Source organism: Nelumbo nucifera, chromosome 3 (assembly GCF_055504915.1).
Source record: "Nelumbo nucifera cultivar China Antique chromosome 3, China Antique-T2T, whole genome shotgun sequence".
Lineage (NCBI taxonomy): Eukaryota > Viridiplantae > Streptophyta > Magnoliopsida > Proteales > Nelumbonaceae > Nelumbo > Nelumbo nucifera.
The window spans coordinates 19,192,336-19,264,424 of NC_142651.1; the positions used below are offsets into that span (position 1 = coordinate 19,192,336).

The window sequence follows — 72,089 nt, forward strand, 5'->3', positions numbered from 1 at the left end:
AAACCATCTCCCGTATAGGCATTAAAAATCAAGGTTCGAAATTTTGATATGTATCAAACCGAATCGGCCAATATGTATCGTATCAGGGGTTTTCCGATATGCCCCTTTAGGGGGTGTTTTGGAATTTCGACCAATTCAAAGGTGGATGGACTTTAAACCAACTCCTCTGAACCGAAACTATTGATACTGCCTGATACTACCGGTGTATAGTGCGTATTGATATTTTGAAGTTTGCTAAAAATAACTCATTTATGGCAAGCCAGATATTAGAGTTGGGGTTGGTCATCTGAATTAGCATTTAGTTGAAATAATATGAGCCTATTCCATTTCCACCCTCAAGCCAACAATCCAGCTAATCCCCGATATCTAGTGTCACCTCATTGTCATCGCTTTCACAGATTATGCAGCAAAGAGCACCAACCCGTAGGATCATTTCTTGGGTGTTCTTGATCATCCCCGCCGCCCAGCTTATGTTTCTGGCTTTTCTGCTGTGATTTATTCTGCAACATGGTGCGCATGTTGGAGTGACTGATAAATACAAATTTGTGAATGCACAAGTTTTCGCCTTTCCAAGAGGATGTTGCAGTCCCCCACCATCCTTTTACAAAATCCCTTGTTTAAATTCCGACTTAAAAAAAAAAAAATATCTTAGGCGGATATTTTGGTCTGGTACTCTACATGGGTTAGTTTAAATTGTTTAATGACTCTAATTTCTAAAAGGTCCTCTATGTACTTCCTTTAATGTACAAAAAATAAGATCCTCTTTAGAGAAAATGTTCCTTATATATTGATCCTTAGATGGAAAATCACCAAGATGCTCTTGGTCGAGTAATGTGATCAAGAAGAGTATCTATGTACATGATTTTGAACCTTCATACGAGAGCTCACAAACTGTCAGAATCCGACTATACAACAAAGGCTGTTGCCTTTCCTTTGGGAGCCCAGAAAGCACGGTAGAATCTCGTCGACACCCAAATTCAGGTCCCTTGATTTTACTTTCAGCCTTTAACTTGTAGATTATCTCTCATCATCAGAAATCCGGGCAAAGATCTTGAAACAAAATTACTACTTCATGTTATTCCTGCATTATCTCTCATGTTGGTGATCTTACTCAGCTCTACTTGTTGATGCTCTATCCGCCTTACAACTTGTGAAACATCTCCCGCAAAAGACATGGTGTCTTCCTTGGTAAGCCGCCTCTTTCTTATCCTTGATATAGCCTGTGAGATATCTCCAATTGATGGTCGCTTTCTTGGGATTTTGTGCAGGCACTTGTAAGCAATGTTTGCAAGGAGCCTCACTTCTTCAAGGTTGCACTTCCCAACAAGTTTCTTATCAAGTATTTCATCTACACCATCTGAATCCATTGCCGCCTAGAGAGAGAGAGAGAGAGAGATGAATGCTGAGAATTTCTATAATGTAGATTAAGGGGCAGTGAGAAACTTACGAGATTGACATATTCCATTAGGTTTTGCTGAGGGTGGATGGCTGTAATGAGTTCAAAGATTATAATTCCAAAGCTATAGATGTCGCTCTTCTTTGTGAACCTGTTTGTGGACATGTACTCAGGATCTATGTAGCCATAGGTACCCTTCAGTCCTGACTTCCTACCATCAAAGACCTCTTCCTTGGACAGACCAAAATCGGCAACCTAATTCGATTTTAATTTGTGACAGATTAAACACGTGAAAAACATGCAAACAATAAGAGAGAAGTGAAGAGGAACAATTGGAAGGAGGCTAAAGATAAGGAAAAGTAAACACACACACACAATGAAGCCCTCAAAAATGGGAGGCTTCTCCTTCAGAAACATGGCTGGGCCTCCCTCTCAAAGAAAGGGACCAAATAAGTCTACATTAAATGAAAAACACAGAGTAGGGATTCCAGTGGGTCGAGTTAAGTGGTAAGGATTGCCGTGCAGCTAGTGGATCCCAAACAAAACACATTTATAGTTGCTCCATAGTGAGGAGAGGGTCATTAGCTAGTCAGTATCTATGTGGGGAATGCTCCCTAACAAAAAAAAAAAATTAATTTAGTCACCTCCCAACAATTGTAACTTGGGTTACACCCTACATGGAAAAAAATTACATAGCCAATGATCTATGACACATACTACATATTCATCTATTTTGCAGATACAAAGATATGTTCCTTAATCTATTTTGCAGATACCTAAATCTGCCAACATAGATGAGCAGAAATGAATTATAAATTATACATTTCCAGCCTACCTTTCCAGATTCTTCGTTCTTCAAAGACCTCACTTTTTTATTCTTTGCATTAGCACCAATTAATAGCACATGCAGTCAATTTTAATAATTTCTCTCACACAAAACCCCTTTTACTATCCCTGAATCAATTAAAGAAGACGTGATATCTGGAATAATCCATTGATTCCTAAAATGGGATGACACCAAAATAGAGTAGTCATGATGAAGCAAAATCTGCAACACTGACTCCCTTTTGGCATGGCACAATGAACAAAGGTTCTCTAAATTTTTCCATTGAGATCTTAAATGATACACGGTGAGGATTTTATTGATGTATATCTTTCACAGAAAAGGAAAAATCTTTGGAGGAATTATTTGGGCCTTAAATCTCACCATGGGAAGGAAAGACTCACCGCCCAATGGACATGTAAAACAGCTAAATTGAAAAAACAAAAAGCCACTGGGGTCTTGAACCCAGACACCCAGACAACTTCACTAGCCACTTTATCATAAATCCTGCACTGAGACCCATTCCATCAACTGACATGTTATACATGACTAGAAAATCATCACAAGGAAACTTATTCCAACATCAATCTTCTGAAAGCCAAGCCCAATTACCTCTACTCACGATTAAGGAGATGTAACTCTCAAATCAGCAAAATGTTTCAAAATCCCATGTTACTAGTCTCGTAAGGCTATTGTGATTGGACGAGATTACCAATTGTGCACCTTATACCAATGCTTGGTTCATGATTGAGGCTCATTGCCAGACCTTCCATAACCATTTATTCCTAATTTTTATTTATGGCAAGATGGGGCTTATTTGGGTGTGAATCAGATGGGCAATGCTGCCAGTTTACCATAGTTTTTCTTTTTCTTATTGCTGTGCAGTTCCTTTCATCTTTTACAATTACATAAGAGCCCCTTCAAACTGTTAGGAATTAAAGATTAAATATAATAGATACAAGGGACTGCACAGCAATAAAGAAAAAAGAAAAGTACAAACTATAGTACATTTAATTGGCATTCTTCATCCGGTTCACAATTTCAATCACTTGCAAAAGTCATATTAGGTAAATCACTGATATAGCTACTTAGGTCTTAAGTTAGATTTAAGTTTTACAATTTTTATGGATAGAGAATAGAAAATCATAGATGTTGGATTTATTTTTAACTATGAATAAAATGTGTGCCTCTTAATTAATTCTTAATTCTTTTGAGAACTAGGTCTTAAGTTAGATTTAAGTTTTACAATTTTTATGGATAGAGAATAGAAAATCATAGATGTTGGATTTATTTTTAACTATGAATAAAATGTGTGCCTCTTAATTAATTCTTAATTCTTTTGAGAACTAGGTCTTAAGTTAGATTTAAGTTTTACAATTTTTATGGATAGAGAATAGAAAATCATAGATGTTGGATTTATTTTTAACTATGAATAAAATGTGTGCCTCTTAATTAATTCTTAATTCTTTTGAGAACTAGTGGCTAGTGGTGTCAATGGATATTTGATCAATGCCCTGTTAGCTCAGTTAGTAGCATCTGAAATGAATGGGTAGGATTTAGATTCATAAAATATATCTGGTTTAGAACCTTGGCACCCAAGAGGCATATATAAAATTATAAATACATGACATTTTCTATTCTACTTTTCATTCCATTTTGTGCTTTTCTGTTTTAAATGTAGGTAGGGATGCAACTTGGGTTGGGATGGGTTGAGAATTTGTTAAAATTTGAATGTGCCCAAGCCAGATGCAGTTGAAACTCTTTAAATTGGGCAACCTGACTTGAAACCCTAAAAGTGGGGCAGTCAATAGGTTGGGTCCGGTATGGGTCATAGTAGACCTGGTCCCAAACTGAGAAGAAAACATCCATACCCAGTTACAACCCAGTGCCCGTATGTAATATAGACCGAGAACCAATCTTGTTATTAATTGGGCTTATTGGGTCGGACCTGATTATAATTGACATGCCTTTGGTTGCTAACTCTCTTGATCCCTGTTCTCAAAGTATCTTTTATTATTTCCTATAAAATGATCATTTTTTGCATTAAATGAAACTATAGGTAAACCATGTGAAACATCATAAAACATCAGGAGGTATTTCTATCATGTGCAGACATATGCATATATATTTGATTCAGTTTTAATCGGGTCAGAATAGGTAAAACCAATGCTATTGACAATTGGGACACAATGTAAATCCAAACCCTGTATAATAGGATCAGAACAGATCAAGTCTGTCAGGTTGACCTGGACCATTGGCAGCCCTATTTTAAATGATCAAGCATTAGTTTTGTATAGGCGGGTCAGGTAATGCAATAGCCAGTGCACGTCTACCCAACAAGACCTGGATCAGTATTTCAAAGGCATGCCTCAGGAGGAATTTCTATCATGTGCTAACATATTCATATATAATTATTCAGTTCTTAATCGGGTCAGAATAGGTAAAACCAATGCTATTGACAATTGGGACACAACGTAAATCCAAACCCTGTATAATAGGATCAGAACAGTTCAAGTCTGTCAGGTTGACCTGGACCATTGGCAGCCCTATTTTAAATGATCAAGCATTACTTTTGTATAGGCGGGTCAGGTAATGCAATAGCCAGTGCACATGTCTACCCAACAAGACCTGAATCAGTATTTTGAAGGCATGCCTCAGGCACACTTAGGCTCATAAGTAAGGATCCTTTTGTGGTGTGTACCTACCCTAGCTTGCTATATTGTGATGAATTAACCTGGAATTTGAAGTTGAATATGGAATTTATGGCATTCCTATGATGCTTAGAGTTTAAATGGTTTAATCAATGCAGGACTTACATAATACTCTAATCAATTGAGCAAGTAGGCCTTGGGAAAAGTTGTATAGTGGGGGTGAACTTGGAGGAGGGAGAGCTCAGGGAGAGTGCTGAAGTGTTGGGGTGTGAAGGTTCGGGGTGGCCTTTGAACTACTTAGGGTTGCCATTAGGTGATAATCCCATGAGAGAGAGCTTTTGGAACCCGGTGGTGGAAAGGTTTGAAAAAAGATTGGTATCCTGGAAAAAGAACTACCTCTCTTTCGGTGGGAGAATTACACTAATTAAGGCCACGCTTGCTAACTTACCCATCTTTTTCCTATCGGTGTTTAAAATCCTAGTGAAGATTGCTAACATATTAGAAAAGCTTATGAGAGATTTCCTGTGGGAGCTAGGAGAGGAAAAGAGGGATCACAGAGTTAGCTGGGAGATAGTATATAGGAGTAAGTCTTGTGGTGGCATAGGGCTTGGGAGTATCAGGAGAAGGAATATGACTCTGTTGGGGAAGTGGTTGTGGAGGTTCCCTATGGAGAAGGAGAAGCTATGGGCTAGAATAGTGGCAAGTATACATGGGCTAGAGCACAATGGATGGGACGCTGGAATCAGAGCTAGGACCACAAGTAATTCTCCTTGGAAAGCCATTCATGACCTGCTACCAGTTTTCTCCCCTAATATCAGGTATGACTTGAATTCCACTAACTCCATAAAATTTTGGGAACAAACCTGGGTGGGGAGTGCCCCTTTAAATGATCAATTTCCTTCTTTGTATGCTCTTTCTAATTTGAAAAATGAGCCAATCTCGTCTTTCATCACCCCGTCCTCTTCCACTTCTGGGATTGGGTGGAACTTGGGTCTAAGAAGGGATTTGAGGGACTCAGACCTTGACAATATTTCGAGCCTTATTGCACTTCTTGATAACGTTGTCTTAGACCCCACTAGGGCAGATTCTAGAATTTGGACACTACCCCCAATGGCATCTTCTCTTGTGCTTCGTTCTTCAAAGTCTTAAGTCAGTCCACCAGTCCTACCTTCCCCCCTTTCCCTGTTGGTGAGGTTTGGTGCAGAACAATACCTCCTAGGATTGGTAGTTTTTGTTGGGAAGCCTATCTGGAAAGAATCGACACTGGTGATCTACTCCAAAAGAAGAGACCCAATACTTGCTTGTCACCTCAGTGGTGTGTTCTATGTAAAGCGGATGGGGAGACTGGTTTTCACCTACTGGTGTCTTGCCACTTTGCGAGGTCAATTTGGGATTGGGCTTCCTCCTTATTTGGATGCAGTTGGAATCCCCCATCAGACTTGCAGGGCCTTTTCTCCCCTACCTTTTTCAGGTGGCGGATAAAAAGGGGAAGGATAATGTGGAGAGGACTAAGGGCTGCAGTATGTTGGACATTGTGGGAGGAAAGAAACTCCAGGACATTCTCAGAAACCCAAAGAGGAGCAGCAAATCTGAGGGCTATCATACATATTAGGGCGGTACAGTGGCTGAAATATTTGGATCTATTCACAGATTACACCGTGGATGACATGTTGAGGAAGTGGGGTGAAATTGCAAATTGCACATAGACCAAGGCAGTAATGAATGTGGCTTGGACTCCCCCACCTAGTGGATTCTTGAAATTAAATTTTGATGGCTGCAGTAGGGGAAATCCGGGGCAGTCGGGGATTGGAGGTGTTTTTAGGGACGAAAATGGGGTCATCTCTGCCATATTCTCAGGCCCAATTGGAGTGGATGACTCCCTTAGAGCTGAGATCTTTGCGGTTATGGAAGGAGTCCGGAAAGCTGAGGAGTTGAACATCAAGAAACTCATAATTGAAGGGGATTCAGAGGTGGTGATAGGGTGGCTGACTAAAGATCAAAATGGTTTATGGAAGTACAACAATGAGAGGAGGAAATTCATGTGGCTGGTGCGGGAGATGGAAGTTAAGACATGTTGGGTTAAAAGATCGGCTAATTCCCTAGCTGACGGTTTAACTAAACAAGGGGCAGAAAGGGATTCACTGTTTTGGGCTAAGCTGTAACTTTAGTGTTGTCTTTTTTTCTTCTTTTCTCTTTTTCTTCTTTTTTTCCTTTTATGAGGCGCTTTGTGGTTCTTGGAAGATAAGTGTGTTTGTCTTCCTCCTGTAAATCTTCTACTGATGATTTAATGAAAGTGTTATTGATCAAAAAAAGAAAAAAATTGAGCAAATAAGCCTTCTGGAATATTTTATTTATTCTGAATTTAGATTTGTTATTCTTGGATATTAGTTTTTCTTTAGTTTTCTTTTTTAAATGTGGCACTTCATGTTGTTCATGCATGGACCTCGCCTTTGTGCCTCAGCACCTGGGTACCTCATGCTGTGTACTTGTGTTTCTTGCTTTTAAAACACTGACTTGGACTTGGTGTACTGGATTGGGCCCGAGGTACAAGTATGCTTGGACCTGAAATAATTGGCACCCTCAACTGAGAATTCTTAGGATTGCAAACATAAAACCACATTTCTTATAAATAAATAAGAAAATAAATCACATGCAAGATGGGTTCTTTTTCCCCTTAAATTTGCCTAGAAACTTAGGCTTCAACTGCAAATTAAGGTATATTTTGTTAGCATTTAGCTTCATGGTAGAAATCAAAATTGTGAGTTTGACTAGCAAATGATTGTGCTAGTTTTGATCAGGTGTAATACTGTAGATAAGACTCGTCATTTGTCAACTTGTATTTGACACAGTAATGTAATGTCAACACAATCTAATTAATAAGCAGCCAAGGAATTTTTTACTATACCAGGTGGAACCAGATACAATTTGTGAGTTCATGAGAAATTATTATTATTCTGGTTTCTTAAGGGGTACAATCTTGAGAAGACTTGTCAACTTCGTATGTGATGGTAATGGCAATAAAATCTCATTCTGGAATGAGAAGCCAGGGAATTAATTAAATCAAGAGAGGAATGGAAGCTAATAGAACCTTAGATTGCCAACTTCTTGTAAGGTATTGGAAAACTTGAAAGCAATGAAGTTTGTTGTGTTACAACTGAAATGAACAGTGCACCCTTTTTGTGGAAAGCCTTGATGGGGGAGTGACATATGATATTTGAGAAGCATATTTTTTCTTTTCCAAAGGATGGACATAACATTGACTACCTAGGAATTCCTCAAAAGTTCATTTGCATTGAAAAGAAAGGTGCAAAGTCCCTGTTTTAGAACAAAAATTCTTGCTGTTTTAGTTGAAGAAAATGAAAAAGAAAATAAAGGGGCAGAGACACTGTTTCAGTAGCAGAGAGTAAATAAAACAGATTCACCGTTTTAGTGGCATTAGCGGTGCAAGGAGTTAAATAGGGAAACTACTTTTCGGGCATGTTTGTAAGGCTGTTGTAATTTGAGGGGTCACCTTTTTGAAGGTGATAGTTGAAATAATTTTCCTTAAAATTAATGAAAGTTACCCTTTCCTATTAAAAAAAAAAAGAAAAAGAAGTTATGGAGCCCCTGTTTTTGCACCAAATCCCCCTGTTTTAGTGGTGGAAAATGAAGAAAAAAGAAACCCTGCTTTAGCACCAAAACATGGCAGAAATTGGGCAAAATGAAAGGGACAAGACCCTGTTTTAGTGCCAAAACAGAAGAAGAAATACTTGCCTAGGCAGTTGTTTAAGCAGTTGGAAAGCACCTTTGTAAATTGTTCATAGCAATTAGGCAAGGCAATTACTAGGAAGTGCTTAGTTTTTTTTTTTTTTTATGAATAACATAAATTTTATTAAGATTTAAGAGTAAGTAGTTACACCAAGGGTAGCCTCGGTTACCCCTGAAAGTTAAAGATTGAAATCCCCGAGGGGACTTTACTTTTGCAGTTACAACTGAGCCCAGAAGCAGACTTCCTTGTAAACCCCCTGTTTTGCTAGTTGATCCGCTAGATTGTTAGCCGATCTTGGGATCCATTGAAAATCCACCTGCATTCCATTTGTAAACCTTTTAATCTTCTTGATCTTAGTTACCAAGGTGTTATCACCTTGACAACTATGATTCATGATTTTACATATCTAACTGCTTTGCTGAATGGAATTGTATATAGAATGTTAAATTTTATGATTAAAAGTTGTAGTCAAATTTTCAAATAAAATTAATGATAGAGCATATCCAATAAATTATAGGACATATTTGTAAAAACCACTGTTTAAGTGGTACCCTAGGCAGTACCCCGTCACTTGCCTTGCCACCTTTATAGCTGTGCTTGTTGGCCAAGGCCATACCTGAAAGTTTCAGTTTTAGTAATGCCAATCTATAAGGTGGTTTAACTAAAGGAGAGAGACTGTGTAGCTAATCAAGAAAAGGGAAAGAAAGATCCCAATTCAAGCATATCTGCATGTACTTTGTGTCTAGAAAGGTGCATAAATATCCCTAATGTAAGGCATCTCCATGCATGTTTGTCATCTATCAGGTAACATCTAGCCCAGAAACAAAGTGATGGAACTTTATAACATAATTGAATACAATCATAGCCAAAGAAATTTTGGGAGAGAAATGAGAGGAAGATGGAGCACAGAACTGAAAATGGGTGGATGCAAAGTGTAGAAGGCAGAAATATCATATAAAGGAAATAATTAATACCATATTCAGTTCCGTATAGTACTTGGATTTAGATGTCAAAAGATCACAAATATCTACACAAGAGAGATGATTCTATAATCTTGTCATCATTAGTTACATTCAGTAAGAAAATGGACTAGAACTAGCATGTGTATGTAGTATCCTTACCTTAGCTCTCATTGATTGGTCCAACAATATATTAGCAGACTTAAGATCCCGGTGTATGACAGGTGGGACTGCCTGTTCAAAGAATTGTATGTTTTAATCTCACTAGGATGGTTTTGTTTGCAAATAATGTGATGCTTTTCACCTGGAAATTAAAAAAAAAAAACCAATATCACCCAACATACCCCTTCATGAAGATACTCAATCCCATGAGAGACATCTAGAACAATTTGAAGTCTTTCTTCCCAACTCAAAATCCGTTCTCCTTCACCTATGTGCATGCACACCAGAGAACTTCAATTATCAGGGTTCAATAACAATCCAACAAAGTCGGATTCTGCCAGACGTTGCCAAAAACAAAGTTATATATTTATCAAACCAACTCCTGATTCTAGCTAAAAACAAAGTCTATATTAATTTGTAGTTTCCTAATTAAGTTATGTTTTTCTGCTTAATATCATTAGTCGTATGGTGTAATTTCCTATTTAATTTAGAACTTATGTTTAATATGGTCCTTTGGCATATTACATGTTTCCTGAATTATTATGAACCAACTTGCAAATTGGTATATGACTAGCAAACTGGGAAACTATGCTTCAGATATTTTCCCCTTTTTTGGTTTATATGCTTGAGACTCATAGCTGATAAAAGGCCACTTTTGTTGCTGTTGTCAGAATTCTGTTTAAGATTGATGAGTTATAGCTGAAAATTCATTTTGGTCCCACCATCCCACCTGAAAGGTCTCAGGTGAGATACTGAGATCTGACTCACTTGTCTAGGGTTCAGCAGAGTCTGCAGAGCAAAATATGTCCACAGAGAACTGCAAGAGCATCTACTATAAGAACAAATCAGAAAAATACTTGTTAATGATAGTACATGAATCACAATACCAACCATTCGCACCATAAATAGATATATCAAAATATCAAATATTACATGAGCTGTCATATGGATTTACTTAACATCACTGATGGAGATAAAGATGGAAGATTACCATGGCTCACAATACCACTAAGATTTGGCAATATCTACCATTTAGATGGGGGCAACACAAAAAAATTCTAAGAATTTTCCCCTTGTATCTCCAATTTTGTTGATATATCTAGGATATTTTGAATCTTGTTAATAAATTAAACATCTAAGATTCAGAATTTTAGAATACCATTGAAGCTTTCTGATATATCATTAAAATCATAAAAAAAATTTTAAAATCTTTTCCTAACAGAACAAATTGGGATCATATGATTGGATGATTGGCTTAAGTCAGGTACGTAGTTGCATATGCATAGATATATACATATAAACATGAATGCATACATACATAAATATATACAAATTTATATACATATACAAATATGAAGACATGTTGGGTTCAGGTTGGATCGGGTTGCCTATGGCCTCTCAACCCTAACAGAACCTAAAGTCAAGTTGTGCTCAAGTTTTTCAACCCTAACCCAAACTTCAACCCAACCTTTTCGGGTTGGATTCAGGCTAACATGGCCCAAGTGGCAGCCCTAACGCTAACCCCCCGCATGCAATGGCTGCACTCATTCTCTTGCAAACTTTCTTAAAATTTTTTGTAGGACCTGCTCTCACCAAGCCGAGCTTTAGTCTAGAGAAAACTTTCATAACATGGACAATATGCATCTTACTAGAAGAGCAAGTCTTCTTTGGAACTGAACCAGCTTCCTTTGTTTCATTCCTTTCCTCAATCTTCCTCCTGCGACCCAGATCAACACCTAGCTTACCAACCACAACCTCCTTGAAGCAAGCTGGAGAAACAGATGAAAGCTCGACTACAGAGACGAATCCTTCTCCAACGGCGTGTCCCTCATCAGTAGCAACAGTTTCTTCTCCACACTTTCTTTTGATGATCTGAATGCATTGTCTTGACCAACTTGATCACCACACGCCACGATCCATCGTAACACAAATTCCACGTCCCCGAAAATAGACCGGTCTTGTCATTGATACAATCAATACTGCTACCAGTGAAGAAATGCAAAATTTTAAAAAGGCGCACGCCTAGGCGCACCAGGCGCGTGCCTTTTGAAAAAGGTGCGCCTATGACCTAGGCAAGGCGCATACCCCAAAATGCACCTAGGCGTGCCTTTTAAATCACTGGGCTTACTAGTATAAATTTGATTAATTTACAGTAGAAAATCAAGACTGTAATCAGTCTTGAATCCTAATAGGTTTTAGGTTTACAAAACAGAAGAAAAGTGAGAGAAAGGAGAAGGAATAGAAGAGAAACAGGAGAACACAAGGGGTTGAAAGGAGGGACAGATTCTAACAGATCTGCCGCCGCCACTCTCTTATTATTTATAGGTTATGTTCAGTACATAATGGAAAGGACACATCTGCCCTTACTACTTACATGATAAATAAAGTAAATAAAAACTGAATAAATAACTGAATTAACAAACTGACACTACTATAACTGAAACAAATAACTACACATGCTGTCCTACAAACACAGTGGGGACCACTGCTGTGGGGCCCACATCAGTGTTCTCTACACTCCCCCTCAAGTTGGGAGTAGATATCTATCATTCCCAACTTGGATAGGTCTGTCTCTAACTTCTTCCTTGGTACAACCTTGGTGAGGATATCCGCGAGCTGCATATTAGATGTGATGTACGGAAGACACTTCTTGTGATGTGACCCTCTCTCGCACAAAATGTCGACCAACTTCAATATGTTTAGTTCTGTCATGCTGCACTGGGTTGTGGGCTATATTAATAGCTGCCTGATTATCACAATACAGCATTAAGGGCTTTTCATAGTCAATACCCAACTATTCAAGTAGTGACCTCAGCCATAAGATTTCAGCCACTCCGTTAACCATTGACCTGTATTCCGCTTCAGCACTGGAGCGGGAAACAACACTCTGCTTCTTACTCCTCCAAGAGACAAGGTTACCTCCCACAAGGGCACAATATCCAGAGGTAGACCTTATGTCATCAACACTCCCAGCCCAATCGGCATCTGTATAGACTTCCACCCTCATGTGATTATTGTTCTTGAGCAGTATATCTCTACCCGGGCATCTCTTCAAGTATGCTAATATTCTCTCTGCCGCAAGAAGATGAGAAATTCTAGGGGAGTGCATGTACTGGCTAACAACACTAACTGCATATCTGATATCTGGCCGAGTGAGGTAGAGATATAGGAGCTTTCCAACCAACCGTTGGAACATAACTTTGTCTTCAAGAGGCTCCCCGCCCTCTGCACTAATCTTGTGATTTTGTTCGATGGGTGTATCAGCCGGCTTAACACCCAACTTTCCAGTTTCCGCCAACAGATCTAGAACATATTTTTCTCTGAGAGATAAAAATCCCCTGCTTGGATCTAGCAACCTCAATACCCAAAAAGTACCATAGTGCACCAAGATCTTTCACCTCAAACTCTTGATGGAGCTGTTTGAGGGACTCAATCTCATGGCTGTCATTTCCTATCACCACAATATCATCAACATATACTGCAAGTAGTGTCAGAGAGGACTCCACCCTCTTGATGAATAGTGTATGATCTGACTGGGCCTGTACATAACCAAACTTTCGAAAGGCTAATCTGAACCTATCAAACTAGGCTCTAGGTGACTGCTTCAAACCATACAATACCTTGTTCAATTGGCAAACCTTCTTACCTGTCTCTGTATCATAGAATCCAGGAGGCAACTGCATGTAGACCTCTTCCTATAAGTCTCCATTCAGAAAGGCGTTTTTAACATCCATCTGAAACAAGGGCCAAGAATGATTTGCTGCAAGGGATAATAGAACTCGGATGGTGGTCATCTTGGCTACTGGGGCAAAGGTCTCCAATGTAGTCTATACCATAAGTCTGAGTGAACCCCTTTGCAACCAACCGGGCTTTGTACCTTTCAATAGAGCCATCAGCATTATGCTTCACAATGAACACCCATCTGCATCCCACCGGTTTCTTTCCTTTTGGTGGGTCAACCAGTGCCCAAGTATTATTCTTCAACAGGGCATCCATTTCGACTTGCATTACATCTTTCCATTCTGGAACTGATAAGTCTTCTTGCATTGTTCTTGGAATAGGGACATCGGCAATGGAAGTGAGATAGGACCGGTAAGATGGAGATAGACGATCATAGGATAAGAACTGTGAGATGCTGTGAGCTGTAGAAGTGGTGCAATGTCGTTTCCCTTTGCGAATGGCAATAGGGAGATCAAGGTCATCCACAAGAGGGGAAGTGGCAACAGTGGGAGGTGTCTCAGTAGGCTCTGGATCTGGAGCCGCAGAAAGAATTGGAGCTGGCCGGGACTGCCGATGACTAGGATTGACCTGCCTGCATCGCCTGTGATAGACTCTCAACTCCGGCTCCCTCTGACCACCCTCACCACTATAGCCTTCATTACCCAGTGGAATAGGTAAAGGAACAGCCCCACTTCCACTCTCACTGCTCTCCCCCTGAGGAAAGAAACTCAAAACAGCCCCACTCTCACTGCTCTCCCCCTGAGGAGAAACCCTAGGATAATAGGGTGTCTCCTCAAAGAAGGTGACATCCATGGAGACAAACCTTTTCCCTGAAACCGGATCATAGCAGCAATAACCCTTTTGAGTTTGTGCATAACCGAGGAAAATGCATTTGGAGGCCTTAAGTTCAAACTTGGAATGATGAGGCCCAAGAAGCTGAACGAAACAGGTACAACCAAAGGTTTTAAGGGGAACAATGAACAACTCCTTGTCTGGGTATAGAAGGGAAAAAGGGGTTTTCATATCAAGAACCCGAGAAGGAACTCGATTAATGAGATAAACTGCCGTGAGGATAGCATCACCCCAGAAGCGAATGGGTACATTGGAGGTAAACATAATGCTTCTAGCCACCTCCAAGATATGCCTATTCTTCCTTTCGGCAACGCCGTTCTACTGTGGTGTATAAGGGCAAGTGCTCTGGTGAATAACTCCATGGCTAAGAAGGTAGGAGGTCAATGGCTGAGCAAAGTATTCCTTTGCATTATTAGATCTAAGGACTTTGATTTTGGCCCCAAACTGAGTGAGAATCATCTGATGGAAGTTTTGGGTCAGAGTGGGAACCTCATCCCAAGAACGCATAAGATAGATCCAAGAAAAGCGGGTATGGTCATCAACAAACAGTAGAAAATATCTGTACCCACCCATAGAAGAGATATGATATGGCCCCCAAACATCAGTATGCACAATATCAAAAGAGGAATTACTCCTTTTATTACTTAAAGAATAAGAGGTTCTACAATGTTTGGCAAACTCACAACTCTCACACCTCAACTTTGATAACTCAACAGACTCAAATAAAGCAGGAAACAAACTCTTCAAAGACTTAAAAGACAAATGACCTAATCGGTTATGCCAAAGCATAACCGAACTCACAGACTAGGAAACAAAAGACTTCTTATCCACTAACTCCTCCCGACGAGAACTCTCTCCAAGCAGATAGATCCCGTTCGTCTCACGGCCAATCCCAATCACCTTCCTCGTCTCTAAATCCTGAAAAACACATCGGTCAGGAAAAAGGTTACTGAACAGTTCATGTGTTTGGTAATACTACTAACTGAAAGCAGGTTAGTATCAAGCTTAGGAACATGCAAGATAGAAGATAAAGAGATAGTATCCGATAGCTTGATATCCCCCTTGCCCGAAATGGGAACAAGAGAGCCATCAGCAATGGATACTCTATCTCGGCCAGAGGACAAGTGATAAGAAGTGAACAATGATGACAAGCTAGTCATATGGTCGGATGCACCTGAATCTATTACCCAGCAGTGGTCAGTATTACCTGGATCTGATGCTCGAGTACCTGAATGTGCAAATGCAGATGTGGCAGGAGCTGATGGTGACTGAGATGGCTAAGCTGAACTCCCAACTTCCTTTTCCAACTGTATGAGGGCAGCCCGAACAGCAGCTAAAGTCTCTAGGGATGTGCCTGATGAGGATGCTGAATCAGTGTTCACGGCCACATGAGCATTACCCTTCTTATTTCTTAGTTTTGCTGGGACCAAGTGGGGATGTAGCTTCTAACAAGTATCTTTTGTGTGCTTGGGTTTCTTGCAATGTTCACATACCAGATCCCGCTTATCTTCCTTCTTCCGGTCCCTTTCTGGATCACCCCCTGGCTTAGGTTTAATAGCTGTCAAGGCTAGGAAAGGGGGGTGAGGCAGTATCATGACTTTCCTCCTGGTCTCTTCACCATGCACCAGGGAGTATGCTTGAGAAAGGGTCACACTATCTCTTGTCAATATCTGTTGTCGCACAATGACATATTCTGAATTCAAACCAGCCAGAAACTCAAATACCTTATTCGTCTCGACTTGCTTTCTGTGAGTCTGTGCATCTTTGGGACTCTCCCACTCAAGGGTCTCTAGATGGTCAATCTCATGCCACAAGGATTTCAAGGTAGAGAAGTAGACAGAAACTGGCTTCTCTCCTAGTTTAAGGCTGTTCACCTCACACTTTAGTTCATAGGCTCTGGCAACATTAAGGGGTTGGGAATAGGTTTCTTTCACAACATCCCATATCTCTTTGGCTGTCTTTGCCCACAAGTAATTTCGGCTGATATGTGGCTGCATAGAATTACACAGTCATGCCATAACCAAATAGTTCTCTTAAACCCACTTGGTGTATGTTGGGTCCTCCTTGGAAGGTTCTTTCACATCTCCCAAGAGGTAACCCAGTTTTCCCCTTCCTCCAATAGCCATCATGGCTGATTGAGCCCACTCCAAGTAATTTGACCCATCAAATCTCATAGTTGTAATCTGAAACCCGGTTTCAGATACACTACCATAAGTGTTGTTTCCAAAACTACTTTCTCCTGACCCTTAAACTCCATCTTTGATCAAGAATCAATGGCTACAAACTGTTAGAGCCACTATACCAGAAAACAGAGTAAAAACAAGCAGGTCTGAAATCTGATCTAAACCAACACAAATCTGATCTGATCTGAAACCTGATCTGATCCGAAATCTGATCTGAAACCAACCCAAATCTGATCTGAAATCAATCGCCTATCACAGTATATACAAGAAATCAGCTCAAATCTGATCTGAAATCAATCGGCATGCACAGTACCAAGCAGCCTGTCAATCCGAGATGCTATTTTCTGAAATCACTACTGTGGGGCCCACTGCTGCGAGAGAAAAATTAGGGTTTCAACTGTAGGTCTGAAATAAGTGCTCAGCTGCACTCACCAAGTAGTCCGCACAAGTGGGACTTGTCGTAGGGCAATATGAAACCCTAAAACTGATCACCTCTGAGGGGGGGGGGGGGGGGGTTCGGCCCAACAGTCAAACCCTAGAAACAAACTTAAAAATAGTTCGGCCTCTCCTTCTAGATAGGTCCAACCTATCTCGACTGATTGCAGTCTCTGAAACTCAATAAAAAAAAACTTACTTATGGATTTCGGTTTACTGCCTTCCAGGGTTACCTGAACCCTAACCTTCGCTGCTTCTTCCTGATTACCAACTCTCTGCAAGCCGTGGCAAGTCTTCAATTGCTGTGAACCTCTCCTGGTAATCTCCAAGATTCAGCCACCGAATACTTCTTCATAAGCTTCCAGCCCTAGCTAGTCCTCATGTGGTCGGCTGGACTAGACACACATGAGAAGCCCTAGATAGGCTCTGATACCAAGTAGAAAATCAAGACTGTAATCAGTCTTAAATCCTAATAGGTTTTAGGTTTACAAAACAGAAGAAAAGTGAGAGAAAGGAGAAGGAATAAGAGAGAAACAGGAGAACACAAGGGGTTGAAAGGAGGGACAGATTCTAACAGATCTGCCGCCGCCACTCTCTTATTATTTATAGGTTATGTTCAGTACATAATGAAAAGGACACATCTGCCCTTAGTACTTACATGATAAATAAAGTAAATAAAAACTGAATAAATAACAACTGAATTAACAAACTGACTCAAACTGACACTACTATAACTGAAACAAATAACTACACATGCTGTCCTACGAATACAGTGGGGACCACTGCTGTGGGGCCCACATCAGTGTTATCTACATTTACCAAGTCATTATAATTCAAAAATGAAGAAAGACACATAATTGGAAAAGAGAATTCTTAATTGTTTTCCTACCAGAAAGTGGGAATCGAGCTGGGCGTTCGGAGCTGAATGTAGAGAGGCAGTGAAAATCAAACTTTGGAGAGTACAAAAAAGAGGGGGAAATTATAGGACAATACCAATAGGAGAAGACAAACAGTATCAAGACAAATGATTCACAGGACAATGAACAAGTAGAACAATCATCTGGAGAAAATGATGTGCAAATAGCATGAAACACATATCAGTAGAAGATATGGCTTAGAGAAGGTGGTGGAGAAAAAAGTATAACCAAAAATCCAGGCTTTGTTCTTTTGGGATGGATAAGGTTTTGCTCAATGTGGCTTTTAAAGATATAGAGAGTGATAGGAGAGGTGTGGTTACTTGTGGTAAGGATGGGAAGTGAGCAATAGAGAAAGATAATGAGGGGGTTTATAAAATCCAAATGCACTCCATGTAGGTTCTGGTTGATGGCCCATCAAATAGGTTGTTTATAAACTTAAGTTCTGGATTGATGACCATGTGCAGAAGTTATGGCGGAGCTGGAAGGAGCACAAAGCATGAATGTAAGCTTCACCATATTGTGAAGCTGCTTCCCTTACTTTTTACGAGTATAAGCTTCATTCCAGTGATAAATTTTAGCTCAGTTCCAGCATAACCCTCCTTAGAAAGGCAGTTTTCATGGCTTCCAGAAAGCCACCATCAAAAATAGAATTCCTTAACCCCAAAGCAAGAAACCTTAGTAAGATATCTTTGTTGGAAAAAATCCTCCATGTATCTGGTTAATGGATTGAAATAATAATATAATAATAGTAATAATAATAATAATAATAATAATAATATTTTCCTTCACTTATTAAAATTATAAAAAAAGGAACGTTTCTGGAGTCTGGACCAAGGTTCAAAATTTCGATACGATGTGCCCTGTATCGGGCATATCGTATTGGTGGCTTCACGATACGCCTATTTACAGGTGTTTCGGAAACCGGCCTCTTTTTAATGAAAAATATGGTTTAAATAGGCCCAAAAACCAAATTTTGAAAAAAAAAAATTAAAAAACATAAAAGTGTGTTATTTTAAGTACCGATACACTGGGGCGTATTGATATTTTGAACCTTGGTCTGGACCACGTCTGGCAACTAGGGATGCAAGTCAGGTACCTGATCTGAAGAATTTACACTGCATTGGGCTCGGGCTTTCAGGCCAGGCTCATTCAGATTTTAATAAAATTTCAACCCAAGACTGCCCAAGTTGCAGCCCTACTTGCAACATGAAATGCTAGTAATCTAGTTATGTTCTTGCAAAGTGTAATTTTGAAATACTGGTAGAAGCTTGTCTCTGTATCTAAGATGCAAGAGTAAAATCAATGCAATTTCAATCTAAAAGTATCATTTTCCTTTCCTCATCTGATTAAGAAAATGGCATTTAACCTACACTATTATAGTTGCATTTAAAGGAACATCAGTGTCTCAGGACAGATAAAAAGAAAGAGATATGTACTTACAATATAGAAGGTTTGCCAAACTCCCATTACTCATATATTGATATATCAACATGTGTTGCCCTTTATCCACACAATAACCAACCAAATTCACAAGATTACGGTGATGCAGCCTGCCTAACAGAAGTACCTGTGCGAAGATTGGCCAACAAACAGATACATAACAATCTCTCTATAAAATGGAAGGTAAATTTTAGTAAAGGAACCAATAGCCGTTAGAAAGCCCAATTTCAATTAATTTTTAAGATGCAATAAGCCAATACTATTGGCTTTAGCTTTTGAAATTGATTGGATAATGATGTAGTGTTGCTAAGAAATGGGAAGTAAGGTGTGATGCATTGGCTTGATGACCAATCCAGCTCAACCATAGTATAGATGGGCCAATCTCTGCTAGGGGTGCTCATGAAAAACCAAAAAACCGAGCCAAGCCACACACTAAAAAAAATACTGGTTAACCAAACTGATCAGTTCAGTTTCAGTTATCCTATAAGAAAACTGGCAGTTAACTGAGCCGACTGTACTTGTATTTACATATAGTATCATTGAATATTATAGATTTCATTAATTATATCCTATAATTAATTCACCTACCCAGGCTACCCGCAGCTATCCTACTTGTACTTGACTACTTTTCTACTAAAGATTCCCACCCCAATCTCCCCATCCAACTATTATTAATTATTAATTATATATATTTTAATTTACCTACCTAACCTACCCACCCAGCTATGGGCTACCCTAATCATTATTTTTTACCTTTTTGTGATAAGTGACACCCTTCTCTACTTGAGATTCCCAAATTCCCTACCCAAGCTACCCAACCTGTCTTTCCCTCCCCAAACCCCCATCATCCCAAAGGCCAAATCTCAATCGTCACTCTTATTTTTTCCTTTTCCTTTATTCTCCAGCCAAAACCCTCCATCTCCATTCCTCGGAACAAAATGGAACACCTCCATCTCCATTCCTCCTTTCCTCTGACCTCTCGCTCTTTGGCTCCTCTAATCTCTACCACAGCAGTACAGCACTACGTTGCTGCCTCGATGGATGCCAGTGACAATCTCCATACTCCACAACAGTGCAGCAGCACCATAGTCCATACTCCATAACCAGTTGGCCCGGCTTGGTTCTTCTCTCTCAATCTCAAAGGTACAAAACACCAGCCTCTTTCTCTCTACTCTTCCTTTGCTTTTTTTTTATATTTTTGGAGATCCACAGTTTACTGTATATGAAATTTACAATATAATAAAAAACGAAGAACCAAACCAGTAAAAAACCAAACAGATCAACTGGCTAACTGATTGGTATCGGTACGGTTTCAGTTCACGATTTTCCAAAAATTGAAGGACCGGTTCAGTTTGGAAAAAAGCCCATGGTTCGATTAACTGAACTGTGAGCACCCCTAACCCCTGCTCAGGTAAACCCAAGGAGCTCATTCTTCTATGATCAAGGTTTGGACCAGGTTGGGTCAATGCATATTGCTTTAGACTCGTGAATATCTTATTATCCATTGAGACATAAAGTAAAGCATGTTAGAGCTTAAACCCAAGAGTCCCAAAACTAAAAGAGAAACTTAAATTGTTTAATTTCTTATAAATATGCATACAGAATTCCATGCAGAATATATTGCCAGCTTCGGTGTGAATCACTTAGGCCTCAACCCAAAACCAGCCCAACTAAACTCCTAAAATGCTAATATTGAGTTATTCAGTTTGGTTAATCCAAGTTGCACGCCTGCAATTCTACCCCCCCCCCCCCCGGGCAGGCCTAAATAGAACAAGGCAGAAACTGGTAACAAAGTGTACACAGATCCATTATATCACTCTCACCATTATCAGCCTTTAGCCTATAGTGTAAGACTAACCTAGGGACGACCATTTTGGCCTGGCCTGTCCTGGAAATTTCACACCAAGCCCACACATAATGTAGGCCAGGCCCAGGCCAAGCAAAACCCTAGGCCTGGTTGGCCCGGCCTAGCCAGGAAGTTATATATATATATATATATGGTATAAAATCTTAATTCTTATATGGTATATATATATATATAGTATAATATCTTAATTCTTATAATATCTCATAAATAAATGTGATATAATATCTTATATATAAGGTATAATATATTAATATATACACATATTTTTTATATTTTTTGTCATTTCGATTCTAAAATTAAATTAACATTTTAATTTTTAAAAAATATGTAATTTATTAATTTATACGGGAATAGCCCAGATGCCCAGCTCATGATCATCTCTAGACTAACCCAACCTGCATTCAACCAATCTGGACCAAGCCATGAGTTTATATTGAAAAATGAGCACCTCAGGTTGGGCTATGACTGTGCTCAGGTCAGGCTTGGGTGAATTTAAAGCTAAAGTTAGTTAAAATGCATTTTTAACCCTAGGACCCATAAGCAAAACTCAACAAATCCAATCAAAACTAAAATGCAGTCTCTTTAGCATAACTTTGAAGAGATGGTTAGAAAATACAAGTTGGTCATGAAATTGTTTGTTTAACAGATAAGTATTATTTAGACATATTATTTGTCCTCAAATTTTGCAGTGAAATTTCATCTAGTTGCTGGGGGAGTTTTCAGGGATGGGGAGGGCAGAATGCAAGCACTTTATTCTGGCCCAATAGGTGTGGAAGACTCCTTAAGGGCTTAAGTTATGTCTCTACTTCAAGGTATGAGATTGTCCAAGCAAATAGGGATATCAAAACCTTGAGGTAGAGGGAGACTCTAAACTTCTAATAGGATGGCTGCAGACAAAAAGCTTGGGTGTATGGATCCTTAGACAACAGATGAGGGAAATACTTTGTCTAGCAAGAGAAGTGGGAGTAATCTTCAAATGTGTAAGGAGATCAGCCAATTCTGTGGCTGACAACTTGGCAAAGCATGGGACCCTCAGGGAAACAATCATCTAGTTGCTAAGACTTGCATTGGCTAAGGTAAACCATGTTGTCATGCAGATAGCAGTGGATCCTTTTATGGGAAACAAGAAGATGAAAGACTAGGAAAGTTCTATCCTACCTAGCAACAGCATTCTAAATAGCACTGACCTCCGTTTGGAACTCTTTTTCACCCTGTCTAGAATTAGAAGCGAGCACCTTTACAGCTACCACTTCACTTGTAGGCATTGTAGCTTTATAGACTGGGCCAAATGATCCTTGTCCCAAGATGGTTGTAAAGTTATGTGTGGCTTTCTGAATATCCCTGCACAGAATTAACAAACTAGGTAAGTACTTGCATTGGCATAATTAACTCAATTCTACACCAGTCTGACAATGAAATTTTGGAAGAGCTAAAAGAGCAGGGCTAATTTCTATTTGCTTTATCAGCACCCATTAGCAATGTTCAAAGGTTTTTTTTTTAAAAGAAGATCTTTTGGAGGGAACTTATTGAGAGATGTTTCCAGTCAATTCTAGAAACATAAAATCAAGAAAGGAGAATGATTGAGCTCAATAAGGAGTTAAAGACAGATTCTCATATTTATACAAGCCCGATTAAGTACATTCCCTGGGTTAGTTCCTTCTGTGCCCTTACAATCCTTCTTTTTTTAATAAGTAACAAGTAAACAAATTACAAATTACAACCCGGCCCTGGGCAACCCCCACTCTAGCCAACATGTCAGCCAAAGAATTGGCACTTCTGAGAAGGAAGCTAAACAAAAAAGGAGCTGAAAAGGAAGCTAAACAAAAAAGAAAAAGAAGACTAAGACTAACAAGTTACAAATTACAACCCGGCCCTGGGCAACCCCCACTCTAGCCAACATGTCAGCCAAAGAATTGGCACTTCTGAGAATCCATCCAAAGAATTGACCCTTGAGATCCTTCTCTCTTGGATGCAACTAGCCAACTACCTTCAGTCTCTAGGCACAATTCCTTTTGTGTGAAATTCAAGTGCCAAGGATAACATTTTATTTTACTTGAGTTTTCAGCAGTAATTAAGTGAAGAAAAACTAGCAAAAGTATGCAGAAAAGGAGAAGAAAACAGAGGTAGAAAGGAGAAGGGGAGAAGAAGAGAAGAGAGAGTGGGAGAGAAAGGGAATCAATTGTGAAGTCTGAAGTGACCCCCCACTTCTAATATAACTCACCCAATAAAGAATAAAAGGGAATTACAAATCTGCCCCTACTAAGTGGCAGCAATAAGAAAAGAAAAAGTAAGCCTCCAGCAGGCCAACAACCCAACTCAATGACAAAACTAAAAAAGCCACAATAAAGGCCAGCCAAGTTGTCAACAATTCCTAATCCTAAAATTATAGTTGTCAAGGCATCAACTAGGCACTCTTGGTTGGGCGCCTCACCTAAATGCCTTCTTTATAGCAACTATGCAACTAAAATGACAAGGCAGGAACCTTGTTACAATATCATTTATATTGCTACATCTTACTAATATATATGTTACTACATCCTATTATATACTATATATATCATTTAAGCTGCATCTGGAAGTTTTAGGTCAGAGGGTGGATGGGCTGAGTAAAAGAGGAAAGCTGATCTGGGATATAACCCCAGTGGTGGCATTTTGGTGTCATGGCAAGAGAGGAATGCAAGGGTCTTGAAAAACAAGTCTAGTTCTGCTGGTGCTATTTATCAGAAAATTTTGGGAAAGATGTTCTCATGGTTGGCCGGTCATAGGTTGTTTAAGGGTGTAATTTTGAGTCCTTTTTTTATGAATAGTTTGAGTCCTTTTTTGTATATGACAATCATTTTGTAAAGCAGGGTGGGGGGTCAAGGTCAGAGGGGACAGGTTTTTTGGGTCATTGAGTATATCATCTTGCTGCACTTTCTGTTCATGTTAATACATTTATACTTTGCCTTCTCTCCAAAAAAAAGTTTTACTATTGAAATTTAGAAGATCCAAAGGTTCTGAGAAGAGAAAAAGAAAAAAGAAAAGAAAAGAAATATAAACAAGTTTCTTTTTTTTCTAGTCTCTCTTTCTCTTACATTAAATAAAACAGCATCTCTACCCTTGTTCTTTTTCTCTTTTACTTACTTTTCGTCTTAAATTTTATCATATAAAATTATAACCTTAGTTGCTAATTTGATGTGAAATTGCTTTATTAAATACTTACTATATTTTTTTGATCAATAACACCAGCTTCATTAAATTAAAAGAAAAGAGGGAATATGGATACAAAAGGGGAGATAAAATATCTTAGCTCCCCAAAAACAGAAAACAAAGGGAATGCAAAGAGAAAAGATTAAAAACTAGCCCAAAAAACAGACTCCCTACTCACTCCTTGCTTGGCCAACCCATCTGCAAATGAGTTGGCACTCCTCTTCACCCAGCTGTACTGAATCTCAATGTCCCTACCCAGCCATAAGAACTGTTTTTTTTCATTGTTAAAGTTCCACAAACCACTGTCCTCTGTCTTCAACCAACTAACCACCACCTTCAAATCACCTTCCAGGATCAAACGACTGATATTTAATTCCTTTGCTCTTCAAATTCCTTCAAGCGCTGCAAGGATCTCAGCCCTAAGAGAGTCACCTTCTCCAATAGGGCCAGAGAATAAAGCAATAACAATCCCTTCCTCATTCCTGAAGACTCCTCCAATCCCAGAGGGCCCTGGATTCCTTACACTGCTGCCATCAAAATTCAGCTTTATAAAGCCCGAGGGGGAGGGGACCAAAATGGCCAAAGAGTCCTCTTGCATCTAGCAATGGAAGCAAACTCTTTCCAGTTTCTTAGAAAGTCATCCACAGGAAAATCTGAAAACAACTCCAAAGATTTTAGCCAGTGGACAGCCCTTAAAAGGATTCGATCTAACAATTCTTTCCTTGTCGGAAAAAATATTAGTATCATTTTTGTAAGTATTGAAATATAATCAAAATACTGTTGTCCTAGATATGTTGATTTGACATGTTTTGAGAGGAAATTAATGTTATTAATAAAGAAAATTTCTATTTTTCCAATTAATATGCATGCTGAATTGTATATAAAACTAGAGAACTAGGAAAAACTTAGGTTTTTATTTTATGAAATTCTTATTGCCTAGGTGCCCCACTGTTGCCTGGAATCACCTAGGCATCTTAACAACTATTCCTAAAATATAATAAATTGCTAACTAAGGCTTTGGGCATTTGAAAAGTTTTTGTTTTTTAAAATGTCACATGCCCTGGCCCATGCACTAAATCATTGGGACAAAGTGAATCCAGAGTGATGAGAAACAAGACCTGAAGGACCATAAAATATCATTCTAATATTAATGATTACATAGGTGATGGGACTCAAAGGGATCCAAAGACCAAAATGTCCCATTCAACCACAAAAGAAGAAAAAGTTATCCCCTTGAAATCCTTTAGAGAAAATGGCCCAAAAGAATAATTATCCTTTACTCAAGATTATACACCTCTTTTAACTGTTGCTGATTTCAAGAGTATTGCAGCATCATCCATGGCAAGAAGCACAATTAACATGGATTGGTTTCCCTCACCAACCCATTATTTCTGTCAAGCTCAACTTTGATAGAAACCTAGGGAATCAAGAATATGGGGAATCTTCTGCAACGATCAAGGATATTTCATGACTTTATTCTTGGGGCCAATTGGTCATAGGGAGTTCCATGAGGGCAGAAGCCGCAGAACTGTTAGCACTGCTGCAATGATTAAGACTGGGGAACACCCTCAACTAAAGAAACATTGTGGTGCAAGGAAATTCTAAGGTGGTGGTGGGAAATAACCGTGATTGGCATTGTGAGGGAAAATAGTCTAGCCAATACTTTTTGTCTAGAGAAGAGCTGCAAATAGATTGATTGTACTGAGAAGAAATATCCATTTAAAATGGTTGTCAGAGCAGGACTTATTAAGGGTGCTAGAGACATCCTATACTTGCACTTTTGTACACAATTCTTCTTAAAAAAATAATAAAATTTGATTCTTACCCATCAAAAGAGGAGAGCATAGAGATATTGAGATAATAAATCAAACTTGGTAGGTGAAATACATGACTAAAATGGTTTTACGAAGAGTTTGTACTCTGGCTCTTCAGATATCCTTCCATTCTGGAATCTGGATCAACTAATAAGGGCCCCCTGAAACAAATTCTTGTGTGTATCTCACACTCAATGAAAGATCCATCATCATAAGAAGATAATGATAATATTACATTGCTATCATGACTATGATTATATAAACAGCAAAGATATTGTTGGTGGAAAATGCAAACAGCAAAGGGAGACAATGCCTAAGTGTTACTGGTTACATTTGCACCATTGTACTTTTCCAAAGTTAAATGACATCAAATAACAGAGTACTTGCCAGTTTACCCCTCACATCTCTAATACTTAGAAACAACTAGATGAAGTTCTCTATGAAAATAAATCTTTCTTTTAACATATTAACCAATAAAAATGAGTTTGTGAAAATTATAATAAAGCACACACTTGTAAGAGTATCTTGGGATGCCAGATGCTGAAGCAAACAGGTCCTTGTTGTGTTGGTTCCACCAAGAGCGCTGAGTACTTTTGGCAGGGTGTTGTAACCCATTAGTAGTTATGGAACTTGAGATAGATGCACTAGAGTCAATACTAGTACCTATGCCATTTGTACGAATAGGGAGAGTTGTTACACTAGGCTCACTTGCACATCGTTGGGGATGAAACCGCTTTCTGTACCACTTTATACCAACAAAAGCACATAATGCTATCAAGATGCCAACAGCCACACCAACTGAGACACCGATGATAACCAAATCAGCTTGACTCATTTTTTTGTTCCGCTCTGACACTCAGAATGTAAGAGCATCTTGCCACTGAGATGGCCTCAAGTTCATCATTCACAGCGTAGATATATATAAGCGGTGAACCTGCATAACATCACCCATAAAAGAAAAAAAAAAAGTAATGACAATTAAATTAAGAAAAAAGAATTCAAACGTTCTTTCTCAGAGATTTTGCTTGTTTTTCCTCCAGAAATTAAATATTATAATAAGAAAAGGAAAGAACATGCAACAACTGTAGCCTAATAAAAGTTTTAAAAAAAATCCATTCAGAAATAGCTTCATCAATAGTGAAATGATTAAAAAAGGGCAAATTTCTTAAACTACCCTTATGGTTTAGCTAATTGACTAACTTTATTCTTACTGTTTAACTTGAAAATGCCCTTTTCAGTTTGGACAAGACGATTCTCTTCTCTCTTCTTTTTATATTTTTTCTTTCACTGTTTTTATCTTCCCCCTGCAAAACTGCTGCTGCAACTCCAGTCCCAAATGAGTTCAACGTATCCATGTTATCAAGATTCATGTATGCAGAGAACAAGTCATCTACCACCTCCCCTTGAGATTTCCTCTCACCCATTCCTTCTGCAATGATATCACCATCTCTATTCCACTTGGATTCCCATTTAACCAACTGAATTGACTTAGCTATTTTCGAATTCTCTCTTGCTGATGCCGATCATTCCAAAATGCCAGGGCCCCTAAGCGGTAGGTGAACAGTCATGGTTTTGGGGCTGGGAACCAGATTGGTGAACAGAGCCGAATTCTACCACCTGGTGAACTGGATTGGTGAACAGGAGCAAAATGGAAGATATCAGCATGGTTTTGGGGCTGGGAACTGGATTAGTGAACAGGTCATCAACCACCTCCCCTTTAGATTTCCTCTCACCCATCCCTTCTTTGAAAAGGATGGAGTACTCTTTTAACAGTAGTCGAGGGATAGAACTATGAATACTTCATCCCCTTTAGATTTCCTCTCACCCATCCTTTTCAAAGATACTGCAAACCACGCTGTTGAACTGATTCCCAGCCCCAAAACCATCCCGGACTCACATACTCGATGACTTTATAAGCAGCAATCTTTTTCAGCTCGTCTTGAGTCAAAATCACCGTCACCGCAGATGAAGACGAAACAATGATAGTTTTCTCCATCATGAGTCATCGCATTGGTCCCGCAAAGTGCAAATGGAAACGGAGACGGAAAATAGAGACAGGGACGGAAAATGGAGACAGAGATGGAGGTGGAGATGGAAACGGAGACGGAGCAGCGATTTGCGTCCTATATTCCTGAGTTTTTTCAACAGTTGGGTTTTATTTTGAAAATTTGAGGAATAGTGGAGGGAAAATTTGACATTTTGTTTTTCCATTAGCACTTAACGACAATGTCAATTGTCAGAAACAGTAGGGATGGTGCAAGACAATTGTTAAACAGTAAGGGTAGAGTTAGTCAATTAACTAAACCATAAGGGTAGTTTAATAAATTTGCCCTTAAAAAACTTCTTGAAAGTAGATGTAAAATTGTGAATAATAGGAATACAAGTCTAGAACCTTGTAATACTGTTGTATCTCTTCTAGATACAACAGTATGATAAGACTGATTAAAACCATGCTTACAATAAAAAAATTAATCCCAATAGTTTAAGATCAATTGCACTGTGAAGAAGAACTGCAAACAGTTGCCATTAAAAAGGGGTTCTTTTTCTCCCTCTTGATTGATATACAGGGAGGGGTTAACATAGAGACCCATGAATGGAAATATCCATCATAACAATAATATCATAATACATGTGACTCATACTCTAGAGGCTCCACCTTAGATATGATCTCTTAATTCATTTCTTATGTTCTTTTTTTTCGATAGGTATTTCTTATGTTCTTTTGGGAGGTTGAGAAAAGTCTATTTAGATGGTGAGAAAAGGTCTAAGGCTTAGATGGTCGCAAGTAACCTAACTCTACAGCTTTTGGACCATAATAATTCCTTGTTATGACCCATCAAGATGCATCTCACCTTGTCACCATGTGCATTTGTTCAAATATTTACCTACTGGTGATATTATTCCTTTCATATATTCAGAACACAGTTCCTAGTTCCCAGAAGGAAGAAATAATGCAGAATACAACATGACAGATGCAATAAAACACCTAGTTTCACATCTTTTCTATCCCTAGTTATCTGTGTTCAAGATAGGAAACAAGAATAAGATGGCAACAGGAAGTCCAAGAACTTAATGAAAAACATATAGATCACTTTAATAAAGGGTAAGCTGTATTTGTATTAATATATGGAAAAAGAAGGTGCACATGAGAAGTACATTGATGCACAAAATATGCATTAACAGCCCTCCCCCGTCAAAGTAAAAAAGACTAGGTAGGTAAAAGTTGTTACTATGGGCAAAGGATGTTTCCACCCCAGACCTATCTAAGCCATCTGAGTTTTGGTTCTCTGTTGAGATTTTATTTATAGTCTTCCGAGGAGATAGACCAGGCACCAAGGGCCTCTGCCAGCATCTTGGCTCCATCTAATAGCATTTGTAGAGTCACCTTCCATTACTAGTGACCTGATGCCTTGTTTTCCAATCCTAAGGGTTAGGAGTCAAGCTTTTCTGGAGTCAGTATCTCCAATGGTCCAACTTTCTGCCCAAAAAGTAGTAATATCTGGTATGTTTTAAAAGGTACCTTAGATGTACACCTGGAGCTGCACCCCCAGGGGCAAGGCACTAACAGATGCTTGAGGTGTATGTCTCATATGCTCTTACCTTTAAATCTAGTTTTTATAATAAAAATGTCATAAATAAAAGTGAGGCAACCATTTTATCATATTCCCCATTATACATTAACATAAGACAGGATAAAAACCCTCCAAATTTGTATATCATGATATTATAATAAAATGTTATAAATAGAAGTGAGAACATCATAGCTTTTTTTTGATAATTTGAGAACATCATAGCTTTGATTTCTTTTAATGCATTACATTCATTTGAAGATGAGACCATACACTTGTTTATGTTAATATTGTGCAATTTATGTGAATTGTTGATTTGAAATTTTTATTTGCAACTTTGTAAGTGATATATTGATGACTGATGATACTTATGTAATTATGGAGGATGATACTTGATGCGATTATATTTCAATTCTATACTTAAATGTGATGGTTTTATTATTAGAAATTGCACATATAAAACTTTTTAATCTCTCATAATTTTTCTTACCTTTATGGGATATTTACCATATTTCTATTTGTTTTACCCTATTTTTAATTATTTATTAATTAAAAAATTCATGCTTAGGAGACTTACGAGTCTTGCATTCTGGTTTACACCTCATGCAGGATGGTAGAACACCTAGCACTAAACCTCCACATTTTAAAAGTTAAAGCACTGATAAAAACACTCCTCCAATACCTGAAGGGCATGCTTTTCCTTGGGATCTTTCATCAAATTGGAGCCCAATGCCCCCTTGTGATAAAGGAGTAGGCACCTTTATAGTGTAGTTAGAAGGTGAAGAGTAGTGTAGATTACAAAATCCTTCTGAGATCGTCAAATAAGACACCTAGAAATTCTTTTGAAGATGGAAAACATGTAGATCATTTCCCTGATGACTCCCCTCAGGAACTAGCGACCTACAAGTGGGTATGAATGAAAGTGAGACATGCGAACGATTTCCCTGAGAAAGTGGAAATCGTCGCTGGTGAATCCATCTTCACGGTGTGGGTGTGGCCTGAAAAATTTCCGACGGTCAGAAGAAGGTACACAGGAGAGAAAATCAGTGAAAAAAGCCAGAAAGAGAAAGGGCAGCAGCCGGGTTTGTCAAAAACAATTTTAATCTTAGAGGAGGAAGGGGAGGGTAATTGTTTGAAAAGTGAGGAGGGGAGTTTGGTGCCGGTTTGACAGGCTTCTCAGGGTAGGGAGGCGGGGGAGATGGCGGCTAGGGTTACCGGAAGAGATGAGGGAGGAGAAAAGGGGAGGAAAAAGGGTGACCATTCGATCTCTTTGTTCTTGGACGGCCATGATGTGGGACTTAAGGGGAAGTTAATGGCGGGCTCCCAAGCTGTAATTTTAAATCAAGATGCTAATATTCTTAGCATTGAGAATTTGAAAGAACTAATTAAAGAGTGCATGTTAGAATTCCACATGGTGCAAAATGTGGAGAGGGAGACACATACAAGGGTGGTCCACAACGTGGGGCTTTTATCTGGAGATCCTAAAGACCCGAAATTATTGGGGCGGTCCGATCAGACCTATATAAGATCACCTTTAACCATAAAGACTCCAAACCTGAGTCCAACATCTGGGCTCTACTCAAACCAAGCTGAAAAGGCAAGTAGTGAACCCAAGCCTCAAACCCACTTCTCGGACTCTTCCACCTTGATTTTTGTTAGACCAAATTGGCTCAGCCAACCAAGTCCTAGACCTAAGAAGAAAAGACTTGGGTCAAACTCTGATGCTATTCCATTCCAAGCAAATCAAGGAGAATCACATGGACGAGATAAGGAAGCGTCCAGCGCCCCTCTCCAAGTGCAATCTCTGGTTGTTGATCACCCATCGGAAATGTTGAATCTCTCCACCAACCTCGAGTCAACGGAAGTTGTTATGGAAGTTGTGCCACTGGTGGTGGTTACTAGTGAGGTAAGCAATGAGAATCAATTTGGGGCTCAAGGGGAGTTTGAAGGCAGAGACAGAATGATAGAGGCAGGGAACCCATCGTTGGCGGGGAAGGTTGTCACAGTGGAGAAAGAGAGTGGAAAGAAAACTGTGGAAGGGACTAGAAGAGGTAAGACCATAACAAACTGTGTCTCCTCTTTGTCTTCTTGGGTAAACTCAAAACTTCTGGGGTTGGGAAAGTACTTGGGGGTATCGATGGAAGGTCTGGAAGAAGAGACAATAAAGTATCTAGAGGGTATTGAACAAAGAGTTTTATTGGAGAGAGGAAAGCTTGCAGCTAAGAAGGGGGGAACCGCATAAAAAAAAGCCGGTAAATCCTAAGACTAACATAGGGGTTGGATGACAAGGCTAGAAGTGGGGAAGGATCTTCAAGAGGGAGTAAAAAAGTGCATAAATAGGGGGGTGAGTACGGTGAATTACTCTTGTTTTGTTTTAAATGGAGTTGAATTTACTTTCATGGAATGTTAGGGGCTTAGGCTTGGGAAGGAGAAGGGTGTTGGTGTGCAATGTTCATAAAAGGTCTAGATGTCAAATAATTCTTCTACAGGAAACTAAGTTGGTGTTTATGGACGCCACCATAATCAGGAGTGTATGGGGAGATGATCAGGTGAAATGGCTCTCGAAGCCGACAGTGGGTAGTGTTGGGGCCTAGTGATTATGTGGGATCCAACGAAGTGCAAAATTTCCTCGCAAATGATTGGAACTTTCTCTATTTCAGTAATGGTGGAGTTGGAAGGAGGAGTGAAGTGCCAAATCACAAATGTGTATGGCCCTACTGATAACAGCCAGAGGAGTGAGTTTTGGTAGGACTTAGCCAGGGCTAGAGGAGTGTTTGATTACCTGTGGGCGATAGGGGATGATTTTTTTTTATAGGAAATGGTAACTTTCATTAGAAAATTGAAAAGATTACAACAAGCTTACCACCCACAAAATGGATGGAAAAAGAAAATAAAGAACATACAAACAGGCCCAAAACAAAGCCTCCCTAGTAACTCCTTGTTTAGCTAAAGTGTCAGCCATTCCATTTGCTGACCTTCTTACCCATTTAAAATGCACCCCAGTCTCCCTTGCTAAGCTAATAATCTCTCTTAGAGGTTGTCTAAGAGACCACACTCCCAGGTTTCCATCTTGCATCCACCCTATTACCAACTTGGAGTCTCCTTCCACTTCTAATTGTTGCATTCCCCATTGTTTCGCCAGTTTCAAACCTTGAAGTAAGGCCATTACTTCTGCCCTTAATGAATCTCCCACCCCAATTGGGCCCGAGTAATGGGCCAAGACTTTTCTTTCCTGATTTCTGTACACACCCCCAACTCCCAACTGACCTGGATTACCCAAGGAGCTTCCATCAAAGTTTAGCTTCACCCTGAAATGAGGCGGAGGTACCCAACATTCTTGTACCACATGGGAGGAAGGTGAGGATACAGCTATAGCACTCCAATTTCTAATTAAGTCAGCTAAGGAGAAGTCCTTGAAGAGATGATGTACTTTCAGCCAATGCATAACCTTAATGGTGACAACCTCCACAAGTGCTTCCTTGGATTTTTCTTGCCCTAGGAAGATCCTATTGTTTTTCTCTTCCCAAATTGACCATAGGATGGCCGCTCTTGTTATTCTCCACATTACCCTGCCCCTTTTCCTTGGTTGTCAGAAGAAGCTAGAGTAAAAAAGGTTTGGGGGGGGGTTCCATCTGTAACCAAACAAAGAAGAGAACCAATCCCACAAATAATAAGCAAAAGGACAAGAAATCAAAAGATGAGTCGCTATCTCACCATTTCTTAAGCAAAGGTAACAGAAGTGGGGAAATGCTCCAGTTTGGCCTTTTTCTTTGAAGTACATCCATAGTATTGATCTTTTGAAGAGCCATTAGCACAAGAGAATACCATATTTCTTTAGCAGGAAAAGTGACAAACACAAAAGAAAACTGAACTAAGGCGTTGAAAAAAATGAACAAGAGAAAGACCCTGAAGAGGACTCTTTCTAAATTCTACTATCTGGGCAGGAAAGATCTAGGAAAATTGAATTCAACACAGTGAATAAGTCATCTGCAAAAGCCAATTCTGAATTCCTCAACCCTCTTCTCAAACCCAAATCCCAAGTCCCCTCAGACACACAAAGTGAGGAGATAGTCTTGTATTTATTTAGGGAAAGAGAATACATTACCGGGAATCTATCCTTAAGGGGGGTGTTCCCAAGCCAAAGGTCCTCCCAAAACAGAATTTTATTACCTGAGCACACATCAAATTTGATGAAAGGCTAAAAGGAAGGCAAAACTCCAGCAATTGCTTTCAAGGGGAGAAATGAGAAGCCCTAGGGTTGACGCCAGCATCCCCATCCATTAGCTACCACCAAGTGCCACAAACTGTCCTGCTCCAAAGGAAATCTCCACAACCACTTTCCTAACAAAGCTACATTTCCTAATTTGATATTGCCAATGCCTAGACCCCCTGCTTCCTTTTTCCTAGAAACTACTTCCCACTTCACTAAATGGTCCTTTTTTGAGTCACCCGGTTCCCACATAAAATCTCTCATGAGCTTTTCTAACTTATTGGCGACCTTGGCAGGAAGCTTAAAGGTAGACAGAAAATACACCAGAAGGTTGGCCAGAGTGGACTTGATTAAAGTGATTCTACACCCTAGTGAGATATAATTTCTCTTCCACCCTGCTAGCTTCTTAGTGAATCTTTCTAAAACTGAGTACCAAAAGTTTTCTGTTCTAGGATTTCCCCCCAGGGGCAGACCTAAATATACCAAAGGCCAACCACTTACCTCGCAACCTAAAGCCCTAGCCACCAACTGCACTTCATCATCCCGTAAATTCACCCCTACTACACAACTCTTGTTCCAATTGATTTCCATATTGGAGACTCTCTCAAAATGCATCACCACCAATCTCAAATTATCCATCTCCTCAATTTCCCCTTCACAAAAGAGAATGATACCATCCACAAACTGTAGGTGAGTGCCAATCACTTGTTGCCTCCCAACTCTCCAACCTTTTAGTAGATTTCTTGTATCAGTCCTAGAAATCAAGACACTTAGGACATCCACAACTAAGGTGAAGAGGAAAGGTGACAAAGGGTCTCCTTGTCTAAGGCCCCTATTTGCAGGAAAGAAGTCCCTAGCTACTCCATTCACTAAGACTGAGAACTAACAAGAGGTAATACAACCCTCCATCCACTTACACCATCTCTCCCCAAAGCCTCTATTCTTCAACACTTCTAGCAAGAAATCCCAATCCACAAAAGCATAAGTCTTTTCTAAGTCAAGTTTATAGATCAGACCCTTTTCTCCTTTTCTTTTTTTTTTTTTTTTTGTAATCCACACATTCATTGGCTATTAAAATCTGATCGATAATTTGTCTCCCTTTCACAAAGGCCCCTTGACTCGGTGAGATTAAGGAAGGAAGGACTTTCTTGAATCTTAGTGCAAGAACTTTAGAAATGATCTTATACAGACTCCCAATCAGACTGATCGGTCTAAAGTCCTTAGGCTGAACTGCAAGCACCTTCTTAGGGATCAAAGCTATGAAAGTAGCATTTGCACCCGCATTTATTTTTCCTCTTTCAAAGAATTCCAAGAAGACCTCCACTAGGTCATCACCTAAGATGTCCCAACAATCTTGATAAAAAGCCAAAGTGAATCCATCCGGGCCCGGGGCTTTTGATCTTTCCATAAAGAAAACTACCTCCTTTATTTCTTGAACCTCAAAAAATCATTCTAGGGGTTCCAACAATTCCCTTTCTCCAACATGCCACTCAAAGTCAGTTAGAGTCTCTCTTACTCTATTGGGGCTGTCATAAATGGATTGCAAATGCTCCACAAAAGCTTTTGCAATCTCTTCCTCTCCTGTTAGCATTGCCCCATTCCATTCCAAACTTTCCACTATGTTCTTCCTCTTTCTTCCACTTGCCAAGCTATGGAAAAATTTTGTATTACCATCTCCTTCCTTCAACCACTTGCATCTTGATTTTTGTCTCCAGCTTATCTCTTCTTTTCTGAGAATTTCCTCCAAATCCTGTTTCAACTTCCATCTCTCTTACCTTTCTTCACACCTCAATCCTCTCTCTGCCTCAGCAACATCAAGTTCTTGAATCCTTTTACTAATAGCTTCATTTATGTCTTCAATTCTACCAAACTCTTCTTTGTTCCAAGCTTTGATCCTGGCTTTTAGCTTTTGTAGTTTCTTATAAAATTTATATCCCTTCCATCTAAAATCCACCTGATCCTCTTCCCACCATTCTTTCACTTTCTTTTGAAAGTCTGGATGTAACGGCCACATGTTTTCAAATCTAAAGGGGCAAGGTCCTCCTCCTAGTCTTTCTTAAGATAATCTAATTGGCCAGTGACCCGATGTAGGTCTAGGTACTGCCCTCATCACCAAACCACCCCATACTTCCTCCCAATTTGAAGAGAATAAAAATCTATCTACTTTACAACAAAGTCGTTCTTCTTGAAAAGTAGACCAAGTAAAATCAGCTTGCACCAACGGTAGCTCCCTCAATTCAAAAGAATCCACAAAACAGTTGAACTTCCTCATACTTGAGGTGATCCTATGGTTGCGGTTATTTGTTTCAGTTACAAACCTGATGACATTTAAATCCCCTCCCAAGCACCACGGACCCTCCCACAATCCCCTTATAGCTGCTAATTCCTCCCTTTCTCTATACGAATTTGGCCCATAAACATTTATTAAAGCCCATTCCGGTCCATCAATTCTTCTTCTTAATTTCACTGTAACCGTATAGTTACCAATTAATTCTTCTGTACAGTCCAAATCCTCGTTTTTCCAAATTGTCAGAATACCCCCTAAGGCCCCCCAAGACTGTGCTAAAGCTCAACTCAATCCTCTAGCCGACTAAACATTTGATTCCTGAATCAACACAATATCTGGCTTTTCTTTTCTGAGCATTTCCCTTATCACTCTTCTCTTCCTAGAACTCCCCAATCCCCTTACATTCCAACTAATAATCTTCATTGAGAACCAAACTTATGAGCAACCCTAGAAACCACCTTTTGCTAACCTGACTACTTTCCTTTTCTCCCAAAACACCCCGTATCATAGTCCACTTCACATCTCAATCTCCCCACTTCACTCAATTTCTTCTTCCTCTTTTTAGGTGTCCCTCCTTCAAGCTTTTTCTTCGATTTATCTTGTTCCTCCACTCTTTTCTTTTTTGGCTTGTCTTCCTATTTCTTCTCTTTGTTGTTTTTTCACCCGTTTTTACCCTTTCTCCCTCCCTTCCCCTTTCCTAGGAACTAGGAACTGGAGAGTCACCCTCTTGTTCCTTTTCAAAATTCTCCCCTAATTCTTCCTCTACCAAGAGTCTAAAGGTATGCAAAATTAATCCCCAAATCCTTTCCCCTTCATCCACAATATCATTCAGGGCCTCCACATCCTCTAACGTCTCTGTTACTTCAATTGAATCACTAGGACAGTCAACTTTTGGAAGAGTGTCACTAGGATAGGCAGCTTTTGGATGAGTGTCAACTTCACCTACGAGCTGAGACAAAACAACAACTGGGGAAGGGGGCAGATTAGTATCAAAAACTCGAGGAATACAAGAATCAAGGTAAAACAAACTAGAAACATCAAAACCTGAAATATCACCAATTATGCCTAGGTTTTGAGGGAGTTTGCTAGGAGAAGTCTCCTCAGGATCAACCTGTGTTGCACTAACAGGGGAGTAGGGATTGCCTGTTTCTTTAACATTTGACTTGGGAGAAAACATACTCGAACTATTGACACCTTGACCTTCATCTAGATGCGGAACAAGTTCTTCTCTGAATTTGGCCAAGACATTCACCTCCCTTGAAGTACCGCCTCCCATTCCCAAGCTCTTCGACAACTCCAAAGAGTTTGCAGGCTCAAGGGTAAAATCTTCTCCAAAAAGAAGTGTTGTTCCAAGGTCTACAGCCGCTATAGATGAGCTTTTCGAGTACCTGCTTCTCACACTTCCTATGCTGGAACCCTCGAGGAGAAGCTCATCATCTTCCTTTTCTTCTTCACAGTTTACCCACTCTGAGTCAAAACCATCGTCATCAGACCTCCGCCGAACAAACTTCGGGTTTGTACGTTCCGGGGTCGTGGAATGGTAGACTAGTCTTGGTCTCCAGCTGAACTTCTCCACCGCTATTGTGTTCGAACCCCCCCCCCCTCTTCGAGTCAGGTCTCGAGTTAGAAGATGATGGACCTAAACACTGGGCTATCACCTTCAGTCCAACCTTGGTCACGTGACCATTTAAGTGATCACATGATGCCCTTATTTCCTTCGGCCCAGCCCCTTCCTTAAACCTTAAAATATTGGATGATGGCCCATTTAAAAGCCCATTACTGAAATTCTTTGAATTGTCTAGAGGTCCAAAGCCAAGTGTCACTCGATTTAGCCCATTACTGAAATTCTGTGAACCTGGTTTGAATCTCTTCGAGTTACCCAGTTCAACACTTGGCCTGGTTTTGCTCAAAAAGTGAGCCCCTCCACCTGTCAAAGTTTGGGCATAGGACCTGCCCCTATCTGTGTCTTTAACTTGTCTTGCACGCTCAAGGCATTTCCCTGCAATCTCACCTTTCGCATTCTTCTTTCCTAGACTTTCCAAAACTGTGTAAACCTCAGCCATTTTCAAATCCGCCAATCCCTGATTTCCACGTAAGTATTCTTCTTCCACGTCCTCTTCCTCCTCCCTTCTGGACTTCCTCCATAGTGAAGCTTCAATGGAAGAGAGAAGCCAAGCTGAGTAAAAACAGTTATCAGAGAAAATTTCAATCTTCCTAGGGATTTCTTATGGTTTAACTCCACTCAATCTAATGGCTGTTGATCTAGCAGGAATACACCAACCAGTTTTTCCTTACATGAAGCAATGGACTCAAAAACCTCCTTCTTCCACAGATGGAACAGCAAGCCAGCAATCCTCACTGTGACTCCATCTACCACCGTCCTTTGAGTTTGAACCAGGGGACCAGTTCATGACTGTAGCATTTCCTTCAGCTGTCTGCACATTCAAAGCATTGATTTCGACTTCACCTTCCAACAAGTCAATCAATGCTTTACACTCTTCAAATGGAGTGATCAAGATAGGACCCTTCAGTTTTAAATTTTTTAAGTCTACAGCTATTTTCCCCCAATCCCTTGGTTCCTTTTTCAGTACTGCTATTAGCTTCTTTCCCCAATTTGCCTTCTCCTCTCTATAGACTAATTTTCTAGCACCCAAAGCACTCACCAGAAAACCTGTTGCTCCCTGTTCTTTTTCAGAGAAAGAACCCTCCATTTCTACCAAGGATTGTTTTGAGCCCCTCTCTTCACTCTTCAAGTTCAGGAACTCCTGCAACAGACTATTAATCTCTGCCCAGATTAATCATTTTCTTCCTTCAGGAATGCAGATAAACTGCCTTTTCTTTTCTCCAAAGAACTCCATCACAACCAAAAACCTGCCTTTGATATTACACTTTTCTCTCAGCTAAATGTTTCCTCTTTTCTCCTTCCTTCGAACTTTTCCAATCTCTCTCTCTGGTAGTAGAAAGAGCTCCCTCTACAAATCGTTGGAGCCATTCAACCACATCAGTCCTTACCAGTAGAATCATGGCCTTCTTCAATTCTCTCACCTTCAGAGTGACCTTTCCTTGCACTCTAGTTCTTTCGAAAAATAAATTCTTTGCTTCAGCCTTCAAAGACCTCCTCCATGTCGACTGCTGTTCAGAAACCTCCTCCATCTCCTTCTCTTCTTCTATTCTACTCTTGTTGCTGAAATCCAAATCTCCTTTACCTGTAAAGCCTGAAACTGCCGGAGTGAGTACACCATCACCTATGACCATGGATGTACCAAATAGCACCACAAGAAGTAGGGCAGTTCGCAACCTTTTATGTTTCTCAAGGTTGATGAATATGCGATAGGGGGTGATTTTAATGCGAGACTTTCAGCTGAGGAGAAGAACACAAGGGGTAGAAAATCAAGATCGATGAATATGTTTGCTGAGTTCATTAACAGTTTTGATCTGACGGACTTACCTTTGGTTGGTGCTCAGTTTACTTGGACTAATAATCAGGAGATTCCTGTTCTGGTTAGACTTGACAGATTTCTTGTATCATCAAGATGTAAATCAGCCCTCTAAAACTACTGTAAACTTGGAAAAAATAGAGAGAAAAGAGGAAGAAAAGAAGAAAACAGCAGCACAAAAGAAAGAAGATGGAGAAAAGAGGAGGAAGAAGAAGAAGAGTTCGAATATCTCTTCCCTCCCCTCTCTATTCCTTTTTACTAAACTTCAGTCTTAGCATAATTACATGTAAATCAGCCCTCTAAAACTACTGTAAACTTGGAAAAAATAGAGAGAAAAGAGGAAGAAAAGAAGAAAACAGCAGCACAAAAGAAAGAAGATGGAGAAAAGAGGAGGAAGAAGAAGAAGAGTTCGAATATCTCTTCCCTCCCCTCTCTATTCTTTTTTACTAAACTTCAGTCTTAGCATAATTACAAGTATACCCTTAAGTGGGCGGCCAGCTAGGCAGTAGCATAAAGTTAACTAGCAAAAATAAATAGCAGGCCCATTAGCTAACAGATAAATAAGAAACATACTACAAGAAAAAATACTAGGGCCCATTCGGCCCAGTCTCTTTACATATTACAATAAGGGATCTGGCAACTTCAACCACATGTCGGTTCTTCTTTTCCGCCACTCCATTTTGTTGTGGAGTGTAGGAACAAGAACTTTGATGAATAACCCCAAAAGTTTTAAGATAGGCTAAGAGGGTTTTCTCAAAATACTCCCTAGCATTATCAAAACGGAATATTTTGATCCAGGTGTTAAACTGGGTAAGAATGAGTTCATAAAATTTTTGCACAATGGTTGGTACTTCATCCTAGGATCTCATGAGATAAATCCAAGTGTAACGAGAGAAATCATCAATAAAAAGGATAAAGTACCTATAACCCCTCATAGTAGGCAAATGATATGACTCCCACACATCAGAGTGAACAATATGGAAAAGAGAAATAGATCTTTTATTGCTTATTGAATAAGATTGTCTACAATGCTTTGCCAGTTTACACGACTCACAATGAAGACTTGATAAAGGCATTCCCTTAAACATATCTGGAAACAAATGACTCAAAGCAGAAAAAGACAAATGACCAAACCGAAAGTGACATAGCATAACTTTGTCAACAGACTCTGACAAGACTGACTCCAAGGCAACTCCATGAGGTGGTCCAAGAGCTCTATCAGGTCTGTCCAACAAGTATATTCCGTTCGCCTCATGGCCACTCCCAATCATCCTCTGAGATTGTAGGTCCTGAAAAAACACAATGAGTGGGAAAGAAGGTTATGCTGCTAAGAGATTTAGTTAAGCTGCTAAGAGATAAAACGCAATTCAGGGATTTTGGAAAACGCAACGCGGATTTTGGAAAAACGCAATTCAGGGATTTAGTTAAGCTGCTAAGAGATAAAAGGTTTGTATTAAGTTTAGGGACATGAAGGACAGAGAATAAATAAAGGGTGTTAGAGGTCTTTATATCCCCTTTGCCAGAAATGGGAGCAAGAGACCCATCAGCAAGGGGTATTTTCTCTTTACCAAAGAGAATGTGGTATAAACAGAAAAGATTAGACAGACTGGTCATATGGTCTGATGCACCAGAATCAATGATCCAAGGGGTTTTATGATTACCTAAAACTGAAGCATGGTTTGCAGAAGCACGAATACCTGAGTGAGCAAATGCTGATGATGATGATGATGTGTTGCCTTGAGAGTGAGATGAAGAAACAATAGCCTCCAAGTGATTTAACAACCTCCCATATTTTCCAAAATCCGCCTTCGTTGTTGCCAACTGTTCAATGGTTGACTTCTCTTCACTCTCCTTCCTCCTTCCAATACTGTGGCAACATTAGCTGTCTTGGGCTTTCCTGTCTGACTGCCCTTCTTAAAATTGTTGTTATTCTTAAACCGGTCAAGAAGAAGATCAGGATGAAGCTTCCAGCAAGTGTCCTTCATATGCCTCGGTTTCTTGCAATATTCACATACATGCTCATTCTTCTCAGTTGGACCCTTCAGCTTTATCCCAGCATGTGCAAAGTGTTCTGTAGGTGGACTCTGTAACTGAACCTGCCACCTACTCTCTTCACTTCTTACCATAGCATATGCCTAGGCAAGAGTAACCTCATCTTTGGCCAGAATATTCTGGCTAATTATATCAAACTCAGGGTTGAGTCTAGTAAGAAATTCAAAAACCCTGTTTCTTTCCACCAACTTTCTAAACATTTTTGCATCATTCTTACTCTCCCATACAACTGTCTCCATAACATCAATCTCCTGCCATAGGGATTTCAATATAGAATAGTAGATTGCCACACTCTTCTCCCCCTGTCTTAGGTTCTTCACATCACTTTTCAGTTTGTAGACTCTAACCACATTCAACTTCTGTGAATAGGTTTCAGTAGCACTGTCCCAGATCTCCTTGGCCGAGGACATCCAGAGATAGTGCTGACTGATATGAGGTTGCATAGAGTTGACTAACCATCCTATGACTGTATAGTTTTGCATCCATTTTTCAAATTCAGGGTCTGTCTCTTCGAGTTTCACTTTACTGCCTGTGAGGTACCCTAATTTTCCTCTACTACAGATATAAATCCTTATAGATTGTGCCCAAACAAGATAATTTGTCCCATCTAGCTTAATTGTGGTCACACCAGTCAAAACGGAATCTACCGAGCCAAGCTCGGAAACTGGGACCTACTTGAACTCACTTCCGTATGTCTCCATTAATCAAACAAAAATCAAAAAACCAGAAATTTGGTCTTTATAAACTTACTTGAAGTTAAACCAGTACCCAAAAGCTTGAAAACTAGGATTTCACTGCGTCCGGTTGTTGGGGAGAAAGAGAGAAGATGCAGCCACTCCTACCAAAGCTTCCCAACCTCTTCCAAAACTAAACCGACCTCTTTTAGAAGTCAAAGGGCACCTCCCAAGCACAGAGCGCCACACCCAAAGCTTCACTTTTACCTGTAACTTTAGAAATCTCTAATCGGCTAGGGTTTTGGGCAGAAACAAAACAACACCACTTCTTAGCAATTTCCAGCCATACTTAAACTCTCTAAACCCTCTACCAACTAGGCAAAAGATCCTCTGAACTATAGAGAACCTATCTCTCCATACACTCTCTTAATCAAAAGGTGTATGGGAAAAGAAGAAAGAAAGAAACCCACTCTGATACCAAGATGTAAATCAGCCCTCTAAAGCTACTGTAAACTTGGAAAAAATAGAGAGAAAAGAGGAAGAAAAGAAGAGAACAGCAGCACAAAAGACAGAAGATGGAGAAAAGAGGAGGAAGAAGAAGAAGAGTTCGAATATCTCTTCCCTCCCTTCTCTATTCCTTTTTACTAAACTTCAGTCTTGGCATAATTACAAGTATACCCTTAAGTGGGCGGCCAGCTAGGCAGTAACATAAAGAGAATTAGCAAAAAGAAATAACAGGCCCACTAAGATAGGCCCATTAGCTAATAGATAAATAAGAAACATACTACAAGAAAAGATACTAGGGCCCATTCGGCCCAGTCTCTTTACACATCAGGATGGGATGACATTTTCCCAGAATTCACACAAGTTGTTCTTGCAAGGCTTGTTTCAGACCACTACCTATTCAACTGATCTGTGGCCCTCGAGAAAAGAAAAAGGTTCCCTTTAAATTTGAAAATGCCCGGTATGAAGAAGAGGGTTTCATTCCATTGCTAAAAGGGGCCTGGAATGAGTGTCCAGTGATTGGGTCGAGTTCCCATAGATTGGCAAAAAAACTGGGGGCGATTAAAGAGAAGGTCAAAGTATGGAAGATGGAAAACAAGCTGTCTCTAGACACAGGAAAAAAAAAGGCCTGTTTAAGCTTAATTGAGGAAATTGATAGAGCAGAAGAGGTGGGTCCCATTTCTCAAGATCTGAGGCTGAAGAGAGAGATGGCAAAGGCAACCTATGATAAAATTGCCTACAAGGATGAGATAAGTTGGAGGCAGAGGGCCAAAACCACATGGCTGAAGGTAGGGGACGGGAACACAAGTTTTTTTCATAAAATGGCAAATGTTCGATCTAGATTCAAGGAGATCACCAAACTGGAATGTGAAGGAAAAATAGATGAAACAGATGCAGGTATCAAGGCCATTGCTACAGCTTTCTATAAAAACTTCTATAAAGAGCCTTGGACTTTTAGACCTCTTCCTTTGCATACTCCTTTCAAGAGGTTGTCAGATGAGCAAAGTTCCTTCTTAGAAAGACCTTTCACTGAGGAGGAGATTAAGGAAGCAATCTCAAGTCTGGAGACAGAGAAGTCTCCTGGACCAGATGGTTTGACTAATATGTTCTACTTGAAATGCTGGGATTTTATAAAGCAAGACCTGCTGAATGTGTTTCAGAATTTTCACAGATCAGCATCCCTACAGAGAAGCCTAAATAATACTTTTATTTCTCTCATTCCTAAGGTTGCTAGAGCTACAAACTTAAAAGACTTCAGGCCCATTAGTCTCCTTAATAGCTTCTACAAGATTCAAGATTCTTTCAAAGGTGTTGGCGGAGAGGATGACGAAAGTTCTATCAAGTGTAATTTCTGAGAATCAGTGTGCTGTTATCCCTGGCAGACAAATGTTGGACAGTGTCTTGATTGCAAACAAATTGATTGACTCTAGGAGGGATGGAAAACCTGGTCTGATATGTAAACTGGATATTGAGAAGGCTTATGACCATGTCAACTGCAGATGTTTGGATTTTGTCTTGGAAAGGATGAATTTTGGTTAGAAGTGGAGGAACTGGATAAAGGTATGTGTTACCTCTCCAAAATTTTCTGTCCTCATTAATGGATAAGTGGTGGGCTTCTTTGAGAGCTCTAGAGGAATTAGACAAGGAGATCCTCTCTCTCCCTTACTTTTCATTTGTCAAATGGAAGTGCTCACTCAATTCAGTAAGCTAGCTGCCTCTGAAGGTTTTTGGGATGGTTTTGAAATTTGTCCAGGAGGGGAAAAGGTTCATATGCTTCAGTTTGCCAATGACACTCTTTGCTTTATTGATGGAGGGTCCCATTTATTGAATGGGACAAAAATGCCCTTTTTAATAATGAATTTTTATGGCTAAAATGATCATTGCCTTATTTACATAAGAAATAAAAGAACATGGGTAAATGCACTTACCCGGGTAAGTGTTTCCCAAGAAAAACTTACCCAGGTAACTGCATTTACCCGGGTAAGTAACTTACCGAAAAGCGAACGGGGCCTCAGTGTTCTATTTCAGTTTAGGTTTCAAAGTTGGTAGAGGGAACAAACTAAAGTTCTGGAAGGACCCTTGGTGCATGGATACCCCTCTTGCAGAAGCCTTTCCCCTGCTTTATCAGTGTGCTGCAGACCAAGATATCTCAGTTGCTGATTCCTATGAGTTGAGTGGTAATTCTATCTCCTGGAGTCCTCTATTTAGGAGAAATCTTTTCGACTGGGAGCTGGAACCGTTTGTGGAGTTCATGCAAGTTCTACAAAGACAGAGCATTTCAGTCAATTTGGAGGATGAGTGGATCTGGAAGTGGAGTAAGGATGGCATTTTTCTGTTAAGTCTATGGCCTCTAAACTTAGTCAGATTGGGGCGGCTGACTTCCCAAGAAAACAGGTTGGAACCCAATCTGCCCTTCCAAGGCAAACTTTCTAGTGTGGGCTTTGACCCTTAACAAAGGTCTTTCAAGAGTCAATCTGGATAGGAGAGGGCTGCAGATCCCTGATCTGAATTGTGGGATGTGCGGATTAGCACCAGAGACAAGTGACCACCTCTTTCTCCACTGCCACTTTGCTACGAAGATTTGGGCTCATTTTCTTAAAGCTGCTGGGGTCGTCTGGGTCATGCCTAGTTCCACCAAGGACTTGCTCTACTGCTGGAAATTGAAGGGCCTTAAGAGAAAAGGAAAGCTGATCTAGAGCACTATACCTACGGCTATTATTGTGATCATTTGGTCTGAGAGGAATAGTCACATTTTCTGTAACAGATCAAAAAATATAGATGATTTGATACAGATTTCTGTTTGTAAGATTGCATCTTGGTTGTCAGTTAGACCTGAGTTTAAGCATCAAAATGTATTTCAGATGCTTCACTCTCAGTCTGTCTGGAGTCTTTAATGAGTTTTCTCCTCTTTTTTGGGGAGTTGTTGTACCCTTCTCTTTATTTCAATAAATTCTTACCTTACCTTTCAAAAAAAAATGTTAGGGCTCCCTTTAAGGAGGAGTTTGTTTGGCATGTTACAAGACATATATACGGTGAAAGAGGCGATGAAAAGAAAAGCAAGAAGGCTGATCCGGAGTCTGTTGAGGAAGTCTTCAGAGATGGAAAGGAAGTTGGGAAGAGGAAGACCGAACACCATGGTGCTATAGTTTTCGAGGCAAGACAAGGGGAGAAGGTGGTGGTCATTATGGTCAATTTTGGTATGACATCATCTCAATCTTTAGTGAAGAAGCAAGCTGTTTTCAGGTCTGAAAGCAACACTCAAATTGGGGAGCAGAGTTCAAGTTCGAGACAAGAAGGCCAGCCAGAGAAAGGTTTTATTCATATTTATCAAAAAAAAAAGGTTTTATTCAGTGAATGAGAAAGTTGATTGTGCTCCTCCTCCTGTAAGTCGGATCGGCGGACCATCTGATCAAGGGAAGTTAAGTGAAGAGAGTCAAATCATGTCAAAGGATGAGGGGTGTGAAGAAGGAGATTAACAAAAGGATGTGGAAAAGGAAAGGAATGTCAAGGTATTAAAGAGGTCCGTATTAATAGAAAAAAAAAAAAAAAAAAAAAAAAAAACGGAGTGAAGGAGATGGTAAATTCTCTGGACCCTAGAACCAAAAACGTCCAATCTGTCAATTTTGTTGGAGTTCTAAGAAAGGGAGTAGGGAGGAAAGAGAGAGGGGGAGGAGATAGTTGGGAACTTGTTGATCCAAAACCATGGAGGGATTAAATATTGCTGATCTAGCATAGAATTGTTGTGATGTGGTTGGAAAAGAAAAAACGTCTCCAAAAGAAAAGAGTAAGGGTGAGGGAATTGCAGTCAAAACAAATGAAGGAGAGTTAACAAACTTTAATAAAGGGGCTGAAGATGAAGGTGTGGTTTCTCAAGGGCATGATACTATGATAGAGAAGTAAGGGCTGAAGATAGTAAGCAAGATACAGGTTTAGCTTATTCTAGAATGTACAAAAGGAAGAGGAATTATCACACAAGACCATTACAAGATAATGATGAATTAGTAAATTTAAGGGGAGAAAAGAGAGAAGACATTTCACATGGAGATGAGGTTACAATGGACAAGACTCGTGAAATTGAAGTGACAGTCGATCTGGAAAAGGTGGTGGAAACAGAAGTAGAAGTAAGTAAAGTTTTGGGGTTACTTATTCTTGGAGGGGAGGATTTTGCTAGGAAAATGTTTAAAGATTAGGAAGAAAGACATCTGATGCCTTTTTTTTATCAGTAAGACATCTGATGCCTTTGCGGGATAAAGGAGATCTTAGCTTGGGTGCCAAAGAGATTGATGTCAACTCAAGATCAAAGCTTGACCAAAAAAAGTTAGTTCAGATTAAAGGAGATGGGGCAGGTTGTAGAGGAGAGTTGGCACAGGATTAGTTTTTTGAGAGAAGCATAGTGCTGGAACTGGAAAGAACTGATGATAGTTAAAAGACACTTGTGAAGAAGAAGCCTAAAGTGTCTGAAAGACTGAAAGGAGGCTTGTTTGTAATTGGTCCTGCTAAGAAGGTGAAAAGGTTGAAGAAAATTATCAGGAGAAGCAAATAGGTCTCTAATTAATCTTATGGAGAGAGGGATTTTTTTGTTCTTTTGTTGTAAGGTGTTCACTGCTGGTCACCTTCCTCTGTATTCTCTCTTTTTAATTTTAATAAAAGTTTTCTTTTATTACCCAAAAATACAACTTTAAAAGGAAAGGAAAAAATATGTGATAAACATGACATTGCTATCAAAACCAGATAACCAAACATGATAATAAAGATAAAGGTGGAAAGTATGTTGATATGAATTGGCCTAGAAAAGTTCTAGTAAAATAATCAAGATATTATCAAAACAAAACAGATATTGGAAACCTGGAATGTATGACAGTTACTTGCACAACTTGTGTGACAACATTGTAAATGCTATGGCCAAAGTGTATTTCATGGTATAAAATATATATTATATAGGTAAACAGAAAGCTATCAAAATCACACAATTAGCACATAAGACATGACCAAACACTTGTAAATGGAATCCTAGTAGCACATCAAAAGGCACAATTAAGATTTACATAAATGAATGGTTGCTTTCTCATCAAACGTACATATATGGCATGCCTGTTTCGTTTTATCTACTAGAGATTGTACCACGTATATTCTATGGGCTGGATATTGTTCTATCTCCAACCAATATGACAGAATGGGTTGCAAATTAGTCCACCTTATGTCTTTTCTTGATGCTCAAATGGATTAGTTGTACTTATCATTTTTTCTTTTTTTTAATCAATAAATAGCTTATTATTGTCTAATTTAATTTTATTAGTCTTCACAAAAAGAGAATAGCTGATCAGACAAATCATTCTCTAAAAACAGAATTCCAATGAGACCAACTTAACTTGTTAGTGGGATGTTAATAAATAAGCCTTAAGATCATGAAGAAAGCATCAAGACAACATTTGAATTCAATTAATGTTCTTCATCTGATGAAAGAACATATCTTAAATATTTCATTGCTATGGAGATAGAGACTACATGAATACTTCAATCAAATTCGTTAAATTTCTCGACAAGCCGCTAAACCCTGAATGTTCTTCATCTGATGAAAGAACATATCTTAAATATTTCATTGCTATGGAGATAGAGACTACATGAATACTTCAATCAAATTCGTTAAATTTCTCGACAAGCCGCTAAACCCTGAATCCCCTAGTTTATTCCTTATGATCTACTACTGCAAATCCGGTCCTCGATCGACATGTTAGCCAGTAACTTTAAATGGGTTCTCCTGAAACTCAAAAATACGAAGACACAGGAAGCGAAACTAGCTGGAGACACAAAATAGAACAAAAAAAAGAATGAAAGAAGAGAAATTGACCGCCAAAATAAGAGCCCATTTCAGCAATATTCCGCAAAACCAGTAAAGACCCATCAAGATAAATGAAGCCATCCTACCTTGGGAGCTGATGAAACATGAGAAAGCCGAGTTAGATGGTCAGTTCTTGATTTCATCTCAAGACTGCGCTCTGCTTCGTTTGGGAAGACTGGAGAGAGAGGACCCTTAACAAAAGGGTGGTGGACTTGAGAAAAACGAGAAGTAGAAAGTAACGAAAGAGAGCGGGGAAAAAAAAACATGTCCAAATAAGAAAACTTGGGAATATAAAAACACAAGTTCTTATCAGCGCCACACAAATCGCGCCAACAACTCCCTACAGGACATCCCAGCTGTGTATAGAGAACATCTTCCGATGGTAAGTACGGAAGATGCTCCCTGTGCACGTTAAGATGTGTGTGTGGGGCGCCTGCTGTGGGGGCGCTGATGTGATCTGTAAAAACACAAGATTCTCCGTCAGTTAGAATATTAATGGTTGAAACTGGTAGACCATTAACACCAAGACATTAGGCATGGACACTCATCCACCTAAACATATCCGCCTTTACCAGTATTCTGGTCTTGCCGTCTTGCTTAAGTTGATCTTCGAAATAGAAACTCGATAGGGACTGGTTGGGCTAATTTGAATTAATGGTCCAGACCAGCCCATATATAAGGTGAATATGGGCTAATTTGAATTAATGGGCTTTTACTGCCGAAACTTGTAGCTATTATGTTCTGCAACTGCTCAGAAATTCTCTAGTTACGCCAGTGCTTTAAAATCTGGACTTGGACTTGGACTTGGACTTGGGACAGATTATCATGGCCCAGGTGGCGTTTTATTAAGATGTTGTCTGGTAAGTTTTTTTAGAAAGATCTTTTAGACTGTTTAGATGGTCAAAATAGAGTTTTTTATTGAACTTTTAAAAACTTTGTCTACAAGTTTATATATCATATATAAAAATCATAAAGCTTTATTTGAATATTCCAAAAATTCATAATTTTTTATCTTTTTGGTCTTTCCACACATGTATCTTCTCAACTTTCCGACTTCTAGTTACCAAAAGAAGGAAAAAAAAGACCAAATTCATGCAAGGCGTTTAATGTATAAACAAGAAACCTGAATCATCCCTGATGATGCACGATCTGGCCAGTCTTAGCTGTCGATGATCTTGCCTCTGAATTGAGTAATAGGGACCTGAAACGGGAGGAGAAGAGAAGCTCCGGGGAGAACCCGGCGTAAGGGCTCCGAAGCTCAAGTTAGAATCCTTCAAAGGCAAGAATAACCAGATAGCGCGAGAGTTAGCCTACCTCGTCCCTGGGGGGTAGCCTACCTCGTCCCGGCGTAAGGGCTCCGAAGCTCAAGTTAGGGCTCCGAAGCTCACTTCCAGGCCTCCGTCAAGTCGGGCATGATTACTTCTGAACTCCTGCCAGTTCGGGTGTCATTTCCTCTGGTCGGACAGAACCGCCACTGTTCCTTTTGTCGGAGCCGTCTCTGCGGCTAGTGACGACGGTTGCAGAATGTCGTTTGAAGTGCGGCTGTCAGGCGTCAGATCCCAAATCAGTCAAGTACGTCGCCCTTGGATAAAGACGTCCTTGGTGTCGGGTATGTTTGGCTGGCCTGGTGCTTTGGAAGTGAAGTGTTGGAGTGGCGAGCAAGGTGCCTTGAGTTCGGTTTGGAGTGTTCCGAGCTGTCACGGGTCAGTTCGGGTCAGCTTTGTGAGGCTTGGGGCCCAGTATAGTTCGTGCTCCTTGCAGGGAGCTCGGGTTCTCAATAGGGAGCTCGCTCTTGACAGCTCAGGCTCCTAGTAGGGAGCTCGAGTTTTAGGGAGCTCGGGCTCCTAGTAGGGAGCTCGGATTTAGGGAGCTCGCTCTTAATTAGGGAGCTCGGGCTCCTAGTAGGGAGCTTGGATTTAGCGAGCTCGGACTTGGGGAGCTCTGGTTTTAGGGAGCTCGGACCTTTGACAGGGAGCTCGCTCATAACAAAGAGCTCGGACTAAGTACAGCGGTCTGGAGTTCGGGCTCGGTAGTGAGTTTGGACTTGCTTCCGATGCTTGCTTTGGGTGCTCTACTGTCCCGAGCTGCTTGCCTTTGCCACGTGTCGGGCGATCGCGAGGCCGGGCCAAATTTCCCTTCATCAATTGCCCCCCACTCCCTGTGACAACGGTTCCGTCTTGGCGCAGGGAGTTTGCAAGGTAGTGGGAGGGTTTTGGTCCGTACTGAGCGCGCTCGCTCCAATTTGATTTTCAAAAAGGGGCGCGCGTTCGGAAGTCGTGATGTTAGTTATTCGAGAGTTACGCTGCAGACGCTTTTATTGCGAGGGGACGTGCGCCGTTGCTCCGTCAGTTTCGGGAAGACGCGTGCCGACACCTGTCCTCTGACAAGATGTGCGCGACGTTCCGTCAGTCTCTAAAAGACGTGCGCCGATTGGTTTTTGGAAGACGTGCGTCCTAGCGCGGTTGTGGGCCGTTGGATTGGCTTTGATCTGGGCCATCGCTTTCCGTACGCTGTGGATATAAATAGTGCGCAGGGGGGGGCTGTCCCTGCTATTGTCGTATATCTTGAGCTCGCGCCTTAAGTTTCAGCTCGCGCCTTAAGTTTCAGCTCGCGTCCGGGCTTTTCAGCTCGCGTCCAGGCTTTTCAGCTCGCGTCTCAGGTCTTGCTTGTCTTCTTCCCGGGTGAGTATTTTTTGGAATCCCGTTCCGTTTCGCGATGTCTGGTTTGGAGGGTTTAGACTGTTCAAGCGGGTCTGATGTGGGTTCTACGAACCAGTTTGCGTCCCATGGTAGTTCAAGCGAGCCCGATGTAGGTCCTGAGGGAGGGGTTGGGCCTACCACCCGAGGTGCTTCGGGTAGGTCGGCATCCACCTCCCGCCGTGGCCGGGTTGTAGATCAGTTCGGACCTTCGACCATGACGCTTGAGGAACTTCAAACCCTCGTAGACTACTATAATTTGCCCAGTGAGTACGGTTATTTTATCCCAACGGGGAGCTTTCCTTGGGAACATGGCCCTGATGAGATGGTGATTTTCCGGGAACAGCTCGCCGCGAGGCTGTGACTGCCCTTCCACCCTCTTGTTGTCGAGGTCCTAAACCACTTCGGTGTGACGGTTGGCCAGCTTCACCCGAACTCTATTAGGAACTTAGTGGGAATGATCTCTTTATTTTGCGACGAGAACTTCCCTCTGGATCTGGAGATTTTTTCTTCTATCTTGATGTTGAAAAAGCAAGTGGGTCCCCTCCCTGGGCGTAGACGGGCATACTACCTGTCCCCTCGCCCGGTCTTCAAGCTCTTACACGGACTCCCCAATAAGGTACCGGCGTGGAAGCGGGACTATTTCGGGGTGCGAAGTGCGATGGGGTGGCCGTTTCAGACCGGCTGGGGGTGGCCGCTCGTGGAAGCGGGACTATTTCGGGGTGCGAAGTGCGATGGGGTGGCCGTTTCAGACCGGCTGGGGGGTGGCCGCTCCTGATTCCGGCGTCACACTTGATGAGGAGACGGCGGAGGGCCTTCGGCAATGGGCGCGGCTTGGGCTGGATTGCCAATGGTATTTGACGGAGGCCAAGCTTATTGCTGCGGGCCTGAGTTCGGGTAGGTTCTTTCCCTAGTGATCTTGTCTTGTTCTGTGCTTACGTCTTATTGATGTCGAACTCCTTTTCGCAGGTACAATGGATTCACGAGGGTCACGAGGTGTGCACTTATTCGAGGGGATGAAGAGGAGAAAGCGGGTGGCCAAGCGAGCTCGCGCCGAGCCATCCCGGGCTGCGGAGCCCGAGGTGCCGGACTGTCCGGCAGAGGAGCCCGAGATGGTTCCTCCCATGCAGGGGCCGGCGGGGGCTCCTTATGCTGAAACCACACACACGGGGGCTCCCGCTTATTCCGAGTCCGCTCATATGCGAGCTGGGCCGTCGGGCTCGGAGGCCCCGGAGGACTTCAGGAGCGTGCTGTCGCCCGTGCATGCTCTTCAATGGAGTAGGGAGGCGACGTTTCCTGAGGAAGTCGCGGCGTGGACCGAGCTCCCTCTGCACCAAGTGGCTTGTCGTGCCGTTACTCATGCCATGGTGGTAAATGGCCTGCCTCCGTGCTTAGCTTCTATTTTTTCATTCGTTTCTCTGATCTCCTTTTCCTTTGATAGGTGAACTCCTCCATTCATGCCTTGGCGAACCAGGTGGAGAAATGCTCGCGGCAGGCGCGAGCTGCCGAGGAGGCTGCTCGGGCTGCCAAGGAGAATGCCCAGACTGCCGAGGAGAATGCTCGCGCTGCTGATGCTGCTGCTCGCCGTGCGCGGTCTAGGCAGGCGAGGTCTCAGAGGGATGCCAAGGCCATGGGGGTGGTGGTGCAGCGCATGGCGGAAATGAAGCTGGACTTGGAACACCAGGTCGAATATCTTCAGGAGGATATCAGGGAGAGGACTCAGATCTTCTCTCAGGGCATCGAAGACGCGAAGAAGAAGGCTGTTAGCGATTACATTGCTTCGCCGGATTTCGATGACCTGATGGTAGACTCCTACAGGAGGGGTTTCAAGCTGAGTCGGTGGATGATCCGGAATACGTACCCCGACCTCGATACCAATGCCATATCCACTTCGCGCATCACCCCGGAGATGGCTAATGCCGCGGATGCCGAACCAGACTCCGAGGGGGAGGCAGGTCCTTCGGGCGTTGTCGTAGAGGCATCTGATAACGATGAAGTAGCTCCGGGCTTGTAAAATGTAATGAAATGAAATGTACACATCTATTTTGAAATGAAACGTCTTTTTGTTCGTGTACTGGTGTCTTCGAGCTTATATTTTTTGCCGAACTGACCATTTCGGTCCGTCAGTTTGTTTAATGAAATGACTTCGGCGTACTTGCTTTGGTGGCCTATAGATAGTACCTTCTTAAGTTGACAACGTTCCATGCTCGGGGTACTTGTTTCCCTTCTAGGGTTCCGAGCTCGTACGCTCCCCCACCGAGTGTTTTCGTTACTCTGTAGGGTCCTTCCCAGTTCGGTCCCAGTTTCCCTACGCCGGTTTCGGGCACCATGACCTTACGGAGAACCAGGTCGCCGACGCGGAAGTTCCTCTTTTTTACTCGCGCGTTGTAGTACCGAGCTACCTTTTGTTGGTAAGCCGTAGTTCGGATGTGCGCGAGGTCTCTCACTTCGTCCAGTAGGTCGAGGTTGGTGCGCAACTCGCCCTCGTTTGTCCGTTCGTCGTACGCTTCCAATCGTAACGTAGGCACTTCGATTTCCGTCGGGATCACTACTTCGGTGCCATAGGTGAGGTTAAAGGGGGTCTCACCCGTGGCGGTCTTTTCCGTGGTTCGGTGTGCCCATAAAACACTTGGTAGTTTGTCTGCCCACAAACCTTTGGCCCGGTCCAATCGCGTTTTTAGTCCGCGGAGGATGGCTCTGTTCATTACTTCTGTTTGGCCATTTGCCTGCGGGTGTGCGACCGATGTGAAGTTCTGACTAATTCCCATACTTTGGCACCATTCTTGGAACTTGATGTCTTCGAACTGTTTGCCATTGTCGGAGATCAGTACCCGAGGTAGCCCAAAGCGACATACGATGTTCTTCCAAAAGAAGTTTTGTATGTTTCGGGCTGTAACTATTGCTAGGGGTTCGGCTTCTATCCACTTTGTGAAATAATCTACTGCCACCACTAGGAATTTCCTCCCGCCTGTCCCTGGTGGGAATGGCCCCAGGAGGTCGATGCCCCATTGGGCGAAGGGCCATGGACTGGTGAGGTATTTGAGGTCAGCAGCGGGTTGATGGTGGATGCTGGCGTGCTTCTGACACTTGCCGCATTTTCTGACGAGCTTGATTGCCTCTGCCTTCATCGTTGGCCAGTAGTATCCTTGTCGAAGTGCCTTTTGGGCGAGGGCTCTGCCCCCCAGGTGTCCGCCACACAAGCCTTCGTGGATGTCGCGGAGTACCAGCTCGGCTTCGGCTGAGCGCAAGCATCGCAGATAGGGGAGCGTGTAGGATCGTCGATACAACCGTTCGTCTATCATGACGTATTTGGCTGCCTGGCGCTGCACCCTCTTGGCTGTGTTGCGGTCCGCGGGGAGTGTTCCGTCTAACAAGAAGCTCGCGAGTGGGTCGATCCAGCTCGGCTCTGCTTCGGTGACGGGAGCGACCTCTTCTGCCCCACCGAGAATGCTGGGCCGAGGTAAGTCCTCTACGTACACGGTTCTCCTGGCGTTGTGGCTCGTGCTAGCCAGTCGGGACAGGGCATCGGCCTCAGTGTTCTCTGACCTCGGGATTTGCTTGATGAAGTGTGATTGGAAGTTGAGTAGAGCTTCCTTTACTTTTGCCAAGTACGCAATCATAGTGAGTTCGCGTGCTTCGTACTCGCCTGTAACTTGGTTGACCACGAGCTGGGAATCACTGTAGATAACCACGTGCTTTGCTCCGACCTTGCGTGCTAGGTTTAGACCGGCTATCAGTGCCTCGTATTCTGATTCGTTGTTGGACGCCGCGAACTCAAAGCGTAGTGCGTATTCCAGTTTTGTTCCGCCTGGGCCGCGTAGCACTATTCCAGCCCCGCTGCCTTGTTGGTTCGAGGAGCCATCTACGTGAAGGATCTAGGGCTCCTCCTCCCAGTTCGCGCTTGGTCTAACCAGGAGGGATGCCATACTGGCTGCTACTTCGCGGGGTTCGGACTCGTTTGGCTCGGGAGCTCCGAGTTCGCCCGAACTGGGGATCCGGGCTCTACCGGCTCAGGGGCTTCGAGGCTAAACGTGCATTCTGCAATAAAATCTGCCAAGGCTTGGGCCTTGATGGCAGTTCTTGGCTTATACTGGAGATCGTACTCGCTGAGCTCGATGGACCACTTCGTCAGCCGGCCGGAAACCTCGGGTTTGAGTAAGACTTGCCTCAGAGGTTTGCTGGTCAGGACGATGACGGTGTGGGCCTGGAAGTACGGGCGGAGTTTCCGTGCTGCTATCACCAGAGCATACGCTAGCTTTTCTATCTGCGGGTACCTTGTCTCTGCTCCCTGCAAGATTTTGCTAACATAATATATGGGTCGTTGGACCCGGTCTGCCACCTTTACTAGTACCGAACTGACTACCTCGTCGCTGGCCGAGAGGTACAACTCCAAGACTTCGCCTTCCTCGGGCCGAGCTAAGGTTGGTACTTTGGCGAGGTAGCCTTTTAGCTCGTCAAATGCGAGCTGACAGTCTTGGGTCCACTCGAACCCTTGGCCTTTGATCGCTTTGAAGAAGGGTAGGCAGCGGTCTGCCGATTTGGACATGAAGCGGCTTAGGGCGGCTATGCGGCCGTTCAGCCTTTGGACTTCTTTTATTTTCCGAGGTGGTCTCATATCTAGGATGGCTTGTATTTTGTCTGGGTTGGCCTCGATGCCACGTCGATTGACAACGTAGCCTAGGAACTTGCCCGAGGTGACGCCGAAGACGCATTTGTTGGGGTTTAATTTCATGTTATACCGACGCAGGATTTGGAAGACAGAATCTAAGTCTTGTATTAATTCTTGTGAAAACTGTGTTTTGACGACCATGTCGTCGACATAGCACTCTATCTTTGCGCCGATCAGGGGCCGAAACAGCTTATTTACAAGTCTTTGGAAGGTCGCCCTGGCGTTTTTTAACCCGAAGGGCATGACCTTGTAACAGTATATACCGAATTCGGTTACGAAGCTGGTTTTTTCCTCGTCGGACTGGTCCATCCGGATTTGGTTGTAGCCTGAGTAGGCATCCAGGAAACTTAGCAATTCGTGTCCCGAGGTCGCGTCCACTAGACGATCGATCCTAGGAAGGGGGAAGCAGTCTTTCGGGCAAGCTCGGTTCAGGTCGGTGTAGTCGACGCACATGCGCCACTTGCCGTTCGCCTTTTTCACTAGCACAGGGTTGGCCACCCAGCTCGGGTAATGGACTTCCCTTATGAAGTCTGCCGCGAGGAGCTTTTCGACTTCCTCGTCGACTGCTTTCCAGCGCTCCGGGGCTAAGTTCCGTTTCTTCTGTCTAACGGGTCTGACTAAAGGGTCAGTGTTAAGTTTGTGAGTTATAAGACTAGGGTCAATACCGGGCATTTCGGCCGCAGACCATGCAAAAATATCTAAATTTTGGAGTAAAAAACTTACCAGTTCGGCCCGTAGGGGTTCCTTGACAGAAGCACCAATCTGGAGTGCGCGAGATGGGTCCGTAGGTGAGGTCGGGATCGCGACTGTCTTTTCTGTCGGCGAGGCTCATTCTTCGCCTTGCTCCGTAGGCCGCTCCAGGTCGAGGTCGCCGGCCGGCTTGGACTTGCCCTTTAGGGCGGCGACGTAGCACTTGCGGGACTCGAGCTGGTCGCCCCGCACTACCCCCACACCGAAGTCCGTAGGGAACTTCATTGCCAAATAATAGGTAGAGACCACCGCCCGCAGGATATGCATGATTGGCCGTCCTATTATGGCGTTGTATGGGGAGGGGGTCGCGACCACCAGAAAATCATGGCTGAGTCTGACCGCACAAGGCCATGTGCCGACTTCCACGGACACCGTTATCTTCCCAAGGGGCCTGACTTCCTCCCCGTTGAAGCCCACCAGGGGAGTGCTCGCAGGTTTTAGTTCGCTCCTTGGCAGTTGTAGCTGATCAAATGTCGACTTGAATAGGATGTCCGCCAAGCTGCCTGAATCTACGAGTACACGCCTAACTTCGAAGTCGCTGATCCGGAGTTTAATGACGAGTGCGTCGTCGTGAGGGTAGCGAACTCCCTGCGCGTCGTCTTCTGTGAAAAGGATCGGCTCTTCGGTCTTCGGCCTCTTCGGGGGGTTCCGCTCCTTGAGGACCGCTTCGTGGACTGAGGTCCGAGCTGCCGCTGATGTGCACCCCGCCACTACTGAACCTCCCACAATTACATGGATGGTTCCCCGAACTGGCCTTTCTGCCGGGGGCTGTCGCTGCATTGGTTCGGCAGGCCTGCTGCTAGTCTCCGGGGCGTCTTTTAAGTGTTCGCCCGGTTGATCCGCTTTATTGCTGTTATTGTTGTGCTGTACAAAGTTTCTTAAGTATCCGCGACGGATGAGCCCCTCTATCTCGTCTCGGAGGTTATTACATAGCTCGATACTGTGACCGTGGTCCCTATGGAAACTACAATACAAATTCTTGTTCCTTTCGTTTGGATTTCCCTTTAGGCGAGGTGGCCATTTCACGAAGGGGGCGTCCTTGATCGTCATTAGGATCTCGGTCTGCCTCGTGTTCAGTGGCGTGTAATCCGTCCGAGCTGGGAGGGGAGCTCGGAGTGATTGGTTCGGTTTCGAGTCCCGGGCCGGGTTTTTTCGGTCGGCCGAGCTAGAGGGCTCGCCGTCCCTCTTTCTTTTCTCGTTTCCGCCCTCGGTTCTTTGGTTGATTTCCTCCTCCGTCCTCATGAACTTGTCCGCGAGCTTGAGGAACTCGGCCACGGTCGCGGGCTGATTAGCTACCATGTGCCACTTGAATTCCTTGTGCGTCACCCCTCTTTTCGCTGCGGCGAGCTGTACCGCGGGGTCCAACCGAGGTATCTGTAAGCATGCCTCGTTGAATCGTTTGATGTAGCCCCGTATGGGTTCTCCTTCCCTTTGGACTACTCCGAAGATGCTCTCCTCTGCTCTGGGGCACCGTTTGCTGGTAACAAAGTGTGTAGTGAAGACCTGCACGAACTGTGCCCAACACTTTATCGATCCGGGGGCCAGGTTCCTGTACCAAGTGCGGGCTACCCCTTGAGGGTGGTGGTGAAGGCCACGCACATGCATGATTCGCTGGCCCTGGCGAGGTGCATTTGGGACTGGAAAGCGTCGACGTGGTCGTTGGGGTCGAAGGATCCGTCGTACTTGTCTAGGGGCGGGAGCTTGAAATCTTTAGGCAAGGGGACTGCCAGGAGTTCTGAGGCGAGGGGGGAAGGAACTGAGAGGATCGGGGCGATTCCTACCTCGTCCGAGCTCGCCTCGCCTTTGCCTCTGAGCTCGGATAAGACGCGGGTGGCGGTTCGTCGAATTCGACGGCGTCTCCGCTGCTGAGTGGGCCTTGTGCTGGCGCTGCTGGCCTCCGTGTTGCCGAGCTCGATGGGCTCGGAGTTCTGGTAGTCCGCTGCTGTCAGTGCGCCGAATCGGTTTCCCACCAGTGGGGACTCCGGTTTTGAGACCCGAGGTGCTGACCTCGCTGGCGAGGTTCCTGATCCGCCTGCGAGCCGCGAGGCGGGGATGACTTTTCTTTCTCTCCGGCCTGGGGACGAGGCCTGGCTGTTTGGGGGATTCTGGGGCCTGGAGGCCTTTCCTTGGTGAAGGCGCCAATCCTGCGGAGAGGCCTTTACTGGCTTCGGGGCTGGGTGGCGAGGTGGAAGCGGTGGTTGGTTCGGTGTCAGTTGGGGAAACTGCTGCTGATAGTGGTATTGGGAGAGGTTGTGCAACACTTGGTGTTGGTGAAGCTGGTGTTGCTGGAACTGCTGCATCTGGGCTTGCATTGCCTGCATGCATTGCATTAAGTCGTCCAACCGATTCTGGCTAGCTGCCAGGGGGACGGCGGTCGGTTCAGAGAAGGTAGTCTCGATGGGAAGAGGGAAGGAGATGTTTGCGGAGGGCAGGCTTATAGGTGCCACTGTTTGTGGCGTAGTCAGGTTGAGGATTCCATCCACCGTGAGGGGGATGGTGAACTGCCCCACACACACCACGGGAACTTGGAGCTGTTCCCCGGTGGTGTTTGTCTCTGTGCCGCGTTCGGCATTGCTGGATGAGGCCATAAGTAATGAGTTTTTCAGAGAAGAAGGAAAGTGTATGAAAGTTTTGGAGGGAGGCTTTTTGAAGCGTATTCCCACAGACGGCGCCAATTGATGATGCACGATCTGGCCGGTCTTAGCTGTCGATGATCTTGCCTCTGAACTGAGTAACAGGGACCTGAAACGGGAGGAGAAGAGAAGCTCCAGGGAGAACCCGGCGTAAGGGCTCCGAAGCTCAAGTTAGAATCGTTCAAAGGCAAGAATAACCAGATAGCGCGAGAGTTAGCCTACCTCGTCCCTGGGGGGTAGAAGCCTTTTATAACCACCTCGCGCACTCACTTCTAGGCCTCCGTCAAGTCGGGCATGATTACTTCTGAACTCCTGCTAGTTCGGGTGTCATTTCCTCTGGTCGGACAGAACCGCCACTGTTCCTTTTGTCGGAGCCGTCTCTGCGGCTAGTGACGACGGTTGCAGGTGGCGGTGGCAGGATGCCGTTTGAAGTGCGGCTGTCAGGCGTCAGATCCCAAATCAGTCAAGTACGTCGCCCTTGGATAAAGACGTCCTTGGTGTCGGGTATGTTTGGCTGGCCTGGTGCTTTGGAATTGAAGTGTTGGAGTGGCGACCGAGGTGCCTTGAGTTCGGTTTGGAGTGTTTCGAGCTGTCACGGGTCAGCTCGGGTCAGCTTTGTGAGGCTTGGGGCCCAGTATAGTTCGTGCTCCTTGCAGGGAGCTCGGTTTCTCAATAGGGAGCTCGCTCTTGACAGCTCAGGCTCCTAGTAGGGAGCTCGGGCTCCTAGTAGGGAGCTCGGATTTAGGGAGCTCGCTCTTAATCAGGGAGCTCGGGCTCTTAGTAGGGAGCTTGGATTTAGCGAGCTCGGGCTCCTGGTACCGAGCTCGGACTTGGGGAGCTCTGGTTTTAGGGAGCTCGGACCTTTGACAGGGAGCTCGCTCATAACAAAGAGCTCGGACTAAGTACAGCGGTTTGGAGTTCGGGCTCGGTAGTGAGTTTGGACTTGCTTCCGATGCTTGCTTTGGGTGCTCTACTGTCCCGAGCTGCTTGCCTTTGCCACGTGTCGAGCGATCGCGAGGCCGGGCCAAATTTCCCTTCATCAATCCCATTTGGGGTGTTGATTGAACCGTATTGACTGCGTGGCTTCAAAGAAGTTACTGAAACTAATTTCACGGGAAAATCAATTTCTCAGCTCAACAAGAAATTCACAACTTTGACTGGCGGTCTGCTCACCTGATTTTGCACTCCTATTCACAGTACGGAGTGCCTTTTCTCGTTTCAAGTAAATAGGGTATTGATATGAGGAGTGAAATTTATATGATTTGAGAACAATTTGTGTCTTACCCAAAAAAATAAAATAACAATTAGTGTAGCTCGAATTTTTGAAAAAAAAAAAAAAGTTGCACTCCTATTCATCTTACATTTAAAAGAAAAGCTAATGATTATGGTTCATGGCTTCTCTTTAGGTGCCACGCTCATAAAGTTTTAACTTTCAAGTGGAGGAGATAATAAATGAAGAAATAGCAGGATTCTATTGGTGTTCTTAAGGCTTTCTTCGTTTGCAATGCAAATTTAACATCCATTAGAGTGCAGACTTTGTATCTGAATTTTTGATGCAAAATTAGCACCACTTCATTATACTTTATTTTTCTCTCATATAAAGCACATAGACCACTCTCAATAAATAACCTTCTTCCCGATTCATTTCTCTTTCATATAATTGGGGCTACATTGCTTTACTTTTTTTAATACAAATAAAACAAAGTCATATATGAAATAAAAATGAATCAAGATTTACACCCAGCCCACTAGTATTCTCACACATTTATACCAATGCAAATGAAATTTATATTGCAAAAAAAAAGGATCCCAACTTTCATTTTTTTAATAACACAAAAGGGAAAATACAGTTTAGGCCAAATGGCCAACTTTTACATCTAATTCCACTTTGGAACAATCAACCTCAAATATACAATAACATACAATATTCTAAATCCTTTTGGGATAAATTGTAGGGGGATTTAAAAAAAAAACAATTTACTAAAATTGTAATGTCAAAATATAGGATATTTTATACTACATACATATTTACTGGTTTTAAATCAGTTTGGATTTGAATTGAATATCCAAACATATAAATGTGTAGGCACATGTTGATTACCACAACTATAGTAGCACAAAATGTGCTAAACCAATGCCACAAAGGTACCTGTGACGAGTTTAGGACTCGGCACAAACATGCGATGAGCTTTGAGTCTGCTCAAGGCCACCGCAGGCCTGTAACAAATTCAAAGTCGTAATACCAAAGACAATCTCAGAGCCATCACATACCTACGATGAGCATAAAGCCATCACGAGGCTGCAATGAGCTTAGATTCATTGCATATGCGCGATGAGCACGAGCCATTGTGAGTTTGCAATGAACTTAGAGCCATCACAAACATGCGATGAGCTCAAGTCCATTGCAAGCTAGAGGTAAACAAAGAAACGCATACTTCACTGACGTCACATGTGACAAAATGCCCAGTAGGATTAGAAAATACACATGATATTAGTATCAACGTCATACGTGTCATGTCATCCTAAGAGATCCACAAAAGGAAGTAGCAAACGTGTATTATGAGAATCCTCAGATGAAAGAAAACATCATCCTTGGGATATCTCATAAGATACGTGACGAAACCCTAGCGGTGTTCTCTAACAACTGACACCGAATCTAAGATTCCCTTTCATAATGGTAATAAAACACTTTTAGCTCATTCACTTTAGGGCATCGGGATTTTTCCCTATAAATAGAAGTCTAATTCATAATGAGAAGATCATTCTATCATTCCATCATTCTACCATTCTGCCACTCATAACCTTTAAGCCTATCATTTACCCTTAGCCTTCACTCGTCTTTCAATGAGACCCTTGTGTGTAGCCTTATCACCACACTCACAAAATTGAATGCAGGTATCTCAAATTCTTTATCGAATCGAATATGGATAAAATTGAATTTGATTCAATTCATTTGCAACCTTACGAACCTATTGCTGAATTAAAGATAAGTTACATTGACCGCTTGGACTATGGGGTTAGTGACAATTGCCTCCTAAATTTTCATTTTGCGACAAATCCCCCTGAAATTTCACTTTATGATAAATAGCCCACTTCAATAAAGTTTCATCATATATATATGTGATAAATAGCCCACTTAAATCTCTAAACAACTGAAGTGACCCCATTCAGTTGTTTAATTTTCTTTTCTAAATCTCTAAACTAATTTTTCCTTATCTACTTTAACAATTTATGATTTAATTAATTTTCTAAATATAATATTGAAGTCTTCTCAAGTGCTATAATAGATCCTTCGCAAATTTTTGGTTGGATTTAATATTAAAGTGAAATGGTGCAAGATTCTTTTTGATATGTCCAAATTTAAGGTTTCATTTGGTTTTTCAAGTTAATTGGAGGATGGAGTGAATAATTTCCCCTGGCTTATTGGAGAGAAGGAGTGAATGATTTTTTTATTCCAATATAATGAGACATTCATGTCATTGAAATGAAACTTTTTTTTGGGTATCAATTGGGGTTTAAGAGAAAAATGTGAGGCGAATAAAATAAGGAAACATTAAGGCTGTGTTTATTTGAGATACAAGTGTAGAATTCGAGTTTGTGGGCGTTTGGTTACTAAACATAAACAAATCATTTAAAGGGCGTGGGGATGTATTTTTCGACTTATTCATATTGTAAAAAGCACATCAATGTATCCATTTTTTTAAACAAACTTGTACTATATGGAAAAATCGATGTAAACAGTCATACTAAATGCATCAATCGAGTGTTTGACCAAAATTCATCGTAAATGGAACATGGGTAGTTGAAGCGGTTAATGTTTCCTCCCATGCAAATTTGTACACATATGGAACAACAACAATATGAGTTTACAACTGTGAAATCACTTTGCATTGACCAGAAAGTGACCGTTGTTTAAAATTGATATAGTTTTTATATCGATTGTCGATGTAATGAAGTTTTACATCGATTATTAACGTAAAACTATACTCCATCCAAATGCACGAAAACTATACCGAATTGTAGTTTTATGACATCTTTCCAAACACATACAAAACTGAACCGATGTAAAATTTACATCGGTTCTTGATGTACAAACGGAGCCTAAAATAATGAGCTATGAACCGGAGTTTGGAGTTTGAACCAAGCAAACCTGCCAAAGACCGAACCTCCGAGAGAGGCAACTATGGTTTATGGCTTTCACTCGCTCACTCGCTCGGTCGCTTCCCCCGCCCCTCCCCGACAAGTTCGGCTTTAGTCCAAGAACTTTCAGTCAAAGCATCATTCACGCAGCATAAAAGCGTGCCACGCGTCCTAGAAACATGTTCATACTTGAAATGTGCGAAGTTGGTGGTGACTATTGCTCGCTATTCTTCTCCGTTGTGCTCTCTTCCCACTCCAATCTTTTCCCTCTACGTCTACGGGCTATGACACACTAAAAAATTTAGGGTCCATTTGGTTCGTAGTCGAAATCGAAATCAAAATCATTTGGAATTGGAATCAGAATGGTCCATTCCCATAGTTAGTTTGGTTCAGACAGGAATGAGAATGGAAATTAAAATCAGTAGGAATGTGATTTCATTCCCAAGGGAGGGGCAGAGAGTGGCCATTCCCTCAAATGGGGGAATGCCATTCCAGTAGGAATAGGAATGGGATTCCGATTTTGCCCAACCAAACAGTTAGAGCCTATTCTGATTCCGATTCCATACCCCTATTCTAGCAAACCAAATGGACCCTTAGAATTTTAGACTCAATTGGCTCTCTTGTCTAGTCGCTTCAGTAATCTGTGTTTAACTTGTCGATTTTTTGCTTTCGTTTTCTCGGATTCCGATCACAATAGTTTTTTTGCATCTTTCTAATTTGAAAAATACGAACTCGACATAGATCTCTCATTATTAAAAACGAGAATGATCAATGGCTCTTCATTGAACACCCAAATTTTTATTTCCAAATTTACCCCTATTAATAATACAAAATAGCCAAGCTAACATATACCCTATTATTTAAAGATTTTAAAAATAAGAAAATGATCAATTTTTTTGGTAGAACACCCTGATTTTTATTTACAAATCTACCCCTATTAATAATACAACTTTGAATGGGCTGACAACCAATCTAGCAAATTCACAAGTTTCTATTTTACCCTTATATACAAGAGAGACAAGTGTCCTAAAAAGATGAATACGTGGACATCCAAATTCTCCATGTAATGGTTACACTATTAAGGTAGTCATAATGTTGGTTAAATTTTTATCAAATATCAATGTGGTTGAACCATGGTTACCGGACCGAAAAATCGGGAATCAGTCAAGTTACCGGTTTCATTTTACCCCAAAACCTTTATTTTCCCCAAAACCATAGATTTGGTCAGCAAACCGTTGACCCGGGCAATCGAAACGTTCAACGGTTTGGCCAGTTTTTATTATTATTATTTTTTTTTAATTTTTTGTCAGAATGGGTCGTTCATTCATTTTGAATGGTCGGACCATTCGACAAGGAACCGGACCCCTGACCGATTTGTTGTCCAGGTCGGTTTTAAAAACCTTAGGCTGAACAACTCTCACATTACTCTGGATTGTTTTCATGATATTAAATGGAATCAAATCATCATGATAAGTTCAAAATTTCTCCTTCAAGGATAAACTTAATTGATAGGTTGAATGGATGTATCTCCCCATTTTTAATAAAATTGTGATCATATTTATAAAAATCCTCCAAATTTGAACCTAAATAGGGGTATGTTATAGGATTTGAATGCTATTTCGTTTTATTTGGATAGATAATCAATTCAGAATCCAAAATAAGAGTTCACTCGATAAAGTAGTTAGTTTATTATTATTTTTTTATTTTATCTAAAATTCTAAATTTTGATTTAACTTGCACTCACTTTTGGTTTCTCTTTTATGCTTATTTTTTTGGTTAATTTGTTTGGGGTGTATAACAGTTTATATGAAGAGAAAGGTGATTATACAACCCTATAACTTGCAACTGAGATAGTGGTTCGACTCTTCACTTTGAAACAGCTTTGGGAAGACTTTTATTTCTGTTTTGACATGGTCGTTTTGGGCTAGTCTATAAGGAATGTTTTCGGAAGGAAGGAACATTGCTATTAAATTTATAGATCAAACAAGAAAACAAGAAGAGGAGTTTAAATATTTATATTTGTAATGAAGAGGAGTTTAAATCAGAGAATGATCGAAAATATTTGAACTTATATTTTCCATTTGTGTTATTTTTTCATGCTCAATTGTTAGGTGGTGCCAATGAGTCATTCTGGTTATGTTCACTTGGTAGCTTAGTAGCCTTGATTGATTAATGTTCAAATAATGATTATAACGCTAAAGTTGGATTATAAATTCATAGTGAATTTAGTCATTTTTATCGTTGTCGGGTTGTTTTGTGTATTATTTTTTTGGAACTTGAAAATCAATTCATTTTTTAAATCACTTCAATTCAAATATGCTATTTTGACTAGTTAAGGGTGTTCATTATATGGTTTAAATTGCAAAACTGAACCGAACCAAACCAAGTTTGCGGTTTGGTTTGGTTTATTTAATTTTATAAACTGAACTAAACCATAAACTGTAAACTGAAATTATATATATAATATGAATATATGATATATAAATATTATATATAATATATTTAAATGGAATATGTAAAATCATAAATATATAATGTATGCTTTATTTTATAATAAATAATAAATAAAAATTTTTAAGTTTTAATTTTTAGGGGAGCTATTTGGGCTTTCTAATTGGGTTAAGTCCAAAAGAATATAGAATGGTCCAAAGTCCCTAAACCGTATTAGAAACTCCACCAAACTGTAGTAAAACGATTTGATTTGGTTTGTTTTTCATATCAAAACGGTTTAGTTCGACTTAGAAAATTTTCAAACCATAATTTACCGGTTTGATATGAGATTTTCTTTAGCAAATGAAACATACACGTGCAACGCACATGCACCCCACTAGTATAAGAAAAAAGAAGAATATATCTGTTATTTTTTTTAATTGGGGAATTTCATTTCCCGAGATGGAAGAGGATCTGATCGAGAGCAAATCTGCCCCTCACAAGATTGCCCCCACCAACGTCCCATTCAAGCCGTGTATTAGGAACATCTCCTGATGATGATACCAGAAGTGATGATGTCATCATCGGGAGATGTTCACAGTACACGGCCGGGATGTGTTATGGGACGTTGTGGGGGCAGATTTGAACTCGATCTGATCGACCACCAATACTAATTTGTTTAATGAAATGGCCAGCATAGACGCTGACGCAACTCTCAGTGATGTTGAAGGGGACGAATGGACGGTGCAATTCCGATTGTCCTCAACAACCCATCTCAAGAAGACATATCTGTGGAGAGTGCAAAATTTGAGCTTCAGACCTCGTTCAATTGCTTGAAGGTGCTCGCACATGAGGCAATCAAGAAGCGCGACGAGAGTGAGAGGCAAAGGGAGGAAGCGTTGCGTGAGAAGGAAGAACTTTTGAGATCCAATGAAGGAATTTCAGGGGAATTGGCGGAGGCTCTGAGACTTAAAAATGAGCTTCTGAAGCAAAGGGAGGATGTTGCACGACAGTTCGATGAAGCAGTTAAGGCAAGGGACTCGTCGAGATGGGAGGTCGAGGTTGCTGCTCATCTGCTTGTCGAGGTCGCATTTTTCAAGCATGCACACATTTGTAGGACGCGTGGCATGCTCTTACGCTGCACAAGCGGTGCTTTGACCGAGAGTGCCTTGAAGCCGAACTCCTTTTCTTCCCGTTTCAAAATTGTCGGGAAACTAACGACTTTCCGCCTTTCGTAGAACATAGAAAAACCCTAGGAGAGCACTTCCATGCTTAATCTCCTCCGTCAATGGATGCCGTCGCTTCATTGCCTTCAGACAACCCAAAATCTTACCCATCTCATTCATTTCGTCGTCTTAAAACCCTCTTGATGTAACCGTTTCTGGTCACGTATCATTTTTTCATGATGTATCAATTTTTTGGCTAAGTACCTCGTCATCTCGTCTGTTCCCATGTGGTTGGTGACTCAGAGGCTGAAGTGGAGCTCCTTGGTGGCGGGATACCCAGTGGCGAGCTGCTTGGTGGTGAGCTGCCTGGTGAGCTGCTTGGTGGTGAGCTACCTTAATGAGCTGTTTGGAGGTGAGATACCTTGATGAGCTGCTTGGAGGTGAACTACCTTGATGAGTTGCCTGGAGGTGAACTACCTTGATGAGCTGCCTGGAGGTGAGCTACCTTGATGAGCTGCCTGGAGGTGAGCTACCTTGATGAGCTGCTTGGAGGTGAACTACCTTGAACTCTGTAGCTCTTTTAGAGACTTGCAAGGAACCAGATGTCAGAGGACCCAGGGGTGTTTACCCGGCGAGGTCACTCCAATGGCTAAGTTAGCACTTAGTAAAGAGAGCTTGAAGAATGATATTAGGGAATGAGAGAGCTAGAGAGCAGGGGTTACTGCCTCTTCCTTCAGCATCTTGGCCTCCTTCTACCCCTAAGGGGCGAGGTCTTTATATACTGGAGTCCTCGTGGGTTTGGTGGAGCAATTCCTGGATTCTCGTTGTGATGGGACATGCTTTCGTGTTAGGTGGGTGAAACACCGTCAAATGGTAATGTTGTCCCTTCCGTCAGAACTAGGGAGTGGGTGAGCTAATATAGCCGCTACAAGTCACAATCCCGTAAAATGCGGGGTACGATGGTGAGCTCCTCGAGGTTGTTAGGTTGGCGCCTGTGTTAGGCCGCCAGGTTGGTGCTAGGGCCAAGCTGCCAGCTCGTGACAGGGCCAGGCTGCCAGTTCGTGCCAGGGGCCAGGTCGCGCTTGTGCCATGCCGCGCTTGTGCCAGGCCGCCTGGTGGGACACCATCAACTTAGCAAAGGCAAGTTGTTGTCAAAGTGGTCACGGGTGTCACCTAGTTGTTCTGAGTTGCCAGGCTACAAGATGGCGAGTTGCTTGGTTATCAAGAGGCTGCACTTAATTGTCAAGAGTCTGCCAGGTGTCACAATGTCATTGGAGGGCCAAATCTGCCCTCATCACCTCCTTTTCGACAATCGCAGCTGATGACTATTCCCTCTATCTCTCCACCTCTAACCCTGGAGACGATTCCATCTATTTATCCATATGCCACCATAGAGACCTCGTTCCAGAAATTCTTAATGGTTTAAAAAGCTTTGGCGTCAAAGAATATCTAAATAGCCGTCACTTTCGAACCCTAGTTTCATCCTTGAATTCTACACTGGTTGATCAGATTCTCCAAAACTTGAGAGGGAACGATGCCTATCTGCATTGGTTTTCTTCAATTGTTTGAGAAGTGAGTACAACTTTCAGCATTCTCGGATTTCCTAGTTTGTTATTTGTCATGTTTTGGCAAGACAAAGGCGTTTGAAGGAGTTGCGTCGGCTTTTAAGGTGGATGCTGGAGGAAGAAGGTATATTCTTTTGCTTTTGTTTTTTAGTGTTAAAAATGATTTTTTTTTTTTTTTGTCGTATCGGTGTAGTTTGCTTGCTTTTCACGTTGAATCTTATTTTTGGTGAAACCCATATAGTCTCTATAATCAAATTGCTAGCGGTAGTAGAATTTTTTTCTTGATCAGAAAGCTGCAGTAGGATATTTTTTTTTTTGTCGTATCGTTGTAGTTTGCTTGTTTTTTCACGTTGAATCTTATTTTTGGTGAAACCCATATAGTCTATATAATCAGATTGCTAGCTTTAGTAGATTTTTTTTTTTATCAGAAAGTTGCAGTAGAATATTCATCACAGTCATGTATTGGTTTGCTATTATTTAATATAGGATGCGATTCGGCGCCTTCTCTCTGTGAGCTTCTGAGTAATAATTTCAGGGGCTGGGATTCCACTAGTCTGGTATGGGATGTGTTGGCTGATGGTTATTCAAGATGTGAGATGATTAACGATGCACTCATTGTTCTCGGTAAGATGAAGAACTTGAACTTTAGAGTTTCAACATCAACCTATAACAGTTTGATGTACAACCTGAAGCACACAGATATCGTATGGGACATGGAAATCATATGAGATATATACCATAAAATCAATGCCAGTGAGGTGCCTCAGAATGAATATACCTATGCCATATTTATAGATGGTCTATGCAAGCATTTGAGATTACGAGATGCAGTGAAGTTATTTTGGGAGACTAAGGAAAAGGAATCTAGACCTTATATTGTCTCTCTGAATACCCTCATGTCAGGGTTCTGTAAACTGGGTTTTGTAGATTTTTCCAAGTCATTTCTTTGCATGATGCTAAAGTATGGAGTGGGTCCTGATGCATACAGTTATAGTATTCTTATTCATGGGCTATGTGTTGCATGATCAGTGGAGGAAGCTTTGGAGTTCTCTGAGGACATGGTATTGAGCCTGATGTAGTAACCTATAATATTCTTGTTAATGGATTCCGTTTACTTGGTGAAATGACTGGGGCTCAGATGGTCATTCAGAAGATGCTACACAAAGGGCTAAACCCAGATATTGTTACATACACAATACTGATCTGTGGACACTGCCAGATAGGCAGTGTTGAGGAAGGCTTGAAGTTGCGGGAAGAGATGGTTTCAAGGGGTCTCCAGTTAAATAGCATTACATACAGTGTTCTTCTTAGTTGTCTTTGTAAAAAAGGACAGGTTGATGAGGCCATAAAACTTCTTTATGAAATGGAAGCTACTGGACTTGAGCCAGATGTTATTACTTATTCAATTTTAATCCATGGTTTCTGCAAGAAAGGGGACATAGGGAAGGCCATTCAGTTGTGTTGAGAAATGAGATTGAAGAACATGATTGCCAACTCCTTTGCTCATGGTGCTATTCTATCTGGCCTGTGCCAGAAGGGATTGATATCAGAGGCAAGAATACATTTCGAAGGGACAAATAATCACATACCGTGGGACCAACAAGCATTATATGACCATATTTTTTAATTTCTATCATTTTTTGAATTTATAAAGATCTTATATGTAAGCAGGGATGTTGTTTTGCCAGTCCATGAATTAGCAAGGAGGACTCGGCATATGAACTCTTTTGTAAATAGTTATACCAGCTCTGTAAACTTAATTCATTTTTTTGTGGAACCATGTAAAGGGATCCAAATGCTTTCTTAACCTTCCCCTTTAATGAAGTCTAGTTGATCTTTGAGGAAAAAAAATGATTGCATAAAAAAAGGCTCATTGACGTTATTCACATTTTTATTTTGACCTTTTGTGAAACTCAACAACCCCCCCCCCCCCCCCCGCACGAGCTAGCTACAACCATGGCCATCAAACCACTGTCCAAAAGGTATATCAGAATACCTTTATCATTGATGTCACACATCTGCACTTTTAGAATTTTAGAATCTTCAATCCATTTGGCATCACCTCCATTTAATCTGTTAGCATGTGCTTTCTTCAGGGCTAATTGCTACTCAACAATTTTGCTTTGTATTGTTTTTTTTTTTGAACTTCAAAAAGGCGATTAGGGCTCTAATGGTAATTGATAAAGTCAATGGGAATTGATCAATTAGTCATTGTAATCAATACTAAAACCAATGGCTAATTTGACTACTTTTCTGTGCAAAGGAGATTTTATGAACAAAGTTATAACAAAAGCATTGTCTTTACTCTGGACTTCAAATCTAAAACTTGTATCAAGAATAAAGAGGCCGGCACTTACCAAACAATGATTCTGATGTAGTTGTATAAACTGTTTGGACCCTAGGAAGTTGCTTACCTAAGTGTTGCATAAACATTCAAAATTCACTTTAGTGTTCATAGGAACTGAGATAGTGGCTAAGAAAGAATGATATGGTTTAGACTTTGAAGCCATAGTTGCAGTTTTAGTGTCTTCCTTAGCTAAAGCTTCATAAGAACTACTCATTGCAATATGGAATTGAAATTTGGGTACTTTCATCATAGAAATGTGCTTCCCTTCACCAATGCTCTTTTGGCCTTTGAGGTTGCAGCAGTGTGGCTCTGAAATGCTGATAATATGGGAAAATTTTAAAAATTGAAGCGCTTTTGAATTTCAAACAACGAATTTAGAGCTGCATGGGTTCTTGGGTCATCACCATGTTAGTTTTGCCAAGTGACGCTGGTGCAACCTCTTATTTCTTTCTTTCTCAGTTATCACATCAAAGAGAGTTCTAAATGTGGATATTACACATCTAATAGATGGGCAAGAATTATTTGTAGAGAAAGAGATGAACAAGGATCATGGCATATATTTAAAAATTGAAATATTGAATTAAGTTGTTCCATTATCTTTTAGAGTTGGAAAAACAATAATAATACATGACCATTACTTTTAAGCCAATAAAAGCGCAAATTGATTGATATGAACTCTCAAATTGTGCTTGTACTTTACTCTTAATCTATTTAGTCTGTAAAAGAAAAGAAACTATTTATGGTGGGCATGACCTCAAGCAGATGTATACAGAGGAACTTGTGGAGTCTGTGTTCTACATATTGCTCTCCTTCCATAATCAAGTGTGGGCGAGTATGGATTCAACTAGTTATCTGTTGGGTGAGACATCAGTTCCCGTGTTTATTCAACCTAGGAGAATAAAACAAATGCAAAGAGAAATAGGGTAGTATGGACGTGACAGGGGAAACAAGGATGTAGCTTTGTT

General features: G+C 41.6%; 1 protein-coding gene and 1 pseudogene across 7 annotated transcripts; one reads left to right on the top strand and one right to left on the bottom strand.

Moving 5' to 3' along the window:
* Positions 1-763: 763 nt before the first annotated feature.
* Positions 764-48,985, bottom strand: LOC104600139 (calcium/calmodulin-regulated receptor-like kinase 2). 7 transcript variants are annotated; one of them, XM_088900709.1, is made up of 9 exons: positions 48,815-48,973; positions 26,669-27,090; positions 22,341-22,494; positions 19,287-19,413; positions 9,922-10,007; positions 9,740-9,811; positions 7,343-7,432; positions 1,448-1,651; positions 764-1,373 (listed from the first exon to the last, which is right to left on the bottom strand). In XM_088900709.1, exons 2-9 carry the CDS (start codon positions 26,989-26,991, stop codon positions 1,071-1,073), a joined length of 1,359 nt encoding a protein of 452 aa, XP_088756835.1. In that variant the 5' UTR covers positions 26,992-27,090; positions 48,815-48,973; the 3' UTR covers positions 764-1,070. The 7 variants fall into 7 exon arrangements, with proteins under 7 accessions (XP_088756835.1, XP_088756838.1, XP_088756836.1 ...); XM_088900712.1 differs by lacking the exon at positions 48,815-48,973 and adding an exon at positions 37,475-37,837; XM_088900710.1 differs by lacking the exon at positions 48,815-48,973 and adding an exon at positions 33,440-37,384.
* Positions 48,986-68,870: 19,885 nt separating this feature from the next.
* On the top strand, positions 68,871-70,404 carry LOC104603213 (uncharacterized; annotated as a pseudogene).
* Positions 70,405-72,089: the final 1,685 nt, after the last annotated feature.

Bases quoted from the DNA above. Each gene is read 5' to 3' on its own strand.
- LOC104600139 (XM_088900709.1), bottom strand. From the start codon at position 26,991: ATGAGTCAAGCTGATTTGGTTATCATCGGTGTCTCAGTTGGTGTGGCT. The intron at 22,495-26,668 runs GTGTGTGCTTTA...AATTCTGTGCAG, and splicing joins ATCCCAAGATACTCTTACAA to GGATATTCAGAAAGCCACAC. The intron at 1,374-1,447 runs GTAAGTTTCTCA...CTCTCTCTCTAG, and splicing joins TAATGGAATATGTCAATCTC to GCGGCAATGGATTCAGATGG.